This window comes from Esox lucius, chromosome 14, assembly GCF_011004845.1.
Source record: "Esox lucius isolate fEsoLuc1 chromosome 14, fEsoLuc1.pri, whole genome shotgun sequence".
In the NCBI taxonomy this organism is placed as follows: domain Eukaryota; kingdom Metazoa; phylum Chordata; class Actinopteri; order Esociformes; family Esocidae; genus Esox; species Esox lucius.
In genome coordinates this window covers 28,956,078-29,028,166 of record NC_047582.1, presented here as the reverse complement: position 1 = coordinate 29,028,166, position 72,089 = coordinate 28,956,078, and the positions used below count along the sequence as shown (strand labels likewise).

The window sequence follows — 72,089 nt, the reverse complement described above, 5'->3', positions numbered from 1 at the left end:
AAGTTAGTGTTATAAACCCTGTGGCTCTAGGGTGGATGATGCAGAGACCCGTAACATAAAACTCATGCAATTAGTGCAGTGTAAATGAACAGTGAGAACAAATGACACAGACAACCAAAGCTACCGTCAAACATAAAACATTTATTATAAACACACGGTAAAGGGGTTAGGGAAAAGGGGCTGAGCTGGAACCAAGAAATTTAATAATATAGTCCAAACACCCTGAACACAACTGAACTTGCCTGCCTCAAGAACCGCTTAGCTGACTACTAACCAATACAAAAATACAGAGGGTGGTCCGCTCAGTTCTAACTAGTGTATTTAGAAAAAGTTTTCCTACGGGTTGTGTATGCCCAAGGGCAACTTGCAAAAGAAAAAAACTTTTCCCAGGGACACAGGGACAAACAAAGCACACAGGTTCAAAAGGGACTAAACAGCAAACAACTGACTAGACAACACCAAACAAAACACCACAGCAATATACACTCACCTAAAGGATTATTAGGAACACCATACTAATACTGTGTTTGACCCCCTTTCGCCTTCAGAGCTGCCTTAATTCTATGTGGCATTGGTTCAACAAGGTGCTGAAAGCATTCTTTAGAAATGTTGGCCCATATTGATAGGATAGCATCTTGCAGTTGATGGAGATTTGTGGGATGCACATCCAGGACACGAAGCTCCCGTTCCACCATATCCCAAAGATGCTCTATTGGGTTGAGATCTGGTGACTGTGGGGGCCATTTCAGTACAGTGAACTCATTGTCATGTTCAAGTTTTGTCGAGTTTGTCAGTGCTCAGACCATACGCCAAACACTGCATCAAATTGGTCTGCATGGCTGTCATCCCAGAAGGAAGCCTCTTTTAAAGATGATGCACAAGAAAGCTCATAGCTCCCCAGCTCTGCCGCCATGTGTTGGAGTTTACCCCGGTGAACGAGAGGGTCGTTTCCCTGCGCCTACGGGTCGGGGATAGGTCTCTCACTGTTGTTTGTGCCTACGGGCCGAACGGCAGTGCAGAGTACCCGACCTTCTTGGAGTCTCTGGGAGGGGTGCTGGAAAGTGCTCCGACTGGGGACTCTATTGTTCTACTGGGGGACTTCAACGCCCACGTGGGCAACGACAGTGACACCTGGAGGGGCGTGATTGGGAGGAACGGCCCCCCGGATCTGAACCCGAGTGGTGTTCAATTATTGGACTTCTGTGCTAGTCACAGTTTGTCCATAACGAACACCATGTTCAAGCATAAGGGTGTCCATCAGTGCACGTGGCACCAGGACACCCTAGGCCGCAGGTCGATGATCGACTTTGTTGTCGTCTCATCTGACCTGCGGCCGTATGTCTTGGACACTCGGGTGAAGAGAGGGGCGGAGCTGTCAACTGATCACCACCTGGTGGTGAGTTGGATCCGATGGCGGGGGAGGAAGCTGGACAGACTCGGCAGGCCCAAGCGTACTGTAAGGGTCTGCTGGGAACGTCTGGCCGAGTCTCCTGTCAGAGAGATCTTTAACTCCCACCTCCGGCAGAGTTTCGACTGGATCCCGAGGGAGGTTGGAGATATTGAGTCCGAGTGGACCATGTTCTCCACCGCCATTGTCGAAGCGGCCGCTCGGAGCTGTGGCCGTAAGGTCTCCGGTGCCTGTCGAGGCGGCAATCCCCGAACCCGGTGGTGGACACCGGAAGTAAGGGATGCCGTCAAGCTGAAGAAGGAGTCCTATCAGGCCTGGTTGGCTTGTGGGACTCCTGAGGCAGCTGACGGGTACCGACAGGCCAAGCGGGCTGCAGCCCGGGTGGTTGTGGAGGCAAAAACTCGGGCCTGGGAGGAGTTCGGTGAGGCCATGGAGAAGGACTATCGGCTGGCCTCGAAGAGATTCTGGCAAACCATCCGGCGCCTCAGGAGAGGGAAACAGTGCCCTACCAACGCTGTTTACAGTAGAGGTGGGCAGCTGTTGACCTCAACTGAGGATGTCGTCGGGCGGTGGAAGGAGTACTTCGAGGATCTCCTCAATCCCGCTGACACGTCTTCCATTGAGGAAGCAGAGGATGAGGGCTCAGAGGTGGACTCGTCCATCACCCGGGCTGAAGTCACTGAGGTGGTCAAGAAACTCCTCGGTGGCAAGGCACCGGGGGTGGATGAGATCCGCCCTGAGTACCTCAAGTCTCTGGATGTTGTGGGGCTGTCTTGGTTGACACGCCTGTGCAACATCGCGTGGCGGTCGGGGACAGTGCCTCTGGGATGGCAGACCGGGGTGGTGGTCCCTCTTTTTAAGAAGGGGGACCGGAGGGTGTGTTCCAACTATAGGGGGATCACACTTCTCAGCCTCCCCGGGAAAGTCTATGCCAGGGTTCTGGAGAGGAGAATACGGCCGATAGTAGAACCTCGGATTCAGGAGGAACAGTGTGGTTTTCGTCCGGGCCGTGGAACACTGGACCAGCTCTATACCCTCTACGGGGTGTTGGAGGGTTCATGGGAGTTTGCCCAACCAATCCACATGTGTTTTGTGGATTTGGAGAAAGCATTCGACTGTGTCCCTCGCGGCATCTTGTGGAGGGTGCTTGGGGAATATGGGGTCCTGGGTCCTTTGCTAAGGGCTGTCAGGTCCCTGTACAACCGAAGCAGGAGCTTGGTCCGCATTGCCGGCAGTAAGTCAGACTTGTTCCCAGTGCATGTTGGACTCCGGCAGGGCTGCCCTTTGTCACCGGTTCTGTTCGTAATTTTTATGGACAGAATTTCTAGGCGCAGCCAGGGGCCGGAGGGTGTCAGGTTTGGGGACCACACAATTTCGTCTCTGCTCTTTGCAGATGATGTTGTCGTGTTGGCCCCTTCTAACCAGGACCTTCAGCATGCACTGGGACGGTTTGCAGCCGAGTGTGAAGCGGTGGGGATGAAAATCAGTACCTCCAAATCTGAGGCCATGGTCCTCAGTCGGAAAAGGGTGGCTTGCCCACTTCAGGTTGGTGGAGAGTGCCTGCCTCAAGTGGAGGAGTTTAAGTATCTAGGGGTCTTGTTCACGAGTGAGGGAAGGATGGAACGGGAGATTGACAGACGGATCGGTGCAGCTTCTGCAGTAATGCAGTCGATGTATCGGTCTGTCGTGGTGAAGAAAGAGCTGAGCCGCAAGGCGAAGCTCTCGATTTACCAGTCAATCTACGTTCCTACTCTCACCTATGGTCATGAGCTTTGGGTCATGACCGAAAGGACAAGATCCCGGATACAGGCGGCCGAAATGAGCTTTCTCCGCAGGGTGGCCGGGCGATCCCTTAGAGATAGGGTGAGAAGCTCGGTCACCCGGGAGGAGCTCAGAGTAGAGCCGCTGCTCCTCCACATCGAGAGGGGTCAGCTGAGGTGGCTTGGGCATCTTTTTCGGATGCCTCCGGAACGCCTTCCTGGGAAGGTGTTCCGGTCCCGTCCCACCGGGAAGAGACCCCGGGGAAGACCTAGGACACGCTGGAGGGACTATGTCTCCCGGCTGGCCTGGGAACGCCTCGGTGTCCCCCCGGAAGAGCTAGAGGAAGTGTCTGGGGAGAGGGAAGTCTGGGCATCCCTGCTTAGACTGCTGCCCCCGCGACCCGGCCCCGGATAAAGCGGGAGAAGATGGATGGATGGATGGCACAAGAAAGCCTGATAATGATGCACAGTTTGCTGAAGAGAAGCAGACTAAGGACATGGATTACTGGAACAATGTCCCCCTCCATCAACTGCCACCTTAACGTGGTGGAGGGGTTTGAGTACCCGAGTGACCCTAGGAGCTATGTTTTCTGGGGCTATATGCCCCTGGTAGGGTCTCCCAAGGCAAACAGGTCCTAGGAGACGGGTCAGACTGAGAAAAATCTTGAGGTCTGTGACGTCGCCCGCTATGGCGCAGCCCGGGCCCCACCCTGGAGCCAGGCCCGGGTTTGGGGCTTGTACGCGAGCGCCTGGTGGCCGGGCTCAGCCCGAAGGAGCGACGTGGGGCCACCTTCCCGTGGGCTCACCACCTGCAGGAGGGACCATAAGGGGCCGGTGCGGAGAGGATTGGGCGTCAGTCGAAGGCGGGGCATGTTCTACCGGTGGACTTGAAAAACTGAAAACTTTAGTCATTGGCGATTCCATCACACGCAGTATTAGACTAAAGAATCAGCCGGCGATCGTACATTGTTTACCGGGGGGCAGAGCCACCGACGTAGCCGCTAATCTGGGGTTGGTGCTAGCGAAGTCTAAAACTGGCAAGTATAGAGAGTACAGAGATATTGTTATCCACGTTGGCACCAACGATGTTAGGATGAAACAGTCAGAGGTTACGAAGCAGAACATAGCATCAGCGTGTAAATTAGCTAGAAAGATGTGTCGGCATCGAGTAATTGTCTCTGGCCCCCTCCCAGCTAGGGGTGGTGACGAGCTTTACAGCAGACTTTCGCAACTCAATCGCTGGCTGAAAACGGAGTTCTGCCCGTCGCAGGAGGTAGAGTTTGTAGATAACTGGCCTTCTTTTTGGGACTCTCCCAGAAATAGGGCCAGGCCTGATCTGCTGAGGAGCGACGGACTCCATCCTAGCTGGAGTGGTGCTCTTCTTTTGTCTAGGAACATTGACAGGAGTCTCACTCCTATAGCTTTAACATGAGATAGGGTGCAGGTCAGGCTGCAGGCTGATAGCCAGCCTGCTAGCATAGTGGAGTCTGTCAATAGCATAGCCAGAGTAGTTAGTACAGCTTTACCTATTGTCACTGTGACTTGTTCCAGGCTGAGAAAAGTTAAACAAGGTAGTGCTAACAAAAACAACCTTATTAAGATAAAGCCTTCCTCCACCTCGGTCAAAAATAAAAATAATTGTATCACTTCGCATCTCAAAATGGGACTCCTAAATATTAGATCTCTTGCTCCAAAGGCAGTTGCGGTAAATGAATTAATCTCTGATCATAAACTAGATGCTATTGGTTTATGTGAAACGTGGCTAAAGCCTAATGAATTCACTGCCTTAAATGAGGCCTCTCCTCCTGGCTATACTAGTGATCATATCCCTCGTGCGTCCAGAAAAGGAGGGGGTGTCGCTAATATTTATGACAGTAAATATAAACTTACTCTCAAACATATCACAGAGTTTCATTCTTTCGAAGTTTTACTCATGAAAGTTAACCAGGCCGATAAATCATTTTACATAGCTACTATTTATAGGCCCCCCGGGCCATACACATTGTTCCTCAATGAGTTTCCAGAATTCTTGTCTAACCTTGTAGTCATGGCAGATAGTATTCTAATTTTTGGCGATTTCAATATCCATATGGAAAACCCCAATGATCCTCTTCAAAAAGCCTTTCAAGCCATAATCGACTCAATGGGTTTCATCCAACATGTCTCAGGTCCAACACATTGCCACAATCATACCTTAGATTTAGTCCTGTCACGAGAAATAGATATTGTAGATCTAATAATTTACCCCCAAAATCCTGGATTATCGGATCACTGTCTTATTACATTTACCGTTAAAACAAGAAATCCACTTGCCCCCCAAACAATGAGTTTCAAAAGCCGTACTATAAATTCTCGGATTACAAATAAATTCCTTGATATTCTTACTAGTTCGCTCATAAATGACAGAGTAAATAAATCTGTAAACGATCAAATCGAGGATCTAAACTCAATACTGCGAAATACATTAGACATAGTTGCACCACTAAAAACTAAAGAAATACGCAATAAGAAACTTGCTCCTTGGTACACCGACAATACTAGAGCACTTAAGCAAGCCTCCAGAAAATTGGAGCGAAAGTGGCGCTCCACCAAGTTGGAAGTATTTAGACTAGCCTGGATAGACAGTACAGTACAATACCGAAAATCACTCACGTCTGCTCGATCAGCTTATTTCTCCAACCTAATTGAGGCGAACAAAAACAATCCAAAATTTCTCTTTGATACAGTTGCAAAGTTAACAAAAAAGCAAAGCTTAGCAAGTGAAGTGGGTCTTCACTTTAGTTGTAATGAATACATGAACTACTTTGATGAAAAGATCGTCACCATTAGAAAACAAATAACTGAATCCTTAAATAGTTATGGTCCTAAAAATCTCAGTTGTCCAAAAAATTTCCGGAACCTCCCTGATCAGGTGTCAATGGGGACACTTGAGTTTTTTGATACTGTATCGCTCGACACATTTACAAAATTTGTAATGAGTTCTAAACCCACAAACTCTCAGCTAGACCCGATTCCTACAAAATTACTTAAGGAGTTATTTCCTGTGCTAGGTCAGCCAATGCTGAACATAATAAATTGCTCCCTTTCCTCTGGATGCGTACCAAACTCATTAAAAATTGCGGAAATTAAGCCTCTTCTAAAAAAATCTAATCTAGATCCCGACATATTAAACAATTATAGGCCAATATCGAACCTCCCGTTCCTCTCAAAAATCTTAGAAAAATGTGTTTCCCAACAACTGAATGCCTTCCTAAAGACAAAAAACATTTATGAAATATTCCAGTCTGGTTTTAGATCTCATCATAGTACTGAGACTGCACTCGTGAAGGTAACAAATGACCTTCTAATGGCCTCAGACAAAGGTTCCGCATCCGTCCTGTTACTTCTTGATCTTAGTGCTGCTTTTGACACTATTGATCACTCCCTTCTCTTAGAGAGACTGGAAACAAATATTGGGCTACGTGGACATGTTCTAGCCTGGTTTAAATCTTATTTATCTGAAAGATATCAGTTCGTTAGTGTGGATGGCATATCCTCTGACAAGTCAAAGGTATGCTTTGGAGTTCCTCAAGGCTCGGTTCTGGGCCCATTACTTTTCTCACTATACATGCTCCCTCTGGGCGATGTAATCCGAAATCACAATATTAACTTTCACTGTTATGCTGATGACACACAGTTATATATTTCAATGAAGCATGGAGAAGCCCCTAAATTAGCTATTTTGGAAGCATGCGTTTCAGATATTAGGAAGTGGATGACAGAGAATTTCTTGCTCTTAAACTCAAATAAAACAGAAATGCTCCTTTTAGGACCCAAAAAACAAAGAGCGTTGTTAGCAGATCTCACTGTGAACCTCGACGGCTGCATGGTCGTATCCCAAAAAACTGTAAAAAACCTTGGCGTTACCCTTGACCCTGACCTCTCTTTTGAAGAACATATAAAATATGTCTCAAGAGTTGCTTATTTTCATCTTCGAAACATCGCAAAAATTAGAAACTTTCTATCAAAAACTGATGCAGAAAAATTAATTCATGCTTTCGTTACTTCTAGATTAGATTACTGCAATGCTCTTCTCTCTGGTTATCCAGACAAATTAATAAATAAACTTCAATTAGTGCTGCACACAGCTGCTAGAATCCTAACTAGAACAAAAAAATTTGAACACATTACTCCTGTCCTGGCATCCTTACATTGGCTGCCTGTTAGGGTTAGGGCTGATTTTAAGGTTTTACTCTTAACCTATAAATCAATACATGGACTTGCTCCTACTTACCTTGCTGAAATGATCCAGCCATACATACCTACACGTAACCTTAGATCGCAAGATGCAGGCCTTTTAATTGTACCTAGAATTTCTAAACAAACAGTTGGCGGCAGGGCCTTTTCTCATAGAGCTCCACTCCTGTGGAATGATCTGCCAATTAAGGTTAGAAATGCAAACTCAGTGCAAACTTTCAAGTGTCTACTAAAAACTCATCTCTACAGCACGGTTTATAATTAGGTGTAGCCTGGCCCGGGGGCGTGAAGGTGACCAGTAGGCTTGATACTGTCCACCCTTGCTGTCTTGCCAGGTGGGCTCTCGTCGCCACTGGGATGCCCTCCCTCCAATGCCCTTCGGGGGAAGAGTCACTGGCTTGTTGTTGACTCTCTATTGCGCACTTGTGCAGTTGGGCTGTACGCTGCTAGCAATACTCGGCCCTCATTCAGGGGGGTTGCGGTTGGTGGGTGTCCCTTTGGTTGATGCCTGGCAATGTGGTTGGATTGATTTCCTGCCTGTTGGGCCCTGTCCGGGGCCTCCCCCGGGTAGGGCCACAGTGTCACCGGACCCCCCCCGTCTCAGTTTCCAAGGTGTTACGCTGCTATATTATTGTGCTGGGGGACATGAGGGATGTACTACTAACTTTTCTCAGTTTCCTCCAATTTTAAATTTTAGAAGGAGATGAGGTCCTGGTCCACACCTGCCGATTACCTGGTTTGGGGGGACCGTTGCTGTTCCTGTCCTTGTCCACCTGGTCATACTTCTGACCTAGTCTAAAATCGAATATACTCTGGATTTAGCCAAGAGAAATTTATTTATTATTCCAATTGGACTCTTAATATCTCACCCGGCACAGCCAGAAGAGGGCTGGTCACCCCTCTGAGCCTGGGTCCTCTCTAGGTTTCTTCCTAAAATTCGACCTTCTTAGGGAGTTTTTCCTAGCCACTGAAATTCAACACTGCTGTTGTTTGCTCCTTGGGGTTTAAGGCCGGGTGTCTCTGTAAAGCACTTTGTGACAACTGCTGTTGTAAAAAGCGCTTTATAAATAAATTTTGATTGAATTTTGATTGATAGACAACCCAATCTCTGGACACGGAAACTAGCTTTAGGAACATGGAACGTCACCTCGCTGGCGGGGAAGGAGCCTGAAATCGTTCGTGCTGTAAGAGTACTGTAAACCAAGCGTACTGTAAGGGTCTGCTGGGAACGTCTGGCCGAGTCTCCTGTCAGAGAGATATTTAACTCCCACCTCCGGCAGAGCTTCGACTGGATCCCAAGGGAGGCTGGAGATATTGAGTCCCGAGTGGACCATGTTCTCCACCGCCATTGTTGAAGCGGCTGCTCGGAGCTGTGGCCGTAAGGTCTCCAGTGCCTGTCGAGGCGGCAATCCCTGAACCCGGTGGTGGACACCGGAAGTAAGGGATGCCGTCAAGCTGAAGAAGGAGTCCTATCAGGCCTGGTTGGCTTGTGGGACTCCTGAGGCAGCTGACGGGTACCGTTTTTGGAGGCAAAAACTCGGGCCTGGGAGGAGATCAGTGAGGCCATGGAGAAGGACTATCGGCTGGCCTCGAAGAGATTCTGGCAAACTGTCCGGTGCCTCAGGAGAGGGAAACAGTGCCCTACCAACGCTGTTTACAGTAGAGGTGGGCAGCTGTTGACCTCAACTGGGGATGTCGTCGGGCGGTGGAAGGAGTACTTCGAGGATCTCCTCAATCCCGCCGTCACGTCTTCCATTGAGGAAGCAGAGGATGAGGGCTCAGAGGTGGACTCGTCCATCACCTGGGCTGAAGTCACAGAGGTAGTCAAGAAACTCCTCGGTGGCAAGGCACCGGGGGTGGATGAGATCTGCCCTGAGTACCTCAAGTCTCTGGATGTTGTGGGGCTGTCTTGGCTGACACGCCTGTGCAACATCACGTGGCGGTCGGGGACAGTGCCTCTGGGATGGCAGACCAGGGTGGTGGTCCCTCTTTTTAAGAAGGAGGGTGGAGGCCCACTTCAGGTTGTTGGAGAGTGCCTGCCTCAAGTGGAGGAGTTTAAGTATCTAGGGGTCTTGTTCACGAGTGAGGGAAGGATGTAACGGGAGATTGACAGACGGATCGGTGCAGCTTCTGCAGTAATGCAGTCGATGTATTGGTCTGTCGTGGTGAAGAAAGAGCTGAGCCGCAAAGCGAAGCTCTCGATTTACCAGTCAATCTACGTTCCTACTCTCACCTATGGTCATGAGCTTTGGGTCATGACCGAAAGGACAAGATCCCTGATACAGGCAGCCGAAGTCTCCTACCGGGAGGAGACTCCGGGGAAGACCTAGAACATGCTGCAGGGACTATGTCTCCCTGCTGGCCTGGGAACACCTTGGTGTCCCCCCGGAAGAGCTAGAGGAAGTGTCTGGGGAGAGGGAAGTCTGGGCATCCCTGCTGCCCCCGCGACCCGGCCCCGGATAAGCGGAAGATGATGGATGGATGGATGGACTGGAGGATGTGTTCCAACTATAGGGGGATCACACTTCTCAGCCTCCCCGGGAAAGTCTATGCCAGGGTACTGGAGAGGAGAATACGGCCGATAGTAGAACCTCGGATTCAGGAGGAACAGTGTGGTTTTCGTCCAGGCCGTGGAACACTGGACCAGCTCTATACACTCTACGGGGTGCTGGAGGGTTCATGGGAGTTTGCCCAACCAATCCACTGGTTTTGTGGATTTGGAGAAGGCATTTGACTTTGTCCCTCGCAGCATCCTTGTGGAGAGTGCTTTGGGAATATGGGGTCCTGGGTCCTTTGCTAAGGACTGTCAGGTCGACCGAAGCAGGAGCTTGGTCCGCATTGCCGGCAGTAAGTCAGACTTGATCCCAGTGCGTGTTGGACTCCGGCAGGGCTGCCCTTTGTCGCCGGTTCTGTTCGTAATTTTTATGGACAGAATTTCTAGGCTGGTTTTAGAATTTGGCAGAGAAATTTGCAGCAGTGAACGGGTTAGTTGCTGAGCATTTGAAGCCCCTGGGGACCTACCTAATCGCCAAGTCAAGTGCAGTAGTGGTTTTAGAACGTGGGGGATTATTTAGCAAATTGCATCTAATCTCGTTGCAAATCATTGATCTGAACTGGCCGTCAGATATATCTTTGTTGATCTGAACATTTGAACTTTAGAATTTATACATTTTTAATCATATACGATAGATGCTCTCAAGACGTTTTTGGAGAGAGGCAAAGAAGATGCTGCTGCCACTGACGGAGAACCATCACAACAATCCCCCTCTGAGAGTGAGTAGCCCCGTGATCCCGTTTTACCATGGCATCCTGCCATGGCAAAATCTTTAATGTCATGTTAAGAAAAATAAATCTAGAATCAAAACGTTTTGTTCGACAAATGACAAATAATTTGTCGGGGTAGACCATGTTTCTAAAGGATATTTAGCTCGATGTACTATTTTCTGCATGCGATTTGAGAAACACAGGACGCATTGTCATAATCAGAGCCACCAATACGCTCTGTGTGGGCGAGTTGTATGAGAAGTACAGACTTGATTACTGCATTCGAAACAACAGTCGCTCACCCATTGAGCACTGCGCGCGAGCAACTCCGTCCATACAGGTAGGCCATGTTATCCTGGTTTTGATTTGCACCTCAGAAAATTGTGGTTATCATTGGCTGCTGACTGCATTGTATTTAAGCTTAAGAGTGCAGGTGTATAATCACAGTTTATGTATTTCATTTGCATTTTGAAAATCCATCGCTGGTGGCCCTAATAAGGTTATGTTCACGTGGGTAAAATGTATTTGTGTGCGGGTGTTCACGATTGCAAACGTGCATTTGCGTGCCTGGGCAACGTTTTGACAACGTTTGTGGTTGTAGAGCAAAACATCAGAGTACTGCAAATGTAGTTTACGCAAGTGTTTGCAAATTCCGTTTTGGGCCAGCTATGTAAAGTAACATTGATTAATCACGCAAAAGGTGTTCAATAGGTTATAAGCTATTCCTATTTGTTTTCTAATGCCTCTTAATATTAAAGTAATCTTAAAGTTTTCAAAGTAATCGCATTACCTTACTGAGTTTGAGTAATCAAAAAGTTATGTTACTGATTAAAAATGTAGACAGGTAACTTGTAACTGTAACAGATTACATTTAAAAAGTAACCTACTCAACCCTGCGTGTATTGTCTATACTTGTTGAGCTTAAGGCTGTGTGTTGTGTTCATATTCCAGTCTATTCCGGTGTAATGTACCAATGCCTATGTCCACGGTGTGGTGTGCGTTTCACCTTGTGTGTGTGCTGTAGACCCTAGTTTGAATCCAGGTTAGGGTTAGTTTGGTGTCCCAGTCTGACTTCGATTCCATTACATGTTCTGGCTTCAATGGACCATTTCCCTGGTGGATCATGCTGCCCAATGAATAAAGAGGAATAAAGAGAATTGCTTTTGTACCTATTGTGTGCAGTCTGGTTTGTCCACATTTCTGACTGCCATACTGTCACCAAACATGGTTACAGCATTCACACTACATTTCTCTATTCAGGAACAGCTCCACCTGCCAGTGGTTAGAGATTTATTACAATTGTAATTTTTCAAAAGTAGTATCGGTACCCAGGTATTCTCTTAGCTACGGTAGCAGGAACATTGGCCCAGATGAGTCAGCATCAGTATTTTATTAGAATTATATATATAATACACATGTACATTTACAAGTATTTGCAATTGACCATAGGTACTTTAAAACATTTTAAAACAATTTGGATGGTGCCTTAATTAATTGATTCAGAACTTCTAAATCACATTTAATATTTATGAGAAATGTCTTGCACTACCAATATGGACAATAGTTCAAATATAAGAATCATTCAAATTTTCCATTAATTTGTCCATTATAAAAAAGGCTTATTTTTACATGCTTTTTGACTATCCTGGAACATTATCTGTGGGGTTTGCACTTCAGTTATTCATGTTTGAATTTCTGTCTAAAAAACATCTTGAAGCATAAACACCTGATTAAAGCAACAGTCATGAACAGAATCAGAAGCACAACTGCTAGAAGCAACGCCATTACATCCAGCGAGTGGTAAGAGTACCAGGGCATTCTGTAGGACTCCGTACGGAGGTGAGCTGCACCTTTGTGTCTCATGACAAACTCAATCCAGAACGTGGCAAGGTCCAAGGTGTTCATTGGCTGATCCCTGTGCAGCTTAGAGAGCTTTTGCATGTTCTCCTTGTGGTGCGGCTCATTAAGAACTTCCTTTAAGGCCATAAGAAAGTTATTGTCCTTGTCTACCTTGGCTAGGGTCACAATCTTTGCCCCTCCTCTCACTTGCAGACGAAGGAGATTGTCGTATTGATCAAAAAATACAGGTAGGCCCACAACAGGGACTCCGTGATAGATGGCCTCTTGAAGTCCATTGGTTCCACCATGAGATACAAACAGTCTTGTCTTGGGATGTCCTAGTAGATCATTCTGCGGCATCCAGTCAATGAGTAAGGTGTTGTTGCTTAGAGTTACTGGCCTGTCTCCAATGTGCCTCCAGATAACCTTCTGAGGCATTTGGGCAAAAGCAGATGCTATCTCAGCTGTTATTTCACTAGGGAGTTCCTTGATCAAAGTTCCCAAAGACATGATAATGACTCCGTGTACTCCAGAGCTCTGTATAAAGTCCTCCAAGTCTTGGGGAAGGGGCTTGGCCGGTTTGCAGTGGAACCCTCCAACGTAGATAACGTTAGGCATTGTCGGACGAGGGAACTCAAACACAAAGTCGACTCTCATGAGCCACAAGTCTGCCCCCTGGATTAACTCATCGAAGTCTACACCTGTTTGGAAATACTTTTCACACAATGCTTGGTAAATGGGCCTCACAAAGAAATTGTAATGAACTTGCGCAAAAAAATGTATTAGCATGTTCTTTACTCTGTCTGTGTAAGTCATTTTGTCCGTGAAGCCTGATCCAGTCACTGGAATATAAGACGTGGGTGATGGTGCAATACTCTGATGTCCATCTCTCCCGTTGACCCCGCGGACATTAAAGACTAAGGGCAACTGAAGATAGTGGGCCATCAGAACACCTGTTCCCCAGCATGGATCAGTAAGGACAAGGTCATACTGGCTGTCCTTTAACGTATTAATTAACACCTGATTTTGAATCATATTGGTTGCCAATTCAACCAAAATCTTAGGAACTTCTGTGTTCATTGAAAAGGTTTCCATCTGCAGTCGCAAAAAATTTAACACTGAACTTTGACCTCTTTCTGCATTAATGAGTCTCTGGAGAATTATCTTAGCAGCCTGTTCATCAACACCAGCTGTGACATTTACTGTAATAGATCTGTAGTGTGAAGACTCCTCCTTAACGTACCAGCTTTTGTTTGCTCGTACCACGGTGACAGAGTGTCCTTGAGCATGAAGGGCCTTGATCAGAATCTCCATATTAAGCCAATGGCTTCCTTCCATTGGAAAGACCAGCACTTTCCCACTGTGGCAAGTTGGCAAAGGCACGATGAAACATGTTATAAGAAGACATGAGGTTATGCTCCCAAACTGGTATGTCATCCTTCTAGATTCTGGAGGAAAAAAATAGAACATTGTCATCACATTTGTATCTCACAACACAAGTAAAACCTACTCAGGCATGGACTTAGTGTCTTGTGGCAGATTGGCCGAAAAACATAAAGTAAGGCATTTAGCATTTGTTATAAAAAATAAATATTTGAATGGTAGTCACTCATCATTGGGTAAAACCAAAGCCTACACGGATTAGCAGACCAAACCCACAGATTTGTATGTGCGACAAACAGAAGTTTCAGTGTGTTCCAATTAAGAATGACAGAGAATGCTGCACATTTAGTTATGTGTTTAGGGAGATCATTGTCAGTAATGACACAAATAACTGATATTGCTATTGTATGGCACTGCGCAACTGAATTGGCCCATTGTAGCCTAGCCTAACCAGAGACTGGAACTATCTGATGGGGAAGAATGCTATTCTGTGTTTGATTCTGACAGAAATATGTTAATTGATTTAGATAATGAAGAGCTTGAGAAGCATTCTCGCACATCGTGGAAATGAATGCTCTGATCTTCTATGGTTGCATGCACTTCATTGACAACAACCCAACTGCGTTGTGAAATCTAGCTAGTGAAAAATTATGGTGGAAACCAAAATAATTATTTATTGGCTTAAGCCAAACAGATATTGCATATTAGCGATTGCTATATTACTGTGCATTATAAATGTTCTATTGTCTGTTAAGATTGCAAAAAAATTGGTATGTCCATAATGGCAATCATTATAAATGTTTCAGCTTCTGTGTTGAGAAAATCATGTTTTGCCATCATTCCTTGTGATTTCCAGATTTGATAAGAGGCAGCTAGTAGTATCTGGGGGGTATTACATCAATGCCGCTAAACAAATCTGGGGGTATTCCATCAACACCGCTTATCAAATCTGGGGGGTATTTCATCAACGCCACTAATCAAATCTGGGGGGTATTCCATCAACGCCACTAATCAAATCTGGGGGGTATTCCATCAACGCCACTAATCAAATCTGGGGGGTATTCCATCAACGCCACTTATCACACGGAGTACGTAAGCAGCCGAGAACAAGCGATTGTCGAAAAGAAGATACTATGGCCCAATCCCAATGTCTACACTCACAGGCCCAATCCCAATGTCCCCCCCTAAACCCTAAGCCCTGGACCCTCACAGACTTAACTGACGTCACCTGGTAAGTTATTGAGTCCTTTGGCTCAAAATGCTATGAATAGAAATGGGACAGCAAGGATTTCAGATGGCACATAGAACACATGGAATCACCTTAATGCACACCTCGTTTATTCAACAATTTATTTTAGTTTTTGCTTAACAATGCCGTTTTGACCAAAAATAGTACATTGATTATTGACAAATAGAGATTATTGTTGATGACACTTACCTCTAGTCCACTCTGTAGGGCAAGAGCCTAAATAAGGCAGTCAGTCTATTAAGTGCCTTGACCGTGAAGAAAGTAAAAAGCGTAAAATAAAAAGTCCCAAACCCACAATAGTGTGCAACATGGTTCAGCATCGTCCCGGCAACGTGATCATGTCCAAAGTGCTGTCCTATTACTATTTATGGCATTTTGAGCCCTTGCAGCCTCTTGCAACTGTGAGGGTTCAGGGCTTAGGGTTTAGGGGGTACATTGGGATCGGGCCAAAGTCGCAAAATGAAGCGAAAACTAGAGCGGTGATCTTCTCAACACCGGAAAACAAACCCTGCTGATGGAACTTTATGAAGAATTTGAAGGAGTCATCACCAAAAAGGGCAGTACTGCAGCAATTAACAAGGCGAGGGAGATGGCTTGGCAAAAACATTGCTGACAGATTAAATGTGTAAGTTAGAGCCTACTTTCAGTTTTATTTTTTTATTAATTAACATTCAGATTACTGGATAAATAAGGCTGGCTATACTGTCATTAGGCTAGATAATATCAGATGTATGATCAGTCCAAATTATGTTGTAGGCTAACTTACATGACATAACTACAATGCATTTACTGTTAATTGCCCTAATTTGGCGAGGCCTGAAACCTTTCTGACCTAGTAACCCTTGGCCTATATTCATTCTCGGTGGTTACATCTCAACAGAGGCCAACTCAATAGCCAAAAAAGAACGTGACAACATCTTTGATATTCAATATTAGGCAACTTCCATTGCAAATCATCTGACAGCATTGTGGGTGACCAATGATGTGGCACATTTTGCTTAGAAGAGCATTCATTAAATATTCCTCAGCATGACTAAGAGTTGAAGTGGTGTCTTCCCACAAATTCCAGTTCTGAATTATCTCAACTTTGCTCGCATTCCAGAATGCTCTTTTAAACTTTGGGTCTGACATTGTGTGAGGTTTCAAATCTGGTTTTTGCGTAGGCCTTCTCCAGCTACTTGTTAGTGCTATGACATACTTGGTTAGGAAAGGAAATACCAGATTTTTTATCATAGATGTGTGCTGATAAGGTGAAGTGAAACATTATCTCTGTACACTTTTTTTAGTTCTTTGTGTAAGACTGTCATTGAAATTGACATTTATGTGAACAGTTGCAAGGGTAATGGGATTTAAAGAAAGCCTGCCTCCACAGGTCCAGATGGAGCCTGGATACACATACGAGTGTCTATTGTGCCTATATCATTGTGGAAGCCTGAAAAATAAGATTCTGTTAATACAGAGGCTTGTCAACCTGTAGACTACTTTACATTTCACATACCTGCAGTTAAATAAAATGCCTCCTTAATTCTTTGTTTCAAAATGACCAGGGAGAGTGATGGAAAACATTCAGGTACTGCTTCAGAGCAAGGTGAACCTTCATTTCCCAACATGCAGTTGCGTTCACGACCTTCTGCATCACCAACACCGTATAAGAATGTCCCATATGCAAAGAAACGCAGAGCTATGCAGACAGACTGAACAGTGGTCAAGGCTTGGCTATGGTGAGTGTGCTTCCTTATGCGTGGTTACAGTAGACTGTGAGGGTAAACAATGCTGGGCCTACTGAACCTGTACCTCTCCCTCAGACACTGATCAGGGAAGCCCTTGGGGCTGGTGGTGTAAACACTCTGTGTAGAATCTGAGCACCTTCATCCACAGGGTTGTTGAGGAATGGACATGCCATAGTTGGTTTAACTGGCCGGTCACAGTGACAGTTTTCCCCAGCAGTATTTCTGTCTCTCATAACAGAAAACCTATTGCCTTTAAACACATTAATCCTTTTGGGCTATATTTCTCTTAGGATCACTCCCCCTGGTTACTGCCCCCTGGTTAGCATCAGTGACAACGTGCAGTCTTTTGTAATAGTTGTCTACGAGGCCCGATTTCTTGCAGGTGGTATAGCTGCCCATTTGTCTTGGCAAAATGCAAAGTTTATGCAAAGTCATTGGTCGTTTTGCAAGAGCTGCACGTTTGAGATCTCCCCAGAGTGGCTTGATTATGTTAAGGTCAGGAGACTGTAGTGGCCACTCCAGAACCTTCACCTTTGTTGGCTGTAACCACTAGGGTCAACTTGGCCTTGTGCTTAGGCTCATTGTTGTGTCCAAGAGCATCCCATGCGCAGCTTTCGTACAAAAGAATGCAAATTGTCTGCCACTATTTTCTGATAAAATGTTGCATTCATCTTGCCATCCATTTTCACAAGATTACCAGGGGCGTTTAGAGCTCACACACCCCCAAAACATCAGTGAGCCAGCACCATGCTTCACAGTGGGGATGGTATTCTGTTCACTATAGGCCTTGTTGACCCCTCTCCAAACATAGCGCTCATGGTTGTGACCATAAAGCTCTATTCTGGTCTCATCACTCCAAATTACAGTGTTCCAGAAGCTGTGAGGCAAGTCAAGGTGTTTTCGGGCATATTGTAACCAGACTTTTTTTGTGGCATTGGCGGAGTAAAGGCTCATTTTTGTTCAAGTATCGTCATATCGTGCTCCTTGAAACAACCACACCGTCTTTTTCCAGAGCAGCCTATATTTCTCCTGAGGTTATCTGTGAGTTGAAAGCCCAATAAAAAAAAATATATATTTTCAAAACTGAAAGAGCAAATATTTTGTAGAATGACCCACCATGTCATTCTACAAAAAAAATGATTACTTCCATTTATTACTTCCATTTACAGGGTAAACAAAGACAGCATTGAACCAGTGTCTTGTTTCATCTCAAAATGTTTGTCAAATATTTCCTGTACCAGTTCATCATGCTTATTTTTTATTTCATCCCAACAAATTATTTTAACTAGGTTTAAATAAATGTAATTGTAAAAGTGCTTTGATAACTGCTGATGTAAAAAGGGCTTTATAAAATACATTTGATTGTTTGGATGTTTCTATTGTTAAGAAATCTTGGCACATTGGAAACTCATTAATTTATTTGACAGACCTGTACTTACCCTATCCTAAAGACCTTCTTTTGTGCAAATACAAATATAATGTTTTAATATCCAGAGCATGAAACGTCACAATTTGCCACAGTTTAATTTTTTGGGCTCTTGTAGTGTGACTTTGGGCAAGACCAAAGTCTTAGTACAAGACCAAAAAGCTATCCACATTTGATGAACAGTACTTACAGCCCTATAGCACTTCCTTGAGGGAGAGGAAGAATGTTGAAAACATTTAAGAAAAGCTGCATGTCAGCTCAATTTAGCTATTTCTATTTCAATAAAGCCAATCTACCACTGATCAGATTTAGAATGACCTGTAATATTTTGGTTATAAAATAATCTAATGTATTGTTTTATCAATGTCTGGAGCTAACATGACATAAAATGTTAAAACAGTTTAGTAAATGACATAATTACAGAAACAGTTCACTACACAGATGAAGTAACTCAGATTTACTTACAGACAAATCCACCAGGTGCTTGGAAATAAATTTGATATGAATTTATTTACAGTGTGTGGGTTTTGTTCTTTTCATTTTAGTTGAGGTTCAGAGTTCTTCCCCAGTCATTCAGTAACTTGTCTGTTTCTTAACTAAATGCACCATTATTCATAACGTAATACATTGTATATATTTATTTGGACTTTGTTTTCCAGCACTTTGGATTTTAAATTATATAATGACTAATTGGGAAATGACTAAATATTTTTGGCACTCTAAAATGACTCTAAATAATTTCTAAATGGTTTATCCTCTACTTAAAGATGACAGTCTGCACTTTAAGCACATAGTCTTTGAATTCAAAGCACTGAAACAAAAGAAACAAAGTATCACCTCCAAATATTGCATTGGTTCCCGAAACCTTTTCAGTCATTCCCCTCTTTGATAAAGAGATTTTTGCACACCCCCAAATAAGAAAACAACTTCAGTTTAAAAATTGGCCTTTCACTTCAGGAACAGTAACAGAGCACAGCATGAAAACAACTGTTATCGATAAAACCGCGGACTGTCAAATGTAAAAGAAATCTATGAAGAGTAAAAATTTAAAAAACGTATTCAAATATTTGCTTAAAAAAGTACTTTTGATGTCAAGCAGTTTTAATAAAACAGTATTCTTGCATTTTTTTTAACCAAATAAATCAAGAGGCTTTCCTCTTGGTCCAAGTGCAATGTTTCAAGAATGCATTCTAATTTATTTATGGTGCTTCATGCTGTCAGATTTATTGTGCTTCATGCTGTAATGTTTTTAGGCCCAGGACACATCGGCCAATCCTCCCCACCTTGTAAAATCAAGTGACAGGTATATCTTATTTTCCCATTTTCTAATGTTTTGGTCCCTGTTTCTGTTGGTCACCTGACGGTGACCGGGCAAAACAAACCTTCAGCAGACACCTTGTAGACCCCCTAATTATTTCTTTCAGCAACGACCTGGGGGGATTGTTACAGGGGAAGAGGGAACAATTAGGATTAACTGTCTTGCTCAAGGACAGAACCACATAGCTTTCACCTTGGCAGTAGGGGGATTAGAACCAGGAACACTAATCAGATGTCCTAATTAAGGCCACCTTCAAGCAACAGGGCAAACCAACCCATTCTTCAGAACAAGAATTTTGCAATAACATGACAACCCTTGGGGGGAACCCTTGTAGGAAATGGCAACCCTTTGAGGTAATGTCACCCTAGATAACAGGCGTCAAACTTATTCAATGGAGGGCCTGGTGTATACTGGTTTTAACTGGAGCCCAAATGAGACCTTAGCAACCAGTAACCCTATTAATCAATCAGGTACAAGTTAAGAGCAAAAACCTGCAGACACCTGACTTGAAACCTGTGCCCTAGACGAGAGTTATATTGGGGTGTCACCGTAGAGCAAAAACCTGACGAATAAGTAAACAAAGACACATTTCTACTATTACATCCAAATGACAGGTGTGAGTTTTTCCATCTACTGGGAGTGTGCATAAGCAGCGAAACATCAATAAAAAAATTAAAATAAAATAAAAACTGTAGAAGAAAAATAGGAATGCAATGTTGGGCTTTATGCACCTGACACTTTGTTGTAATGTAACAGATAAAACAAAGTCCTTTTCCAGCCCACCACTGACGGATCTGTTCATTATTCACAATCAACTCTAAATCCACTTAAACTGGACTCATGTGGTTAACAATTACTGTTAATAAAATGCTTCATTGTTTCGTTGTATGGCTGATGTGATTGGTTAAAAATTCCCCAATGTAATTGGAAGAGACACAGTGTAACGGACACAGTGTCTCTGCTTTAGGACCAGGAGGGCATTTATTAACAAAAAGTGTAAGAAATGTAATCAAAGCTAGAGGGAAAGAAAACCTGGGGGGGGGGGCGGAACAGCACCCACCTCTTCTTCAGTCTTCCACTACCTGCTGTCTGGTGCTGCTTTCCTGGAGGCCATATTGGGGCTGGGGTGCCTCGTTAAGGGGTGGCAGCCAACCTGCATTCATTGTTATAAACTGGACTGCATTCTGGGGCGCTATTGTGCAGCCCAAGGCCAGGTGCTGTTCCCTGGGACGTTGGCCATTTTAACATAACAATTTCTAAAGATATTTGAATATAGTTCAACGATCCTGACCTTGTCAGTAATAATAAAAGGGATCTCAAAGTAGGATGTGGATGTCCTACTACCAGGTCTTTCTGTGCAGGTTCAAAAAGCAAAAAAATTTTTTTTTCATGTTAATAAAATGCGAAGGGATTGTGTGGTGGTGTGTGACTCTGTGGTAGTGCTGCATTCCCTAAGCAAAGAATGCCAATCGAAACCCATCCACCATCCTGATGTTATCCATTTACAACCCACTATTACATTGTGTACTTCTAAAGGGGTTTCTTTTTGTAACACATTGTATGTCCCTCCCTCAGGTTACCCTCCCTACACCACAATTTCAAAGCACCTCCCAAAAAAAATACACAAATATAAAAGCCTTCATGCATAAAAGGCTATATGCACTACCATTCAAAAGTTTGGGATCACTCAGAAATGTTCTGTTTTTGAAAGAAGAGGAACTTTTTTCTCCATCAAAGTAACATCAAATTGATCAGAAATACAGGGTAGACATTATAAATGTTGTAAATGAGTATTGTAGCTGGTAACGGCTGAATTTCAATGGAATATCTAAATAGGTGTAAAGACCATCACTCCTGTGTTCCAATGGCACATTGTATTTGCTACCCAAGTTTATATTTGATTTCATTTCATCATTACAACGAAACGTGTCTTTGGGTGATGTGGGATGGATGGGGCTGGGGAGAGGGTCCACCACTTCCTTCTTTTCTGCTGCTGGTGTTGAACCTCCATGGCGGGATGGATGGGTTGCATGAGAATGTTTCCTTTCGTGTGGATGGGCGTGCTGGGATGAACTTGATTGTATTGGACATGGCTGCCAACATTGAACACATGTCAGTGGAGAAGATCATCTTGTATATACCTGCAAATACTGTACACACCTGTACACATATTACATTTTGTTCCCTCAGGAAAAAAAGTCATATTCTGTTTTATTTGCTATGGCTTTTGCAGTCTCAACCAGAAATGTGTAATTTTGGAGAGGCAAGACACAAGAACGACTGTGGGGGCAGATACAAGATTATATATACGTTATTATTTTTTAGATTATTCTGTCTCTCACTTTTCAAATAAACCTACCAATACAATTAAATACTGATCATTTCTTTGTCAGTACAAAATCAGCAGGGGATCAAAAAACTTTTTTCCTCACTGTACTTATTTATAGAGAAATATCAAATAAGACCCAGGTCCCTTTCACAGCTCAGCCATATATTATTATAATAAAACATACAAAATAGACAAAAAACTACGCATAAAAAAATGCCAATCACCATTTACAACTAGCTTAGAGGCAGGAGAAATGTTTTAAATAATGAATTCTAAGTAAACTGTGTGAGGTAATGTCTATCTGTCTTTAGGTTTGCCATCGCCAAGGTTGCCAAGTCAGATGATATTTTGTGTTTTATTTTGTCAATGTCAGACTCAAACCTAACAACAAACAAGTCTAAAAACACACTGCATAAGAAAGAGTACATAGGAAGAGCTCTGGGTGTATCTCAATGTGACGTTAAAATATGACTTCTGTATATTATCAACAGGTATATAATAGACATTCAAAGAACTCTCACCAGTTGACCTCTGTTGTGGTTTAGTCTCGTAGTTGTGGCTTCTGTTGTGCAGAGTGTTGTAGCAGAATCCAAACATGCTTGATTTATATCATGTGATGAATAGGGAAGTGATCAATCTTTATTGCTCAAGTATTATTTTGCAGTTACTTACATTTGCAAGTCATCAAATTGCTTCACAGTGCCCTCCGTAATTAATTTAACAGTACAGCATTTCTTCTTCATTTGGCTTTATGCTTCAGTTTAAGTTAGCGACAGCATAACATACTGTATGGATCAGTGCAGGAGGAATTGAGTCACTGTGACATGAGTCACTGACGGCTCCTATATGTACAGGGTTTGAGGGATGTATGAACTACTGATGTGTCAATCATGAAGGATTCGTTGTTTTTTAATTGAAAATTCGTGAGTCACTTTTGTGCAAGAGAAAATCACACAAATATCATACATTTATTTTATCTCCATCCAGAAAGTATCTCAGTGAATATTTTTGATGTAGTCAAACATATTTCTGGGTATGACGTAGGTCTAAATCAACACAGTCACAGCGTGGATGGCACAAAACATGTCAGTTGAAGAACAAAAAAATTCAAGATGAGGAAATGATCACAAAAGAACAATATTTGGACCACATTTACAAAAATCTATTCAAATATTGCCAAATGCACAATTTGCTAAATCCATCTACAGTTGTGCTCAAAAGCTTGAATACCCTTGGAGGATTGGTAATATATGTACCATTTGTAAAGAAAACATGAGTGAGCAGACAAAACACACGTCATTTATTTCTTATGGGATTCATATTGTAGGCCATAACAAAATGGCACAATCATAAAACAAAACATGGCAACAAAGAAAAAAATTAACTGACCCCTGTTCAAATGTCTGCATATCCTTAGTTCTTAAAACTGTGTATTGCCACCTTTAGCATCAATGACAGCATGCAGTATTTTGTAATATTTGTCTATGAGGCCCCATATTCTTGCAGGTGGTATAGCTGCCCATCCATCTTGGCAAAATGCCTCCAGGTAATGCAAAGTCTTTGGTTGTCTTGCATGAACTGCACATTTGAGATCTCCCCAGAGAGGTTTGATGATATTAAGGTCAGGGGACTGTGACGGCCACCCCAGAACCCTCACCTTTTTCTGCTGTAACCACTGAAGGGTCAACTTGGCCTTGTGCTTAGGGTCATTGTTGTGCTGGAAAGTCCAAGAGCGTCCCATGCACAGCTTTTGTGCAGAAGAATGCAAATTGTCTTCCAGTATTTTCTGATAACATGCTGCATTCATCTTGCCATCAATTTTCACCAGATTCCCCGTGCCTTTAGAGCTCACACACCCCCAAAACATCAGTGAGCCACCACCATGCTTCACAGTGGGGATGGTATTCCACTTCTTAATAAGTGATTGAACAGTACTCACTAGCATTTGCAAGGCTTTGGATATCTTTTTATATCCTATTCCATCTTTATAAAGTTCCATTAGCTTGTTATGTAGGTCTTTTGACAGTTCTTTTCTGCTCCCTATGACTTAGTATTTAGCCTGCTCAGTGCATCCATGTGAGAGCTAACAAGCTCATTTACTATTAATACACAGACACTAATTGCAATTTAAAAAGCCACAGGTGTGGGAAAATGATTTTCACATGTGTGTGTGTCACCTTGTGTATCTGTAAAGAGGCCAAACATGGTGGGGCATGTAAACTTTTGATCAGGGCCATTTGGGTGATCCAAACAACAGCTACAACAGCCACAGCTACAACAACCACAGCTACAACAGCCACAGCTACAACAACCACAGCTACAACAACCACAGCTACAACAACCACAGCTAGAGCTTCAACCACAGTTACAGCTTCAACCACAGCTACAGCTTCAACCACAGTTACAGCATCAACCACAGTTACAACAACCACAGCTACAGCTTCAACCACAGTTACAGCTTCAACCACAGCTATATTAACAGCTGCAACTACAGCCAATTCTGAAACAGATGTTGTTCCATTGGTAAGGCCCAGAATCTCTCAGGCTCTGCAGGAAACAAGTATGAATAGTTATGCACTTGTTTTTCATTGTAGCCTAAGATGTGAAAAGATGTGCATGTTCCTTAACTTAAAGAAACCAAACATGCACAATCAATTAGATAACCTTTTTCTGCAGTTGTACATTTCTACCTATGGCATTAGCCTGTGGTATTACTTTTTGAAGTCTGTAAGAACAAGGTAAATGTTTTACTATTTGTATTTCCATGTATTCTATGCTGGAAGCATTAAACTGAGTGCTAAAACAGTGAACCATCAGATCCCAACATGGGATAGAGATGGAATTGAGCAGTTGGACAAAAATATTAATTCAATGAATCAATGATTCAAAAGATCCGGTCCCTTTATTAGTTTGAATGGGTGTCATTTTGTTTTCCAAGGATTTTCAGATTGGAAAATAGTAAACAATCAGATAATTTACGATTTTGGTCAATTCATAAATAATTGCCTGTCACTCTTGCTTATTTCACACAAGCTCTTTAATCTTTGAAGAAAAAACTCCTCTGCACTTTTTCCCCCCTGTGTAGTAAGTGTTATTTCCTATTTGCTCATGCCTCAAAAGTATAGAAAATGGCCATTATTCCCCACAAACTGCTTTTGTGACTAGGACAGTGATATTTTGAAACATGTTTATGTCTGACATGGAGTCTGATCCTGAGGACCTCGGTGGATGTTTGGTCTCCGAGCTGGCACTCTGCTGAGTTTGAGTACCCGATCAAATCAGCTGACAAACGAAGGAGAGCCACCCGCCCTTATATGGAGAAGAAGCGTCGCTAAAACGAAAACCATTCCACTCGTCCGCCACCACCACAGCCCTACCCTGGACACCTGATTGCTTAGAACATTTAAAGAGAAGTGAAGCTGTGGTTTTACCGGGCAACTGAGGACATGATGTCTGGTGTGGAGACTGACCCTGGGGGACTTTTGGTTTCCTGATCAAATTAGCTGAACTGGACTGGACTGACTTCATGCACACACACACACACACAAAGTCAAGTCTCAATTGCTGCTACCAGACTCTCCACTCTCCACAGTTTTACATGTTTTATATCTTTATTAGGGTGTAGTTATTTTGTAGTCTGTTACTTTAAATGTTTTGTTATTTGTTTTTAGCCTTTCTATTGTTGCATTGCTGTGAGGTTAGGATTGCGTAAAGCTTTTACTCACTTTAACTATTTATTTTCAATTGTTACTTTGCCGTGCAGGAACCTGCAAGTAAGAATTTTTCTCTTAGAACTTGACTGTTTGCATCTTTAGCCATAATACTGTTTTTAGTAATGTGCCCTAAAATTTGATTTGTATTAATATCGGTAAGAGGTTTGAAATAATGTACAGATTCTGCTGTTTCGAAAGGCAGTTGCTACTTTAATTCACTGTGGCATTCAACTGATGAAAAAGTATAGTCAGGACATTAATGATGTAAAAGACATTACCTTTAGATCAAATCTAGACATGCCCCATTTCCAGCCCTCATCCTAAGGTTTCTTCGTGAAATGTTGCAACATAAAACGACTTTTGATTGTTGAGTAATTAAAGACTGTAGTTCTCACGACTGGCCTGGATTTGGCAACATTCGTAAAAGGTGTAAAGATAACTAGGACTAGGGAATGGGGGGATTGGGCGCAAGGTATGTACTTATCAATGGAGATCCCTTGTGAGTGTGAACGTTGTAGGATTGTTAAATCAATCACACGTTTTCTATGCGTACAAACTTCATTTATTCCATTTGTAAATATCATTTCAGAATTTCTATGGAATATTAATACAGGCCATTGGTTTTGGTTTTTGGTAAAGATGGGCCAAAATTGCTATGTAAAAATGTCATTGTTGTTTATTAGTTTGTTCGTACACTTTAAATATGAGAGGAATTTTGATTTGGCTGAACGTTTGACCCGAATGAACTCTATAAGTATCTGAAAAAGTCTTATGAAATTGTAGATGAATTGCAAAAGATCTGCAACACACATTGCAAAAAACCCTGTCCACCACAGATAATTGCCTGTCACAAGACACTTAAAATCTTGATAAGTGAATGTGTGCATTTGGTATAACTACAGGTTTTTAACATGCACTGACTTTAAATGCAGAGACTTTTCCAGTCAACTCCTGGATGAGGAATCAGAATGTAATTCTTGCATCTCCTAAATGTTGCACCTGGAAGTCAGGATTACATTACTCTGCTTCCAATGTATTCAGTAAGACTGTGTCTAAATGTGATGGGTTAAGTATCACTGTCTATGACAACATATGTTTGTTTAAATATCAAAACACCATTACAATTTATTGCAAACTTTAACCCTTTAGTAAAACCTGTTAAGCCCCAGATGAATCAGACACAGTGAGCTCCAAATCAGTGTGCCGCGTTTAGTATTTAGATGCATATTCTCATAGACTCCTCCAGACACTGGGTATCTTCTCTGAAAACACAGAGTTCTGACCACATCAACTGCAGTGCCTGTCTTAGATTGTCCCGGTATCAAAGGTGGCATCTTACCTCTTTTTGCCATATCAGCCCTCTTCACTGGTCAAATTCCAGGATGTGTATAACAGATGGTAGGAGGAGGTACCCAAATAAACATGTTGCACATGTTGACTGCGAGCACCATGTTCCCCCTGTGAATCATCAGTGATACCACTTTCACAATGTTGTTTGACCTCCAGTGACCACCCTGAACTAAACCGCTAAGGCCAGGACCATCCATACATACACACACATCATAATTTGCATTTTATTGCATGACATAAGTATTTATTCACCTACCAACCAATAAGAATTCCAGCTCTCACAGACCTGCTAGTTTTTCTTTAAGAAACCCTCCTGTTCTCCACCTATTACCTGTATTAACTGCACCTGTTTGAACTTGTTACCTGTATAAAAGACACCTGTCCACACACTCAAATTGACTCCAACCTATCCACAATGGCCAAGACCAGAGAGCTGTATAAGGACATCAGGGATAAAATTGTAGACCTGCACAAGGCTGGGATGGGCTACAGGACAATAGGCAAACAGCTTGGTAAGAAGGCAACAACTTTTGGCACAATTATTAGAAAATGGAAGAAGTTCAAGATGACGGTCTATCTCCCTGGGTCTGGGGCTCCATTGCAAGATTTCACCTCGTGGGGCATCAGTGATCATGAGGAAGGAGAGGGATCAGCCCAGAACTACACGGCAGGACCTGGTCAATGACCTGAAGAGAGCTGGGACCACAGTCTCAAAACAAAACATTACTAACACACTACGCCATCATGGATTAAAATCCTGCAGCGCACGCAAGGTCCCCCTGCTAAAGCCAGCGCATGCCCAGGCCCGTCTGAAGTTTGCCAATGACCATTTGGATGATCCAGAGGAGGAATGGGAGAAGGTCATGTGGTCTGATGAGACAAAAATTTTGCCTTTTGGTCTAAACTCCACATGCCGTGTTTGGAGGAAGAAGTAGGATGAGTACAACATGCTTTGTAAGTGGGAAAACCTGCAAAATCGTCAGTGTATCAAATACTTGTTCTCCCCACTGTACCAGAAGCAATCACAAGAGAATGAGACCTGGTGGGGTTATGGTAAGGCATGAGCTAAGGACCATTAATACAGTAGCATTTTATACATCTGTGACAGTTTGAATGAACATAGATTCCATGAAAAGATCACAAAGCCGATTGTCATGCCATACTTTTACTACCATCATGTTTTATTCTGTGTGACCCTTGTCCCAAGGATCTGGACACAGTTTCTGGGATCTGAAAATGTCCCAGTTTTTTCATGGCCTGTATAGTCATCACCCGGTGTCGTGGAAATATTACAAACTTTTCAGGAGCCCTGTAGAAACATCTTTTATTTTGAAATCAGTTGCCTTGGAGTACACAGCATCAAGATACAGTTTGTATGATCTTTTTAGTTACATTTTAGTACATTGAATTGTATATCATTTGCATACAGTTTTATAGATAAGCTCAGCATTTATAGTTTCTGCGCTTTTATTAGCATAAACGATACAATAGGTTGTGATATATGAAACATTTTCATTGGATAGCCAAGAATAAATGTCAATATGTTTGAACTGGACAATGTGTTTACTGGACCTGATCCTGTTCTTACACAGATAGTGGAAACAGCTTTCTGCCCCAAATAGCAGTGCAGTTCATTTACAGTACAGAGAATTCATAACTAAACAAAGGAGGAATGAGCCATAGCAGGGTGTGCATTTTGCCATCATATGTTTAGGCCCGGATCCACAGATAGAATCGGTGCCTCCCCAGTTTTGTTTCCCCATAAACACTGTAAATAGTATATGAATTAGATACGCCCCCTCATTTATAAATAATGCCCCCTCAGTCATTACAACCTGGGGCCAGGCTTATATTGAGCATGTCTGGGGTCCTCTGGATTGACGTGTGTCACAGCATCTTCCAGTTCCCATCAATCTGCAGTGACTTTGTACCACCATTGAAGAGGAGCTGGACAACATTCCACAGGTCACAATCCACAGCCTGATCCACTACATGTCAAGGAGATGTATCGTGCTGCTAGAGGCAAATGTTGGCCCAACAAATTCATATCTCTCTTTTCAGTTACTTGAATCCATAGATTAGGGCTGAATTTATTTATTTATATAGACAGATTTACTTAGGGAATTTTGCATGTTTTTATTTATTTTCATTAGCTATAGAGAGTTATTTACACACCTTTTAAATGATTAATGATTCATAAGGCCATGAAGTTCAAATTACAAGAAAGGTTTTTAACGTTCCCAGGGAATCGTCATTGCAATGGATACATATTCCTTATGCAGGAAGAATCGAGCCTGGGCCTCAGGTCTGATGGCCATGTTAGAACAATATACATACATGTTATATTGTCCAACCATGCCTTCATATTGGAAATATGTAGCCATTTGATGGGTATCATAATTGTAATTGTACTTATTGTGATCGCTGTAGAATCCAACCCATGAACTACCGAACTTGTTCATCCAATCGCTGAATGTGTTCTTGATGATCAGACGAGCGCAGGCGTATCCATCTTTAGTGTAGAGTTGCAGACTGGCATCGTAGCCCTTGATATCAACAGGAAGCTTCCTGTCTGTGTCGTCATAGGTAGGTCCACACATAATTTCAGATTTGTTTACTACGTACTGGAGACAGGGGCTCAGGCCTTTGTTTAGGTATTTTCTGATGTCGTAGGTTCCATAGCTTCTCTTGTCAATAGGTGAAGTCAAACAACTTCCATCTTTACAGACATTCACTTGGACCCCCTTGTCCAGCAACGTGTCAGGGATATTAGACCATCTGATCCGAGCATACCCCTTGTCCGTGGCTTTCACCTCCAGGAATATTTCATTGCACTCAACATGGTTATTACTGTTACTCAAGCTAACTCTTTTGTTTACAGCAGTGGACTCTGTGGGAGGCTGTTGGGCTGATGCTTCTTCCACCTGATCTATGTTGATGTCTGGGCCAGTGTAGTAGCAGTACTTGTTGAAGTTTATTGAACTTACATCATAGCTGGCGGTATACAAAAACACAGACAGGCTGTCCTTCCGATTGGCTGACAAGTTACGTATCTCTCTAAGGAGGGCAGGGCTTATGCGCCAGGTGTTTTGCGGGTCATACTGATTACTACGGGGATCATTAAGGGGATAGCGCTGTGTAATATAAACCGCCTCTAAATATTCCCTGTTGGGGCTCGTTCTGACCACCACTCTGTCCCTGTTTCTCTCTGCACTACCTAGGGCTAAGCGATAGCTTTGGGTGACAAAGTGGGGGAGTGAGTAAGATATTTGTAAATTCAGATTCCCTACTGAGTAGTAACCCTGTTGGTTTTGATCTAGCAGTGGTGGAAACACCCCTTCAGAGTCACTGTAGGAAAAAAAGCCCCAGTCTCCCCTGTCTGGCACAAAGTTTGGTCTTATGATATTGTTGTCATCCACATCCAGGTGATGAGCGATGAAATAGAGCAGATGAAGGCCGTGGCGTGGGAAGCGGTGGCCAAACTCAATGTTTATGAGATCACTGGTGGTGTTGAGGGTTGGGGGGTTTGCCCAGACCAAGGCCACAGGAAGCAGCATCAGAAAGATGAATGGAAGGCATTCTCTCCCCATGGTGAACCTGTGACAGAGAGATGGTATGACAGACAGTGTTATAGTACGGTAGTAAGAGAGTATAATATTAATGATTGATGAAAAGTTAAATAGAACAACAATGGCAATTGGTATTCTTTTAAGCTTTTCAATGTAAATAAATACTGAAGTCAACATTGTGTATTCATAGACTGATATATTGTGTCATAATACCCATAAAACCTTGCAGCACAAATAGAAAAGCGTCCCTTTCAGTTGTTGTTATGCTATAAATCTTTTCTATAAGGATTTTTTAAAACCACTTCAGGTCTGTGTGTTGTGTAGTCTTACACCACCTTGCCATTTTAATAACTGTGTAAGACATCTTTGCCAAGATTTAGCCAAAAATCGGCGGAAAGCTTATTAGCTGCTAACGTGGCAAATCTTACAGAACCACACTTTATGTTTGACATCATCACCAAATGTGGCAACAGGAAAATCCTCCCCAATTCCCTCTGAGCTAAATTTGATCAGTAAGTAACGTAGCAAGAATATAGTATATATCACATATGTAAAGATTTTATAAGATTGATTGGGTACAGTCCTATAAAACATATTCATGTTAGCTGTAAACAGCATTTTGTATGATTTATAGTAAATCATTAGCTAATGTTCAATTATTTAATAGTTCTTCATGGTCTACAGCATGGCAATAATTTGTCCACCAGGGCGAGTGAATTAATAAAAAAATGCTACCTAGCATGCTATCTTGTTTGGAATTCTTAGTGACCCGTCGCCCTCACCTCTGTGGATATGAAGTCATTTGAGTGCTTTGTGCTGTCCCACCACAAGACCATCACGACCCACTACTAGACCCACTGCAGTTTACTTAGAGAGCCAACAGGTCTGTGGATGATGCGTTCAACACAGACCTGTTGAAATTTGTGGATGACACCACCCTCATCTGAGATACAGTGGTGAGAACAAGTATTTGATACACTGCCGATTTTGCAGGTTTTCCCACTTACAAAGCATGTAGAAGTATGTTATTATTATCATAGGTACTCTTCAACGGTGAGTGACAGAATCAAATACTTATGTCATGCAATAAAATACAAATTAATTATAAAAAAAATCATACAATGTGATTTTCGGGATTTTTGTTCTAGATTCTGTTTCTCACAGTTGAAGTTGAAGTGTACCTATGATAAAAATTACAGACTTCTACATGCTTTGTAAGTAGGAAAACCATCAAATTCGGCAGTGTATCAAATACTTGTTCCCCCCCACTGTATTTTTGATGGAGACAAGTCCGACACGTGGGAGATTGACCAACTGGTGTCCTGGTGCAGCCTTAACAACTTGGAGCTCAACGCCCCCTAAACACTGTGGAGATGATAGTGGACTTCAGGAGAAGCCCAGCTGCCCATCCCCCCATCTCCCTGGGGGGCTCCCCAGTCAACTCTGTGGAGTCCTTTGGCTTTCCGGGCACCAACATTACCCAGGACCTCAAGTGGGAGCTGAACATCACCTCTTTTACAAATAAAGCACAGCAGAGGATTCCTGTGACATCTGAAGTTCAACCTGCCTACGACTTTGGTGAGGCATTTCTACACTGCCATCACAGAGTCTATCCTGACCTCCTCCATCACCGTCTGGTACGCTGCAGCCACTGCCAAAGACAAGGGCAGGCTACAATGCATCATCGGCTCTGCAGAGAAGGTGATTGGCTGCAATCTGACGTCTCTGCAAAACCCCAAAACGTTAAGGCATGCCCAGCGCTTAACTGTATAATTACCTCCCTGACAGTTCGCCTCACCCCAGACTCCATGCTGTGACTCTTCACTCACTTTACTGTAGGCTACTGCCATCAATGCATCTGTCACACACTACCCACGTTTGCTGATCACACTGCTGTAGTCCGTCTCATCCTGACATGAAAGAAATTAAAAATTATCTGTAACTTAACAAACGCAAAACTGTGGATGTGGTTTCTGAAACAGGAAAGACCCCTCATCTCTCCCCCTTGAGATTGAGGGCTCTGCTGTCAGTTGAAATATTCAAATTCCAAGGGACCACACCTCTCTCACAGTCTCAGGAAGGAGGACAACATAACAGCAGTCGCCAAGAAAGTACCCCACAACACACAATTCAAATCAACTGAAAAAAACTCCCAGACTTCCCTGACATGGGTCTAAACCAACATGTGTTATAAAAACATATGTTGCTAGTCGAACATTTTTATTAGACAAAAAAAAAAACATAATTTCAAAAAAGAAAACTGTAACCTTACTACAGTATATATAGAAAAAATTACTTTCAATCTGGGCCGTGTTGTTATAACAATTAACTGTACACAACTTCTAGAAGAGAAGAGTACAATTAAGGGCTCCTGTCTAACAAAAGGTAATGTTCAACTTTAAATGTTCTATGATTAAATATGGTAAACTTCTATAAAACGTACAGTAGATCATCCTTACCAGTCTCAAAAAACTTTCCTTTTGGTTTTGTGTTGATGGTTGTGACTTCTGTCTTGAAGTGTTGCAGAAGATTACAATCCTGCTTGATTTATATACATGTGCAAAATAGGGCAGGGATATATATTGCCCAAGTAATATTTAGCAAGACAACAAATTATTTCCCAATAATTATCTTTAGCAATATTGGGGCAGTATTGCATGCATTTGTTTTTCTTTAAAGTCAAACAATTACAAAAAAAAGAATAGATTCTTATCTTTGATTTGAGGGTTTTTATGTACAATTTCAGAATGACAGCACATATCAAGGCACCCACTTATTTCAGAGTACCAAAAGCTTTGGGAAAGATTAATTTAACTACCCCACCAGATGCTCTGCCTACCAGGTCGGTACTGAATCCATCGTCGGTTGTTGTTTGTTTTGAGGTTTCAAATCTGAATATCGACTTGGTCAATAAAACATTCCACTTTTTGGACCTGAGGAACTCCTTAGTTGGTAATTCTGTAAGGTGGCATTATCTTTATCTATGTCATCAAATCATTTTGCAGGATTTTTTTTTTTTTACTTTAGCATACGTTTCTAACTTCAACTCTCCTGAACCTGCAATGATTTCGATACTGGGACTAAAACAAATATCGATATATAGAAATAATATGTGTGATGTTACTGTTTAAAATCAGACTTGCTTTCATTGCTTTTTATTGGGAAACGTTGCCTTTGTACCCCACTCACACTGCATGAAGGCCTCTAGGAAACACTGTGACATTTGAAATACAAGTGATAATGTAATCACCACTGAAAGAGATTATGTACGTATTGTCATATTTACGTTGTTTGGTCAACAAGCTAATTTGACAGAGAAGCAAGGAGAATTGCCCCTCTTTAACATAAACATGTTATTCAACTGTAAAAACAGAGTCAATGGTAAGTTTACCAATCTGTCGTAGTCCCATCATCAGCAAGACAAACACAGAAGACAAGTAGAGAAAGAGCAACGGAGTCAGGTCTGGGTGTACGTGAGTTTACTACTGGTGAGAATTGGGTGTTCAATTTGGAGAGCGTATCCAAGCCTACTTCAGGCTATTCATAATTCTTCTGGGAAAGAATGGACCTGTCATTGCCAAAATAAACAACTGATCTCTGCAAGCAATTGTCCAACAGAACACTTGACAAGTTTGTGGTGAGAAAACTAGAAAGGGATGAAACAAAGCAGATGTAATCTGTGCTCAAATGCTTTACCCCAAACTAAGCATTTAATTTGAACACCTCTGGTCTCCTGGCCATCCTTATGAGAGGTTGGTCTCACTTATCTAATTTAAAGATCTTCTCTGTCCTAATACCCAAATAGTGGAGTAAGCTTACAACTAATGCTTAGTAACAATGTCCGAAAACCAACCTCTCCATACAAAGCATGTTGATTAACCCCACAGTCCCATGTTGTGGAAATTCTTCAACTGATGTATGCTCGGTCCTATACATGTATAAATGGGTTACTAGGTAAAGGTACTGAGTCCCCATGTTTGGATAAGAAAAGGAACATGGTAGAGAGGGATCTGGTATTTGTTTAGGGGGGCATCCTTGACCGGCACCAGCGGATTAGAGGGTTACTCGTAAATCAGTAAATCTTTATAAATCCCTTTAGTGTCTATCTGTTGTTTGTCCAGATATTGTAACTCCTTGGGAGTTGAGAAGGTTACCCATGTGGAGGGGGACAGCCTGTCCCTTTGTTTGAAGCCCAGGATATGTGATGGAACAAGGGGAATGTGTTTTATTGACAAGACAGATGGGCAACAGTTTACCACACCCCTTTTTCCTCTAAAAAGACAAACTGTTCATGTATTAAGTTAGAGACTCCTCGGATGATTATGTTTGTAAGCATTTGACACATCTCTCTATTTGCAAATAACCTATTAAATTGTGCAAGAGAATGTTGTCTCTGTCCTTACTCAATCAATCAATCAATCAAATGTATTTATAAAGCCCTTTTTACAACAGCAGTTGTCACAAAGTGCTTTACAGAGACACCCGGCCTTAAACCCCAAGGAGCAAACAACAGTAGTGTTGAATTTCAGTGGCTAGGAAAAACTCCCTAAGAAGGTCGAATTTTAGGAAGAAACCTAGAGAGGACCCAGGCTCAGAGGGGTGACCAGTCCTCTTCTGGCTGTGCCGGGTGAGATATTAAGAGTCCAATTGGAATAATAAATACATTTCTCTGGGCTAAATGACCAGGTGGACAAGGACAGGGACAGCAACGGGCCCCCCAAACCAGGTAATCCGCAGGTGTGGACCAGGACCTCATCTCCTCCTAAAATTTTAAACTGAAGGAGACTTACTCCTTTGTAAGTTCTGATCGATGAAATTGATCGATGAAATCACACCCACCCTGTCCCAAAAGACACTAACTTAGACATTTTGAGTAAGATGGATATAGATTGTAGATTTCATTTGTGAAACATTTTATCTTGTCATTGTAGCAGTACTGCGGTTGGTCAATGAAATGCAATAAAGGCCACAAGACCACTTCTCTGAAATGTTTCCGACTGCGTTTCAACTTTATTTGTTTTTTGATCGCAATAGTTACTTCTGTATTTCTACTGGATTTGGTTTGACTTGATGACAAAATCTTTTTAGCTAGTTTGTACAGCAAAAAATATTTAGCTAGTTTGTACAGCAACAAAATATTTAGCTTAGAGCTTAGAGTATTTTGCTGGTCTGTCTAAAGGCCTGGGCATGCTTCTACATTTCTGTTGCTGAATTTGTTTACAACGTGTGAAAACTATGTTCAATCAAGAGACAAAAAAGGAAAGCAAAGTGCAATATTACTAGCGGACATTATGAGCTGAAATGTGATCTGCCAACCAAATCCATAAAAGTGGAGCTGCTAGTAGCCAAACACACTAAATATTATGAATACAAATATTATAGCTATCAGATATGGAACGCCATTTGTGTCTTTGCATTTCAAAACTAAATAACAGTATTTAAAGTGTCAAATAAGTTTATTGACCAATCAGCACTCTATTTACCTTTATGTATACAGAGAAATCAACTGAGACTGACGTATCTTTTACAGCTGAGTCCTGTGTTACAACATTTAAAACAAACACAAAATGGAAATAAAACAAACAATGAAATTATTTCGTTAGAAATGTAAAATGTCATATAGGCACTTAAAGATTTAACTTAAGCTGACTCTGTACTCAAATCTTTAGCTGGAGTCATTTGGCCTGGCTTTCCTGTGCTTTATCACAGTTTTTTATGTCTATTATGTGCGTCAGTTGTCTGGAAATCACAGACATCTAGAAGAGTGACCTGCACATCCCTGTGCCAGACTGTACTAATCAGAGACTCTAGTGAAGAGATGTTGTCAGTAAAATGCTTTTTGGTTAACAGTGAAACCTTAACCTCGACCCGGGCCTCCTTGTCTCTGGGTGACGGGTAGCAGCGCTCGTTAAAGATCCTTGCATCTACATCATAGTGGCTTTCAAACAGGAACACAGACAGGCCGTGCACCCAGTTGGATGACAAGGAACGTACCTCTCAGTTGAGCTGTCCTACCTAGGTTTCACCCAAGGCATGTTGCCCTCCTGCATTTTACAAATACCTTTGAAGCGACTGTCAGCCTACTTACATCAACTACTATACAGTAGATATAAGATCACTGTAGTGTACTAATGAAGATACCAGTGCGCTGGCCTACAGATCACACTGTGGAAAACATTAACACACACAGGTGAGACAGGGGGACAATCATTGACAGCGAATCGACATTTGGATATCCAGGTCCCATTTCTGTTTAAGCTTCCTTGCCAACTTCTATTGTATTATTGATGTCATGCAATCACATGGTCTTTCTGGTCTTGTGAGCGGATACTTTGAAGTCAGTACAGATTCTGGTGCACAATTACTGTAAAAATCACAAATCTGCTTCCCTATCAAACTAATTATCTTATCTTCAATGGTGAATTTCAAATGTTCTACATGTACATACAGTACACATATCCATAAATACCTGCCTCACATTGACCTCCCTTGTGGTGTTGTCTTGGTGGTTCTGACTTCTGTCATGCAGAGGGTTGCAGAAGATACCAAACCTACTTGATTTATATACCTGTGCCAAATGGGGCAGTGATCAATCTTTATTGTTTAAGTTTTTTTAGCAGAAATACTAACTTGTACTTTACCATTCCAAATCCTTAAATTGTTGACTGACTTTTAGAAGCCGGTCCATAAATTCCTAGCAGTTGGTCAATTGAATACATGATTAACCTGGTTCCCAGGTAGATGGTATGTACCCTGATATTGAGACACTTATCCCAGCCTGGACTCATATGACCAACCATTCATTGCTTTGTGCGTTTAAAAGGAACCCCAGCATTTAGGATGTTGAATAACTGTCTCTGGAATTATACACACCATCCTCATCCCTCCGCCCACTTAACAAGACCCCCATCACACGGGGAGGATGAGGCAGATGAAACATTTTACAATATGTGAGGTGTGAGGGGAGCGAGGGCTTAAAGGAGAGGCGACATCAGAATGACTGAACAAGTGACTGTGCAAGCCAGGATGTTGGGAAAGTGAAATATCTTTCTGTGCCTTTGTGCAAGTCACATCACCCTGACTTCTCCTGTATTTTGCTCTTATTTACTGCATCTGCTGAATGACTCGTGTAAAATGTCTGTTTAGAATTTTTTAACAGATTTACTGATGAATGTTTTACCATTTTAATTTAACCTTTTGTGTACCATCCTTTACAGGTAACAAATCTAATTTCAGCGCTAGTATTTACTGTAGCTAGGGCAACCATGAAGGGTCGCTAGACCGTGAAAAGCAGCCATGTTTAATGATTACCCCCATGGTGCTGACCTAACCCAGATGGTGCTGACCTAACCCGAATGGACCAATGCTGTCCACCAGACCCCCAGGCCAATGTACAAGCATGATTTAAACACTGGTCTCACAATAGCACAGCTAAATATGAAGATTTTAATATACCAGTACAACATTCAGGGGCTAAGTGGAGCACTTATTTCATTCTCAAGATGATCCATCTTAAAACAAGGAAGTGTTTATGGTATACTAAATGTACTCAAACTCTGAAATGATGCTGACTTCCTTATGGCCTCCTCTGGCCAGAAAAACATGAAAGAATGATTGTCTTCTTACAAGACTTCCTTCAAAACCTGTTTGACTGCACTTACATTTCAAGCGAATCCTTTCACTTCCCCAAAAACGACAGTATTATACCTGGAGAAATAAACATAATTCTGATACATGAAGGATTGCTAACAGATTTAGCCTTTGAGCAGTACAAGTACATTCTGTATCAACTTGTGAATACCGGCCACTAATGACAGGGACCCTGGTACAGAGTTGTCTTCACCCCACATCCAAGCTGAGCCATTCTGTAAAGGACCCCTGCTGAATCCACCCAGAAAATGTAGGCCGCCATTTCTATATTGGAGCGATATTGGAAGAATCGGAGCTGTGTTCACTAGCTCTCATCGCAGTATGCTGTGTTGTACAGACATCAACAAGAACAGGAATGAAGTCTGCTCTATTCTTTGATGGGTGAAAAAGCAGCCCATCCAAATGTCATCCTCCCTTTTGCCTTCTACTATGCCCTGTGTATTTTAAAGCTTCCAGACTTTTGGGAGTATATCTTGTCAAACATTTTTATTAATCAATATTTTGGAATAATAACAAAATACATTTGGGAATGTCAACACAATAAAAATGGAAGGGGCAGTGATGCTCATAAATATATAATGGTACTATGTGTTTTACTAACTCTTTATTTAGTCACGTTATTAGTGAACTACACTATCACACACACAACCACACCAATCTGCTTCTATCACACACAACCACCCAAACACACCAATCTGCTTCTATCACACAAAACCACCCAACCACACCAATCTGCTTCTATCACACAAAACCACCCAAACACACCAATCTGCTTCTATCACACACAACCACCCAAACACACCAATCTACTTCTATCATACACAACCACCCAAACACGACAATCTGCTTATATCACACACAACCACCCAAACACACCAATCTGCTTCTATCACGCACAACCACCCAAACACACCAATCTGTATCTATCACACACAACCACCCAAACACACCAATCTGTATCTATAAAACACAACCACCCAACTCTACCAATCTGAATCTATCACACACAACCACCACACCAATCTGCATCTTATTCCTGGTCTATTCTTTTGGCAGTGTAGTTTCTTTATAGGCATATTTATCTTTATTAATTCATAGGGTTTTGATTCTGGACTAGTGGTTGAAGGTGGTCTCACCCCACAACTTCTCCTCTCAACCCTGTCCTCTACTCAGTTTTCCAGACTATATCTGGAAAAACTCCCCTCAAGAATCAACACTTGGGACTGCTCTGTCATCAAAAACTATCCAAAATACTATGCATGCTGTTTCTGATCAGCCTTCCTGCAAACTCGCTCAGAACAATCTACTCAATCCTAACCAGACAGGCTTCAGGTGACGTCTAGGCCCTCCTCTTGTTCTCTATACAGCAAGGAAAAATCTATTTAATAAAATGTATTTTGGGTGCTTGGGAAGTGAATTTAAATTTTCATCATTGTTCGACTTTGTTGTCGTTTCATCTGACCTGCGGCCGTATGTCTTGGACACTCGGGTGAAGAGAGGGGCGGAGTTGTCAACTGATCAGCACCTGGTGGTGAGTTGGATCCGGTGGCGGGGGAGGAAGCTGGACAAACTCGGCAGACCCAAGCGTACTGTAAGGGTCTGCTGGGAACGTCTGGCCGAGTCTCCTGTCAGAGAGATCTTAACTCCTACCTCCGGCAGAGCTTCGACTGGATCCCGAGGGAGGCTGGAGATATTGAGTCCGAGTGGACCATGTTCTGCACCGCCATTGTCGAAGCGGCCGCTCGGGGCTGTGGCCGTAAGGTCTCCGGTGCCTGTCGAGGCGGCAATCCCCGAACCCGGTGGTGGACACCGGAAGTAAGGGATGCCGTCAAGCTGAAGAAGGATTCCTATCAGACCTGGTTTGCTTGTGGGACTCCTGAGGAAGCTGATGGGTACCGGCAGGCCATGCGGACTGCAGCCCGGGTGGTTGTGGAGGCAAAAACTTGGGCCTGGGAGGAGTTCGGTGAGGTCATGGAGAAGGACTATCGGCTGGCCTCGAAGAGATTCTGGCAAACCGTCCGGCGCCTCAGGAGAGGGAAATAGTGCCCTACCAACGCTGTTTACAGTAGAGGTGGGCAGCTGTTGATTTCAACTGGGGATGTCTCCGGGCGGTGGAAGGAGTACTTCAAGGATCTCCTCAATCCTGCCGTCACGTCTTCCATTGAGGAAGCAGAGGATGAGGGCTCAGAGGTGGACTCATCCATCACCCGGGCTGAAGTCACAGATGTAGTCAAGAAACTCCTCGGTGGCAAGGCACCGGGGGTGGATGAGATCCGCCCTGGGTACCTCAAGTCTCTGGATGTTGTGGGGCTGTCTTGGTTGACACGCCTGTGCAACATCCCGGCTGGCCAGGGAATGCCTCGGTGTCCCTCCGGAAGAGCTAGAGGAACTGTCTAGGGAGAGGGAAGTCTGGGCATCTCTGCTTAGACTGCTGCCCCCGCAACCCGGCCCCGGATAAGCGGAAGAAGATGGATGGATGGAACATTGTTCTAACTGACCATAAAACACAGCATGACTTTAGATATTTCTTAGTTTCAATCTTCAATGTATTGCATATAGTTATTGCTGGAGGTTTGCCAGTCAGGAGGCCCAAGTTTAGATCTTCAACAAAACATTGTCTTATTTGTGGGCCTGCTTGAAAAAACGACCGCAGTATAGTTCTTCAATTTACTTATCCTTTAGAGTGCACAGCTTTTGTTAATATAAAGGTTGAGAAAAAATCAAGTCCAACTTTTTTCACTTTTTAATGTTATAAGTTTACTAACAATATTTAAGTGAAAAACAAATTGATAATTTCTCTGAAATGTAATGAACTGTCAATGACAACAACGTTTTCTACTGCTTTTCCATCTTTGAGCCTAGTTCAAAAAAAGAGAACACTTTACATCGATGTTCCTGTACATTTTTGTTGGGGTACGGACCACATTTCTGGTCTTGTGAGCGGATACTTTGAAGTCGGTACAGATTCTGGTGCACAATTACTGTTAAAATCACAAATCTGCTTCCCTATCAAACTAATTATCTTATCTTCAATGGTGAATTTCAAATGTTCTACAAGTACATACAGTACACATATCCATAAATACCTGCCTCACGTTGACCTCCCTTGTGGTGTTGTCTTGGTGGTTCTGACTTCTGTCATGCAGAGGGTTGCAGAAGATACCAAACCTACTTGATTTATATACCTGTGCCAAATGGGGCAGTGATCAATCTTTATTGTTTAAGTTTTTTTAGCAGAAATACTAACTTGTACTTTACCATTCCAAATCCTTAAATTGTTGACTAACTTTTAGAAGCCGGTCCATAAATTCCTAGCAGTTGGTCAATTGAATACATGATTAACCTGGTTCCCAGGTAGATGGTATGTACCCTGATATTGAGACACTTATCCCAGCCTGGACTCATATGACCAACCATTCATTGCTTTGTGAGTTTAAAAGGATCCCCAGCATTTAGGATGTTGAATAACTGTCTCTGGAATTATACACACCATCCTCATCCCTCCGCCCACTTAACAAGACCCCCATCACACGGGGAGGATGAGGCAGATGAAACATTTTACAATATGTGAGGTGTGAGGGGAGCGAGGGCGTAAAGGAGAGGCAACATCAGAATGACTGAACAAGTGACTGTGCAAGCCAGGATGTTGGGAAAGTGAAATATCTTTCTGTGCCTTTGTGCAAGTCACATCACCCTGACTTCTCCTGTATTTTGCTCTTATTTACTGCATCTGCTGAATGACTCGTGTAAAATGTCTGTTTAGAATTTTTTAACAGATTTACTGATGATTGTTTTATCATTTTAATTTAACCTTTTGTGTACCCTCCTTTACAGGTAACAAATCTAATTTCAGCGCTAGTATTTACTGTAGCTAGGGCAACCATGAAGAGACGCTAGACCGTGAAAAGCAGCCATGTTTAATGATTACCCCCATGGTGCTGACCTAACCCAGATGGTTCTTTCCCCACTGGGATGATGCTGACCTAACTCTGATGGTGCTGACCTAACCCAGATGGTGCTGACCTAACCCAGATGGTGCTGACCTAACCCAGATGGTGCTGACCTAACCCGAATGGACCAATGCTGTCCACCAGACCCCCAGGCCAATGTACAAGCATGATTTAAACACTGGTCTCACAATAGCACAGCTAAATATGAAGATTTTAATATACCAGTACAACATTCAGGGGCTAAGTGGAGCACTTATTTCATTCTCAAGATGATCCATCTTAAAACAAGGAAGTGTTTATGGTATACTAAATGTACTCAAACTCTGAAATGATGCTGACTTCCTTATGGCCTCCTCTGGCCAGAAAAACATGAAAGAATGATTGTCTTCTTACAAGACTTCCTTCAAAACCTGTTTGACTGCACTTACATTTCAAGCGAATCCTTTCACTTCCCCAAAAACGACAGTATTATACCTGGGGAAATAAACATAATTCTGATACAGTACAAGTACATTCTGTATCAGCTTGTGAATACCGGCCACTAATGACAGGGACCCTGGTACAAAGTAGGTTTTTTTCACCCCACATCCAAGCTGAGCCATTCTGTACAGGACCCCTGCTGAATCCACCCAGAAAATGTAGGCCGCCATTTCTATATTGGAGCGATATTGGAAGAATCGGAGCTGTGTTCACTAGCTCTCATCGCAGTATGCTGTGTTGTACAGACATCAACAAGAACAGGAATGAAGTCTGCTCTATTCTTTGATGGGGGAAAAAGCAGCCCATCCAAATGTCATCCTCCCTTTTGCCTTCTACTATGCCCTGTGTATTTTAAAGCTTCCAGACTTTTGGGAGTATATCTTGTCAAACATTTTTATTAATCAATATTTTGGAATAATAACAAAATACATTTGGGAATGTCAACACAATAAAAATGGAAGGGGCAGTGATGCTCATGAATATATAATGGGACTATGTGTTTTACTAACTCTTTATTTAGTCACGTTATTAGTGAACTACACTATCACACACACAACCACACCAATCTGCTTCTATCACACACAACCACCCAAACACACCAATCTGCTTCTATCACACAAAACCACCCAACCACACCAATCTGCTTCTATCACACACAACCACCCAACCACACCAATCTGCTTCTATCACACACATCCACCCAAACACACCAATCTGCTTCTATCACGCACAACCACCCAAACACCAATCTGCTTCTATCACGCACAACCACCCAAACACACCAATCTGTATCTATCACACACAACCACCCAAACACACCAATCTGTATCTATAAAACACATCCACCCAACTCTACCAATCTGTATCTATCACACACAACCACCAAACTCTACCAATCTGTATCTATCACACACAACCACCACACCAATCTGCATCTTATTCCTGGTCTATTCTTTTGGCAGTATAGTTTCTTTATAGGCATATTTATCTTTATTCATTCATAGGGTTTTGATTCTGGACTAGTGGTTGAAGGTGGTCTCACCCCACAACTTCTCCTCTCAACCCTGTCCTCTACTCAGTTTTCCAGACCATATCTGGAAAAACTCCCCTCAAGAATCAACACTTGGGACTGCTCTGTCATCAAAAACTATCCAAAATACTATGCATGCTGTTTCTGATCAGCCTTCCTGCAAACTCGCTCAGAACAATCTACTCAATCCTAACCAGACAGGCTTCAGGTGACGTCTAGGCCCTCCTCTTGTTCTCTATACAGCAAGGAAAAATCTATTTAATAAAATGTATTTTGGGTGCTTGGGAAGTGAATTTAAATTTTCATCATTGTTCGACTTTGTTGTCGTTTCATCTGACCTGCGGCCGTATGTCTTGGACACTCGGGTGAAGAGAGGGGCGGAGTTGTCAACTGATCACCACCTGGTGGTGAGTTGGATCCGGTGGCGGGGGAGGAAGCTGGACAGACTCGGCAGACCCAATCGTACTGTAAGGGTCTGCTGGGAACGTCTGGCCGAGTCTCCTGTCAGAGAGATCTTAACTCCTACCTCCGGCAGAGCTTCGACTGGATCCCGAAGGAGGCTGGAGATATTGAGTCCGAGTGGACCATGTTCTCCACCGCCATTGTCGAAGCGGCCGCTCGGGGCTGTGGCCGTAAGGTCTCCGGTGCCTGTCGAGGCGGCAATCCCCGAACCCAGTGGTGGACACCGGAAGTAAGGGATGCTGTCAAGCTGAAGAAGGAGTCCTATCAGACCTGGTTGGCTTGTGGGACTCCTGAGGAAGCTGATGGATACCGGCAGGCCAAGCGGACTGCAGCTCGGGTGGTTGTGGAGGCAAAAGCTCGGGCATGGGAGGAGTTCGGTGAGGTCATGGAGAAGGACTATCGGCTGGCCTCGAAGAGATTCTGGCAAACCGTCCGGCGCCTCAGGAGAGGGAAATAGTGCCCTACCAACGCTGTTTACAGTAGAGGTGGGCAGCTGTTGACTTCAACTGGGGATGTCGTTGGGCGGTGGAAGGAGTACTTTAAGGATCTCCTCAATCCTGCCGTCACGTCTTCCATTGAGGAAGCAGAGGATGAGGGCTCAAAGGTGGACTCGTCCATCACCCAGGCTGAAGTCACAGAGGTAGTCAAGAAACTCCTCGGTGGCAAGGCACCGGGGGTGGATGAGATCCACCCTGAGTACCTCAAGTCTCTGGATGTTGTGGGGCTGTCTTGGCTGACACGCCTGTGCAACATCACGTGGCAGTCGGGGACAGTGCCTCTGGGATGGAAGACCAGGGTGGTGGTCCCTCTTTTTAAGAAGGGGGACCGGAGGGTGTGTTCTAACTACAGGGGGATCACACTTCACAGCCTCCCCGGGAAAGTCTATGCCAGGGTACTGGAGAGGAGAATACGGCCAATAGTAGAACCTAGGATTCAGGAGGAACAGTGTGGTTTTCGTCCGGGCCGTGGAACACTGGACCAGCTCTATACCCTCTACGGGGTGCTGGAGGGTTCATGGGAGTTTGCCCAACCAATCCACATGTGTTTTGTGGATTTTGAGAAGACATTCGACTGTGTCCCTCGAGGCATCCTGTGGAGGGTGCTTCGGGAATATGGGGTCCTGGGTCCTTTGCTAAGGGCTGTCAGGTCCCTGTACGACCGAAGCAGGAGCTTGGTCCGCATTGCCGGCAGCAAGTCAGACTTTTTCCCAGGAAATGTTGGACTCCGGCAGGGCTGCCCTTTGTCGCCGGTTCTGTTTGTAATTTTTATGGACAGAATTTCTAGGTGCAGCCAGGGGCCGGAGGGTGTCAGGTTTGGGGACAACACGATTTCGTCTCTGCTCTTTGCGGATGATGTTGTCGTGTTGGCCCCTAACAAACCAGGACCTTCAGCATGCACTGGGACGGTTTGCAGCCGAGTGTGAAGCGGTGGGGTTGAAAATCAGTACCTCCAAATCCGAGGCCATGGTCCTCAGTCGGAAAAGGGTGGCTTGCCCACTTCAGGTTGGTGGAGAGTGCCTGCCTCAAGTGGACGAGTTAAAGTATCTAGGGGTCTTGTTCACGAGTGAGGGAAGGATGGAATGGGAGATTGACAGATGGATCGGTGCAGCTTCTGCAGTAATGCGGTCGACGTATCGGTCTGTCGTGGTGAAGAAAGAGTTGAGTCGCAAGGCAAAACTCTTGATTTTCCAGTCAGTCTACGTTCCTACTCTCACCCATAGTCATGAGCTTTGGGTAATGACCGAAAGGACAAGATCCCTGATACAGGTGGCTGAAATGACCTTTCTCCGCAGGGTGGCTGGGCGATCCCTTAGAGATAGGGAGGAGCTCAGAGTAGAGCTGCTGCTCCTCCACATCGAGAGGGGTCAGCTGAGGTGACATGGGCATCTGTTCCGGATTCCTCCTGAACTCCTTCCTGGGAAGGTGTTCCGGGCCCGTCCCACCGGGAGGAGACCCTAGGGAAGACCTAGGACACGCTGGAGGGACTATGTCTCCCGGCTGGCCAGGGAACGCCTCGTTGTCCCTCCGGAAGAGCTAGAGGAAGTGTCTAGGGAGAGGGAAGTCTGGGCATCTCTGCTTAGACTGCTGCCCCCGCGACCTGGCCCCGGATAAGCGGAAAAAGATGGATGGATGGAACATTGTTCTAACTGACCATAAGACACAGCATGACTTTAGATATTTCTTAGTTTCAATCTTCAATGTATTGCATATAGTTATTGCTGGAGGTTTGCCAGTCAGGAGGCCCAAGTTTAGATCTTCAACAAAACATTGTCTTATTTGTGGGCCTGCTTGAAAAAACTACCACAGTATAGTTAATCAATTTACTTATCCTTTAGAGTGCACAGCTTTTGTTAATATGAAGGTTGAGAAAAAATCAAGTCCAACTTTTTTCACTTTTTAATGTTATAAGTTTACTAACAATATTTAAGTGAAAAACAAATTGATAATTTCTCTGAAATGTAATGAACTGTCAATGACAACAACATTTTCTACAGCTTTTCCATCTTTGAGCCTAGTTCAAAAAAAGAGAACACTTTACATCGATGTTCCTGTACATTTTTGTTGGGGTACGGACCACATTTCTGGTCTTGTGAGCGGATACTTTGAAGTCGGTACAGATTCTGGTGCACAATTACTGTTAAAATCACAAATCTGCTTCCCTATCAAACTAATTATCTTATCTTCAATGGTGAATTTCAAATGTCCTGCAAGTACATACAGTACACATATCCATAAATACCTGCCTCACGTTGACCTCCCTTGTGGTTTTGTCTTGGTGGTTCTGACTTCTGTCATGCAGAGGGTTGCAGAAGATACCAAACCTACTTGATTTATATACCTGTGCCAAATGGGGCAGTGATCAATCTTTTCAATCTTTTAGAAGCCGGTCCATAAATTCCTAGCAGTTGGTCAATTGAATACATGATTAACCTGGTTCCCAGGTAGATGGTATGTACCCTGATATTGAGACACTTATCCCAGCCTGGACTCATATGACCAACCATTCATTGCTTTGTGAGTTTAAAAGGAACCCCAGCATTTAGGATGTTGAATAACTGTCTCTGGAATTATACACACCATCCTCATCCCTCCGCCCACTTAACAAGACCCCCATCACACGGGGAGGATGAGGCAGATGAAACATTTTACAATATGTGAGGTATGAGGGGAGCGAGGGCGTAAAGGAGAGGCGACATCAGAATGACTGAACAAGTGACTGTGCAAGCCAGGATGTTGGGAAAGTGAAATATATCTATCTGTGCCTTTGTGCAAGTCACATCACCCCGACTTCTCCTGTATTTTGCTCTTATTTACTGCATCTGCTGAATGACTCGTGTAAAATGTCTGTTTAGAATTTTTTAACAGATTTACTGATGAATGTTTTACCATTTTAATTTAACCTTTTGTGTACCATCCTTTACAGGTAACAAATCTAATTTCAGCGCTAGTATTTACTGTAGCTAGGGCAACCATGAAGAGACGCTAGACCTTGAAAAGCAGCCATTTTTAATGATTACCCCCATGGTGCTGACCTAACCCAGATGGTTCTGTCTCCACCGGGATGGTGCTGACCTAACCCAGATGGTGCTGACCTAACCCGAATGGACCAATGCTGTCCACCAGACCCCCAGACCAATGTACAAGCATGATTTGAACACTGGTCTCACAATAGCACAGCTTAATATGAAGAATTTAATATACCAGTACAACATTCCGGGGCTATGTGGAGCACTAATTTATTTTTCAAGATAATCCATCTTAAACCAAGGAAGTGTTTATGGTATACTAAATGTACTCAAACTCTGAAATTATGCTGACTTCCTTATGGCCTCCTCTGGCCAGAAAAATATGAAAGAATAATTGTCTTCTTACAAGACTTCCTTCAAAACTTTTTTGACTGCTCTTAAATTTCCTCTTTGACTGCACTTCTATCTTTTCTCAGTTTCCTCCAGTTTTAAATTTTAGGAGGAGATGAGGTCCTGGTCCACATCTGCGGATTACCTGGTTTGTGGTGCCCGTTGCTGTCCCTGTCCTTGTCCACCCGGTCATACTTCTGACCTAGTCAAAAATCAAATAGCCTCTGGATTTAGCCCAGAGAAATGTATTAATCATTCCAATTGGACTCTTAATATCTCACCCGGCACAGCCAGAAGAGGACTGGTCACCCCTCTGAGCCTGGGTCATCTCTAAGTTTCTTCCTAAAATTCAGTCTTCTTAGGGAGTTTTTCCTAGCTACTGAAAATCAACACCACTGTTGTTTGCTCCTTGGGGTTTAAGGCCGGGTGTCTCTGTAAAAGCACTTTGTGTCAACTGCTGTTGTAAAAAGCGCTTTATAAATACATTTGATTGATTGATTGATTGATTGCATTCTAGTAGGATTTTCCTGTGAGTTTCTTAGTTGCATCTCAGAGCAAAAGCCATGGTCCGCAGAGAGCTTCCAAAGCATCAGAGGGATCTCAATGTTAAAAGATATCAGTCAGGAGAAGGGTACAGAAGATTTCCAAAGCATTAGATATACCATGGAACACAGTGAAGACAGTTATCATCAAGTGGAGTAAATATGGCACAACAGAGACATCACCAAGAACTGACATTCTTTTCCTGTTTACAAAAATCAAGCATTACATGTATTTATTATTTTACATTAAAATATGGATTAAGCAACAACTCCTCTGGGTGGACAGGATCTTACCACACACCACAAGATTAAAATAATCCAAACTATAGATTTCAACACCTAAAGAAATAGCCTATATTCAGAGAAAGAACATGTGACGTTCATTAATAATAATAATAATGCACTATATTTATATAGCGCTTTTCAGGGACCCAAAGACGCTGTACAAAAGTGACATGAAACAGAAAACAAACAGAAACCAAATAAATACTATGAGTAAACAAAAAAGATTGAGAGTGTGGGATTTGGCGTGGCTATGGGTAGGCGATTTTGAACAGATGAGTCTTGAAGCATTGCTGGAAGATGGGGATAGTCTCAGAGTCACGGATGGTTTTGGGGAGAGAGTTCCAGTGCCTAGGAGGAACCTTTGAGAATGCCCTGTCACCAAAGCCTTTGAGGTTGGACTTGTGGATTATGAGGTGGCCTGCAGTACTGGAACAGAGTGTGTGTGTTGGTTGATATGGAAGAAGGTCAGAGAGTTAGGCAGGGGTGATATTGTTTAGGTCTTTATATGTCAATAGGAGGATCTTGTAGTTGATGTGTTGGGAGATAGGAAGCCTAAAATTCAGCCTTCTTAGGGACTTTTTCCTAGCCACTGAAATCCAACACTGCTGTTGTTTGCTCATTGGGGTTTAAGGCCGGGTGTCTCTATTAAGCACTTTGTGACAACTGCTGTTGAAAAAAGGGCTTTATAAATACATTTGATTGATTGATTGATTGTTTGACGTGCTGATCAAAGGAGAGTATAGAGTCCAGAATGATGCCAAGGTTACGTTCGTGGGTGGATGGAGAAACAATGGTGTCATCGATGCTGAGATTGAAAGTGCCAGTTTTGGTGAGGGTAGATTTGGATCCAATGAGTAGAAGTTCTGTTTTTTCACTGTTTAGTTTGAGGAAGTTGTCCTTCATCCATGTTTTTATTGCAGTCAGGCAGGATTCAATATGGGTCAGAGGTGGGTTGGTGAGAGACTTGGTGGCTAGATATATTTGTGTATCATCAGCATAGCAGTGGAAATTTACGTTGAAGTGGTGGCAGATTTGACTAAGGGGAAGGATGTAGATGATGAAGAGTAGGGGACCAAGTACTGAGCCCTGGGGAACACCTTGAGTGACTGTAGATGAGTCAGAGTTTAGGCCTTTGTGTGAGATGAAATGGGTTCAGTTAGTGAGATCGGAATTGAGCTAGGTGAGTGCAGTTCCCTCAACACCCAGCCCCTTGAGCCTGGTGAGCAGAATCGGGTGGTTAACGGTATCAAAGGCAGCCCTCAGGTTGAGGAGAATCAGGATGTTGAGGGAACGGGCATCAGCAGAGAGGAGAAGGTCATTGACGACTTTGAGGAGTGCAGTTTCTGTGCTATGGATTGGCTGGAAACCAGACCAGGAGGTAGGCTTGGAGCTGTGAGGCTGGGAGGTTGGAGATGGGGACGGAAAATGTTAAGGATGGTTTTGTCTAGTCCAGTTTTCTTTAGAATGGGGATGACAGCAGCAGCTTTGTAGCAGGAGGGGACAATACCATTGGGGAGAGGTTGACTATGCTTGTGATGTGTGGACAGAGAGCAGGTATGGAGGCATTAATCAGGACTATATAGTTTCAATGGCTACAATGAATAAATATGGGGATAATGGACATCCTTGTTTCACGCATCAAGATACATTAAAACTGTGTAAGAAATTGACATTATTTATAATTCTACATCTGTGGTTACTACACAACACCACCCATTGTATTACAGGTGCAATGATATGGTTCAGACATTATATATAATATTTGTTCGTACATCCACGATAGAGCTCAAATGGGCCCAACACAAGGAGTAGGTAGAGTGCAGCGTAACAAGGTAGCCATGTCAGGGCAGTCCATTTGCGCCATGCCCTCCTGACTCAAGAGGAAGTCTGTCTAAATCAGTGTCAGTATAAATATAAATCTATGGTAAATCAGGTTCATAGCAGAGCAGAATGTTTGGAAACATAATTGGATCACTGGTTGAGTTCTACTACTAGGCCTTTATTAGGTCTGTATTTTTTGTCAGTCTTGCTCTCTCTCTGCGTGGTGTGGAAGCTGTCCACACAGTGACAAAGACAGGCAGGGACTGGAGAGCCTCTACAAATTCTTACTGAGGCTATAGAAGAGGCCTAGGAACCATAACATCCAGGACATACCATCTGGGCCCAGTTAAGCCCAATACAATGTGCCAGGTTAACAGGACAAACATTAACACACTCAGGACAGACAGGTGGACATTGGCAGAGAATCAACATTTGGATAACCTGGTCCCATTTCTGTTTATCGCACATTTGCACGTTGGAAATACATTGCCGTTGACTTGGTTCTGTTGCTGAGTTAAATTCATGATTGCAACAGCTCCACAGTTGGTTCAGGTGAGTTGAATATCGAGGTGTCACCGGTGCACAGCCTGCTTAGCATTTAGCTTACTATCACACTTCTTGCTAGACCAGCATTCGCCCAGCATACTGTAAAAGATCGCATTCCCTGCTCAACAGCCACGATTTAGCTTGCTTGCCCCTGATTCTACCACGAGCCGTCACAAGAGAATGAATGAGCACCTGGTGGGGTTATGGTTAGGCATGAGCTAAGGACCATTAACACTGTTGCATTTTATCCATCTGTGACAGTTTGAATGAACATAGGTACCATGGAAATATCCCAAGGCAGTCTCTCATTCCATTCTCCCGCTACCATCATGTTTAATTCTGTATGATGACGCATGGCCCCTCAAGGTCTCAAGGATCTGGACAAAATTCTGGGATCTGAAAATGTCCCAGTTTTTTCATGGCCTGCATAGTCATCACCTGGTATAGCGTAAATTACACAAACTTTTCAGGAGCCCTGTAGAAACACAAATTATATTTTATTATGAAAACAATTACCTTTAAGTACACAGCATCAAGATACAGTTTGTATGATCTTTTTAGCTGTACATTGAATTGTATATCATTTGCATACAGTTTCATAAATAAGCAAAGCATTTGTAGTTTCTGTGCTTTTATTTGTTTAATCAATACAATAGTATGTGACATATGAAAGAAACATTTTCATTGTCTTGCCTTTTGCAGAATATATGTCAATGTGTTTAAACAGGACAATGGCCCTCATTTATCATTCTTGCGTAGAAACGGGCGTATATGTTGGCGTAAGATTTTGCTTACACTCCTCTCATCGCCTGATTCATGAAACTGTGCGTACCTTTAAAATCCAGGTGTACGCAATACCTTCCCTTGATAAATGCCGCGGCTGAAAACGATCGTCATTAGAATAACACGCCCCTATATATTCAAGTCTCCAATTCCCCCACGCCCTAATTTTGCGCCATGGACACACGGAAGACGGCAAAAAAGAGAAACTTCTCTGACGTGGAGATTGAGACGATCACCAGGGAGGTAGAAAGAAATAAAATTGTTTCATTTGGCAGTTTAAAAAGCGGAATAAAAGATGATGATGTGATGTGGAGTACCATTCATTCACATTAATAACTGCATGACAATTTGTAATATTCGTCTTATTATTTCATGATATTTATCAATGACGTTTATTGTTATTTAGAAGAAGAATGTCGTTATTATTATTATTTCTATTATTGTCTAAAAGAAGAAGAATGTCATTTTTATTATTTTGTCAGTCTGAATTATATTTTGGTAATTCAAAGCCTTTTATTACTGAACCCAGTCCATGCGCAACTGCCGGGCCTAACCCTGAAACGTCATGTAAAGCGCACAGGCTCGCATCTGAAGGAATACATATAAGTCAAATGCTTTGGTAAAGTCACACAAATGAAACCTTGAAGTCCATGTTGCACAAAAATAAACACTGAAGTTTGTAATTATGTTGTTGTTTTTTTTACAGTAGGTCATAATATATCACATCTTTTAGTTTGTCAGTGCGTTAGGATTTTCTTTTCTGCGCTGTTAAGGTTTCATTTCTCTCCGCCATGTCCATGTGCAATATGTTGTTGTCATCCATCCACCAAAGATCACTCCAAATATAACTATTAATACTGTTTTATTTTCAGTTTACATCTCAATGCACTGGCATAACATCAGTGCACGAGGGAACAGCAGCAGGGGCTGAGTATATGGCTACACATTTTTTACTTGAGACAGGTCAAAATAAAAGTCCCGTCTCTTCACACTTGCACACAATTAACTCTTGCACAATTTTGGGTATACAACAGTCAGTATCATAATTAAACAACATAATATAACATAAATGATGAGAACATATAACTCAACATGCGCATTTCCGCACTAACTCAAAACGTGCGTACACCACCTCCTGAGCTGGCGTAGGATTTGAGAGTGCCATACGCCAACGTCCATATTGATAAATCTCAAAGTCACCGTGGTTTTGGGTGTACGCCAGGTGTACGCTGGAAATTTGGTGTACGCACTTTTGATAAATGAGGGCCAATGTGTTTACTCGACATGATCACATACTTACACGTGTAAACAATGATATTCTTGTACAGAGAGTGGAAACAGCTTTCTGCCCCAAATAGCAGTGCAGTTCACTTACAGTACAGATAATTCATAACTGAACAAAGGGGGGATGAGGCCTTTCTAGCAGGGTGTGCATTTTGCCATATGTTACGACCAAGATTCATGGGATGGCAAATCTGGGCATTGCCCCTCCAGATAGAATCTGTGCCCCTCCAGTTTTCTTTCCCCATAAACACTGCAATTATTATATGAATTAGATATGTCCCCTCATTCATACCTGTCTCTTTAGTTACTTGAAATCCATAGATGCTGTTCAATCACTTATTAAGTAGTGGACAATTCTGGGATCTTTTGAAACCAAATCAACATCAGGTAAACCAAGAAAGATTTCAGCAAAACTACCTGAAGAATTGTTCGGGAAACAAAGAAAAACCCACAGTTAACCTCAGGAGAAATACAGGCTGCTCTGGAAAAAGACAGTGTGGTTGTTTCAATGAGCACAATACGACGATACTTGAACAAAAATGAGCTGCATGGCCGAGTTGCCAGAAAGAAGCCTTTACTGCGCCAATGCCACAAAAAAGCCCAGTTACAATATGGCCGACAACACCTTGACACGCCTCACAGCTTTTGGCACACTGTAATTTGGAGTGACGAGACCAAAATAGAGCTTAATGGTCACATCCACAAGCGCTATGTTTGTAGAGGGGTCAACAAGGCCTGCTGCATGAATGCTGCGCATGGGATGCTCTTGGAATTTCCAGCACAACAATGACCCTAAGCACAAGGCCAAGTTGACCCTCCAGTGGTTACAGCAGAAAAAGGTGAAGGTTCTGGAGTGGCCATCACAGTCTCCTGACCTTAATATCATCGAGCCACTCTGGGGAGATCTCAAACGTGCAGTTCATGCAAGACAACCAAAGACTTTGCATGACCTGGAGGCATTTTGTCAAAACAAATGGACAGCTATACCACCTGCAAGAATTGGGGCCTCATAGACAACTATCACAAATGACTGCATGCTCTCATTGCTGCTAAAGGGGGCAATACACAGTATTAAGAACTAAGGGTATGCAGATTTTTGAACAGGGGTCATTTAATTTTTTGTTTTATGTTTGTGCCATTCTGTTATAACCTATAGTTGAATTTGAATCCCATAAGAAATAAAATATGTGTTTTGCCTGCTCACTCATGTTTTCTTTACAAATGGTACATACAGTATAATACTAATTCTCCACGGATATGCAATATTTTTATCACAAACCGTATAGACAGAATTACTTATATAAAGACTTTTTTGCATGTTACAGTGTCTATTGTATAGAGTTATTTATACACCTTTTAAATTATTTATGATTCTTAAGGCCATGAAGTTCAAATTACAAGAAACCTTTTAGCTTTCCCAGGGAATCGTCTTTGCAATAGATGAATATTCCTTGCTCTCAAAGAATCGAGCCTGGGCCTCAGGTCTGATAGCCATGCTAGAACAATATACATACATGTCATATTGTCCTACCTTGCCTTCATGTTGGAAATGTGTAGCCCATTGATAGGTATCATAATATTTATTGTCTGTATTGTAATTGTAGTAGAATCTACCCCATGAGTAATAGAACCTTTCCTGCCAGTTGCTGAATGTGTTCTTGATGATCAGATGAGCGCAGGCGTATCCATCTTTAGTGTAGATTTGCAGACTGGCATCGAAGCCCTTGATATCAACAGGAGGTTTCCAGTCTGTGTCGTCATAGGTAGGACCACGCATAATTTCATACTTGGTTTCCATAAACTGGAGACGGGGGCTCAGGCCTTTGTTTAGGTATTCACTGGTGTTGTAGGTTCCATAGCTTCTCCTGTCAAAAGGTGAAATGAAACACTTTCCATTTTCATTACAGACATTCACTTGGACCCCAATGTCCAAGAACCTGTCAGGGATATTAGACCATCTGATCCGAGCATACCCGTTGTCCGTGGCTTTCACCTCCAGCAATATTTCATAGCACTCAACATGGTTATCATTGTTACTCAAGGTAACTCTTTTATTTACAGCAGTGGACTCGGTGGGAGGCTGTTGGCCTGATGCTTCTTCCACCTGATCTATGTTGATGTCTGGGCCAGTGTAGTAGCAGTAGTAGTTGAAGTTCATTGAACTTCCATCATAGTTGGCGATATACAAAAACACAGACAGGCTGTCCACCCAATTGTCTGACACGGTATATATCTCTATAAGGAGGGCAGGGCTTATGCGCCAGGTGTTTTGTGGGTCATACTGATTACTATGGGGATCATTAAGGGGATAGTGCTGTGTAATATAAAGCGCCTCTAACAGTTGGCTGTTGGGGCTCGTTCTGACCACCACTCTGTCCCTGTTTCTCTCTGCACGATTTAGGGTGTAGCATTAGCTTTGTGTGACATGGGGGGCAGTGAGGAAGATACTTTTGTATTCAGATTCCCTACTGAGTAGTAACCCTGTTGGTTTTGATCTTGTAGTGCTGGAAGCACCCCTTCTGAGTTATTGTACTGATGGAAGCCCCAGTCTCCCCTGTCTGGCACAAAGTTTGGTCTTATGACAATGTTGTTATCTAGAACGAGTTGATGAGTTATAGAGCAGATGAAGGCCGTGACGTGGGAAGCGGTGGCCAAACTCAATGTTTCTGAGCTCACTGATGGTGTTGAGGGTTGGGGGTTTGTCCAGACCAAGACCACAGGAAGCAGCATCAGAAAGATGAATGGCAGGAATTCTCTCCCCATGGTGAACCTGTGACAGAGAGATGGTATGGCAAACAGTGTTACAGTAGCAAGACAAAATGAAATAAATGTTTATTGAATGTTTAAGTATAAGAACATGATTAGTATCCCTTTATGCTATGTAACTATCAACTGCTATAGACACAGGATCACTGTAGTGTACTAAAGTACTGTAGTTAAGAATGGACTGGCCTACAGATCACATCGTAATGAGCCCACCAAGCACACATTGACATATAGTTTATTATAGTATATTAGCATAACGTGTGTAGTGCAGCCTACAGAAATACAAACCTTGCATTATTTGTACTTTTCATGTTGTCAGGATATGTGTAGCTTGTATGTTAATTCCCCCTGGGGATAAGAAAGCTATAATTACATACTGTATGCTCAAACAGTCATTTCTTCCTGCCCTATCCAGGGTTACCTTCAAAAATGTTCGCCTTTCAGGAGTACAGTATGTCCTGATTCAGTTTTTTTAATTTACTCAATATTTTTGGAGCATTTTGGAAAAATAACAATACATTTAGGAATACATAATTAACATGGCAAGGGCAGTGATGAGCATACATCTGTAATAACGTGACTGTATTTTGGGTTGTTAATAACCAACTCTTTATTTTGAAAGATAGTCACGTTATTACTCAACTTATACCATACATTATTTTATTATTTGTAACATACAAAAGTGGCCTAACAGTGTGGCTCATTTAGCCAATATTGCTTTAAGCCTGCTGTAGGGTGACCTGAAGCAAGGCAATCATGCATGATGACCCAAGAATATAAATGAAATAAACAGTCCTGAAAGGATGAAGGTCAGAGTGTATTTTTGGAGCCATTGGTGAAGTTATGCAGGACATTCAGGAGTCTCCTGTAGAAATTGGACAGATCACACACACCTATTTGAATCAATCACACACAACTCACACCTACCTGCATCTATCACACACACAACCACACACACATATATGCATCTATCACACATAACCACACGCACATATCTGTATCTGTCACACACAACCACACACACCCCTCTGCATCTGATCTAGTTTGGCAGTTGAGTTTGTTTCTAGCCACATTCATCTTTATTAATTAATTTAAAGGGTTTGAGTCTGGTCTAGTGGTTAAAGGTAGTCTCACCCCACAACCTGTCCCCTCAACCCTGTCCTCTACTTACTTTTCCAAACCTCCTTAACGTGTGCAGTGCACTCCAGCTTTTGTTTAAAGGTTGAAATAAAAAAGACCAACCAATACTATGTAATTGCAAAAAAGGATAATTTCTCTGAAAATGATTCTGTTGTCTGCATGAAAAAACGACCACAGTTTAGTTCTTCAGTTTACTTCTTTAGAATGCATGGTGAATATCAAAAGTACGTACACCAACATCATAAGATGTTATCGACAATATTTAAGTGAAAAACAAATTGATATTTTCTCTGAAAATGCCTTGGTTGCATACATTTTAAAACCATTTAAACAACATGGTCTTGAACTAATTTTTGTTGGGGTACTGAGCACATTTCAGATCTTGAGATTTTGCTAAATTCTGGTGCACAGTTAGTGCACAAATCTGCTTCCCTATCAAACTAATTATCTTATCTTCAATGGTGAATTTCAAATGTCCTGCAAGTACATACAGTACACATATCCATAAATACCTGCCTCACGTTGACCTCCCTTGTGGTTTTGTCTTGGTGCTTCTGACTTCTGTCATGCAGAGGGTTGCAGAAGATACCAAACCTACTTGATTTATATACTGGTGCCAAATGGGGCAGTGATCAATCTTTATTGTTTAAGTTTTTTTAAACTTAAAAATTAACCTGTACTTTACAATTACAAGTAATTAAATGGTTGATTGATTTTGAAGGCCGGTCCATTAATTCCTAGCAGTTGGTCAATCAAATACATGATTAACCTGGTTTGCAGGTAGATGTGCCTCTGAATCAGTCACCCTCATATTGAGTCACCTATCCCAGCCTGGACTCATATGACCAACCATTCATTCCTTTGTGAACTTTAAAGGACCCCCTGAATATAGTGTAGGACATTGACTTATTGTCTCTGGAATTATACGCACCATCCCCATTCCTTCGCCAACTTAACAAGACCCCCATCACATGTGGAGGATGAGGCACATGAAATGCCTTACCCCAATATAAAAAAACTCTTTGGTTTGGATATTGAATATTGGCAAAGACACCAAAATAAGAACTGCATGTCATTTCCTTTCCTGTTTCCCCTCAAGGAAACAAGGTGATTGGGACAATGCAGTAAAATGTCTACTCATGTTTTGATCATTGTGAACTGTAAACATTTGACAATATTGTGAATTATTTCCTATTGTAATAACTTCTCTTGATATCAGTAAAACCATCCAAAATGTTAACAAATGATGTATACAGTGATTTGGAAAAGTATGTCCCTGGCATGTAATAAAGACACTTTCAAAAAACAATGAACTGCAACAGAAGACAAATAGTAACAAAAAAAGAATAAAACACCTGACAAAAAAAAAACTGTAATAAAAATGTGCATACTGTTCAAATTGTTTTTGATATACAGTGAGGGAAAAAATTATTTGATCCCCTGCTGATTTTGTACGTAAATTATAGACTGATCAGTGGGCAAATGTACAAAATCAGCGGGGGATCAAATCATTTTTTCAGGTGTCAGGTGTTTTATTATTTATTGGTTGGTCTTATGACTCCAAGATGGGATTTGTAACTTGTAACAGGGTGACTGATTAACCTGGTTCAGATGCAGGTAGAGGATCATATTCGACTGACCAACTGCCAGGGAGGACCAGCTAGCAAGGTCCCTACAGAGGCCTGTTTAATTATTATTGTGAAAGCCTTTAATTACTTGTAAATATAAGTTGATACAAGTTTGTAATACTTCAGCAATAAAATAAAATCACTGCTCTATTTGGAACCTCAATCAATCAATATCTTTATTTTCCAGTGTTTTCCACCAATAACTTTATTGACCTTCACGTGGGCGGGAGTACATGTGCAGGCTCCTTCATTCTGTTTGCAGAGTTTTTCCAGCTTCCTCCCCCGCCATCGGATCCAACTCACCACCAGGTGGTGATCAGTTGACAGCTCCGCCCCTCTCTTCACCCAAGTGTCCAAGACATACGGCCGCAGGACAGATGAAACGACAACAAAGTCGATCATCAACCTATGGCCTAGGGTGTCCTGGTGCCACGTGCACTGATGGACACCCTTATGCTTGAACATGGTGTTCATTATGGACAAACTGTGACTAGCACAGAAGTCCAATAACTGAACACCGCTCGGGTTCAGATCAAGGGGGCCGTTCTTCCCAATCACGCCCCTCCAGGGGTCACTGTCGTTGCCCACGTGGGCGTTGAAGTCCCCCAGTAGACCGATAGAATCCCCAGTCGGAGCACTTTCCAGCACCCCTCCCAGAGACTCCAAAAAGGTCGGGTACTCTGCACTGCCGTTCGCCCTGTAGGCACAAACAACAGTGAGAGACCTATCCCCAACCCGTAAGCGCAGGGAAACGACCCTCTCGTTCCCCGGGGTAAACTCCAACACATGGCGGCAGAGCTGGGGGGCTATAAGCAAACCTACACCAGCCCGCCGCCTCTCACCATGGGCAACTCCAGAGTGGTGAAGAGTCCATCCTCTCTCAAGGAGTGTGGTTCCAGAGCCCAAGCCGTGCATAGAGGTGATCCCGACAATCTCTAGTCGGAACCTCTCAACCTCACGTACGATCTCAGGCTCCTTCCCCGCCAGCGAGGTGACGTTCCACGTCCCTAGAACTAGTTTCCGTGTCCAGGGATCGGGTTGTCGAGGCCCCTGCCTTCGACTGCCGCCCGATCCTCTACGCACCGACCCCTTATGGTCCCTCCTGCAGGTGGTGAGCCCACGGGAAGGCGGCCCCACGTCGTTCCTTCTGGCTGAGCCCGGCCGGATCCCGTGGGGAAAGGCCCGGCCACCAGGTGCTCGCATACGAGCCCCAACCCCGGCTGCGCCATACCGGGCGACGTCACGGTCCTCAAAATGTTTTCCATCATTAAAGGGTTTTGAACTGCCACCTTAACGTGGTGGAGGGGTTTGAGTTCCCGAGTGACCCTAGAAGCTATGTTGTCTGGGGCTATATGCCCCTGGTAGGGTCTCCCAAGGCAAACAGGTCCTGGGTGACAGGTCAGTCTAAGAGCGGTTCAAAAACCCTTTAATAATTATACATCATCACCCATAATGAAATGTCTAAAATATTAAACACAGAATCAGCAGAAATGAAACTTTTAATGGCACAAACAAGTACAAATGAAGAACAGACAAACAAGACTATTTTGGTTTAATTTGTAGCATGTTAGGGGGTTGAGTGACCTCAGAAAGACCTATAAAATATTATTTAATATCTATAAAATGATAGCAGCACAAATGAAAATGTTAACAGCAAAAGCCAGCAAAAACAGAGCACAAACCATTGAGCCTATTTTGTCAAAGTTTTGCTTTGGGTGGGGCCCAACTTCACACAGGTGTCACAAATGCCTGTAATTTTTTGCTTTGCTACTATTAAGCCATGCTAATGAAGACTCTACAAACATTAATTATCCATTAATTACTTCACACATGGTTTATACTTTACAATAAGTGTCACAAATGCCTGTAATTAATGCTTTGCTACTATTAAGCCATGCTAATGAAGACACCTACAAACGTTAATTATCCATTAATTACTACACATATGGTTTATACTTTACAATAAGGGTCACAAATGGTTTGTAGAGTCTTTAATGGTTTACTACTATTAAGTCATGGTAATGGATAGCCCACAAATGTTGATAATACATTTATTTCGGTTGTATTCCAATATACCATAATGGTCATGCAGTACATTTACTGCACCTCATAGCAGTGAATATTTTGTGAATATTTCCTCATTATTTTGTAATTGTACCATATGTGCACACAAGCATTTATAAGGTATAGGATTAACTCAAAAATGTGTACATTCAAGACACTGGAAGATGAGCAAGTAAGTTAAATGCACAGTCCGATAAAAGATAGGTAAAATAATATCTTTAGTTAATGTATGTATAGATGTTTACTCCAACAGAAAAAAACATGAACAATCACTTATTAAATGAATGAGGTGAATGTTAATACATTTTAACTAATACGTTTACTAACATTAATACCTACATGTATAACTGCTTTAGTTAATATTAACAAAGACAAATAGATGATTAAGACCTATAATTCATGTTTATTAATATTTACTAAATCACTTTACAATTAATGAACACTTATTGTAAAGTGTTACCCTTTTTTGATTAAAGGCAGTCATTGACATGACTGATAAGAAGAGATAGGTTAATGATTTTTTAAGTCACACTCAGTTGACCACAATAAATGGGTCCAATCAGAGTTCATGATATGTATTTTGTCCTATCCATGATATATATTTTGTATATATAGGCTTTGCGGTAGCGCCTGTCAGGCATATCATTTTTGAAGTAGTCCACAAGTATAATTCAAAGACTGTATATTTGTTGAGAATAAAATGAATAGACCCCCATTGCATTTGTATTACAAAAAACAATTAATATATGGCAAAGTTTATCTTTTTAAATGATTCATGTGGTATAGAGGGTCCATCGGCCTGTGGTGCTCCCTCTGCTGCATGTGTAATCAATACTTACGTGATATCTAATCTATAGTACAAGTTAGCTAGCTACCAGTCTGTACATCCATATCTTGTCACATCTCATTGCCTGGATGAGAGGCTAGCTAGCTAATGTTAACATTTGCTTATTTGCTGGTTAGTTAAGTTACAAATGATAAAGATATATAGATATATAAACCATGTTTACTGTCGGAGTAAACTCTCCCCATTCTTGATATCAACAATTTGAATTTGTGATCTCAAAAAAGTAATTATTTTTCTCAATAATTATAATTTTTGATCAAAAGAATTCAATTATTGAGATAAAAAAATATAATTCTTGATATAAGAAATGCAAATTGCTGATATCAAAACTATTACTGATATCAATTAATTGATATCAGATATTAGAGATTCAATAGCAACATTAAGACTTCCGGTTTTCGGATTTTGCCTTCAAAATATAGTCCACGGTAAAACGCGATTTTAATAATATTAAATGTATCGATTTTGATTAGTGTATATTGTAAAAAATTTTTGTAGGAAATGTTCAGGAGAGTGGATAGAGTAATTATATGCAAAACAATCAAGGGGCACTGTGTATTTGCAATTGTTGCGGGCATTTTACTCCACCCACACCATTGGCCACAATGTAATTCAATGGATATGAAATACACTATACAGAAAGAACTATTCCATATGGCGCAGTGAATCTATTATAGGAAATGTTCAGGAGACTCTATAGAGTGATTATAGGCTTGTAAGACGTAAAATCTATTTGTATAAACAAAAGTCTGGCGACACAATGGATGATTTAGCCACACCCCCAGCAACTGGTTTTCAACCAACCAAAGCTTTCTTTGAAACCCCTACCACAAAATGGCTTCCATTTTAATGTGTTTTTATTTCATGCATTTTTTATCATTTGTGATTCATTGTCAAAGTGTATGTTTTACCTTGAACAAATGTTGTATGAAAAATGCTATGTTAACATTGATGTGGTTTTACAAATGGTTTTATTTTTGAATGATAAAGTTGACATACACATGATTTGCTTTTCTATTTCTTCAACAACAATGGCACAAATTAAACGATTCACAAGATTGAGCAAGTTGTATGCAATTAAACATTTGCTTATCACGCTTACTCTGGTACATCTTAGCTACAAATTTTGAGACTAGGTCATCATTTTCTTGTAAATCATCAACATAAAAAGACATAGCATCTTTATAACTCAGACCTTTTGTCATTTGATAGAGAAAGAACACACATGTTGTCCACACGTGGTTGAAACCAGGTCCTGTGCTTGTTTTGAACTGTATTCCACATTCTCACAGGTTTGCAGAAAGGCATTGATTGACTTGGGAAAATGTGTAATATCCAGGGGGTTTCCAAAACTGTCATAAAACCTTCCAATGCCATCTTCCGTTATGTAAATAGCCAGCCAGTGCTCCCTGGGGTGATTGCTTTGATGTGTATTAACAATCATCATTGATGCAACATCTCGGACTGGTCCACTAGGTAGTTGGTCACTTGCCAGCACACCATAGAAATAAGTTCTAGATGAAAATTGGTTCACCACACCGGTCAACTCTCCGGTATTAATTTGCACACTGTTTTCCTAATAGTAGTCAACCATGACTTGTCGCCGGTTTGACACTTCGATAATGGAGTAAAAGATTGAATAAACAACCAAATTAATTGTGTGGGGTAGTGGTTGTCTGAACCTCATCTAAAGTCGTACATTCCCTGACTTGATCAAGGATAGGTGCTGACCACATTCCTCGTCCGGCGCGCAGTTGAATGCATAAAGGGTATAGCCGTGTAAGAAGTCCGACCTGTCAATACCCAAGGCTTGGTCCTTTAGGTGTTTTCCTGAAGCTAAGGCCAATTGGGAAAATTCACGCACTGCTGACCCTGTTGTGTAATTTGGTTGGAATGGTTTGCTAGGAAATTGCTGACCATCTACATACATAGCCATAAACTCCAAATTATAATGTTTGAAATTAAATTGATTTATTGTGTAACTTCCTGTAAAACTGTCATTGTCCACCAATCCGATGACAATACATTTTGGCAGAGGTCCTAAAAATAGGTTTTCCTGGTGGCAAAAGCGACCCCCAGCCGGTAAACTATCCATCCTCCACCATCTTCTGCTTATCCGGGGCCGGGTCGCGGGGGCAGCAGTCTAAGCAGAGATGCCCAGACTTCCCTCTCCCCAGACACTTCCTCCAGCTCTTCCGGGGGGACACCGAGGCGTTCCCAGGCCAACCGGGAGACATAGTCCTTCCAGCGTGTCCTAGGTCTTCCCCGGGGTCTCCTCCCGGTGGGACGGGACCGGAACACCTTCCCGGGAAGGCGTTCCGGAGGCATCCGAAACAGATGCCCAAGCCACCTCAGCTGACCCCTCTCGATGTGGAGGAGCAGCTGCTCTACTCTGAGCTCCTCCTGGGTGACCGAGCTTCTCACCCTATCTCTAAGGGATCGCCCAGCCACCCAAAGCTCATGACCATAGGTGAGAGTAGGAACGTAGATTGACCGGTAAATCGAGAGTTTCGCCTTGCGGCTCAGCTCTTTCTTCACCACGACTGATACATTGACCGCATTACTGCAGAAGCTGCACCGATCAGTCTGTCAATCTCCCGTTCCATCCTTCCCTCACTCGTGAACAAGACCCCTAGATACTTAAACTCCTCCACTTGACCCAGGCACTCTCCACCAACCTGAAGTGGGCAAGCCACCCTTTTCCGACTGAGGACCATGGCCTCGGATTTGGAGGTACTGATTCTCATCCCAACCGCTTCACACTCGGCTGCAAACCGTCCCAGGGCATGCTGAAGGTCCTGGCTTGAAGGGGCCAACACGACAACATCATCCGCAAAGAGCAGAGACGAAATCGTGTTGTCCCCAAACCTGACACCCTCCGGACCCTGGCTGCGCCTAGAAATTCTGTCCATAAAAATGACGAACAGAACCGGCTACAAAGGGCAGCCCTGACGGAGTCCAACATTCACTGGGAACAAGTCTGACTTACTGCCGGCAATGCGAAACAACCTCCTGCTTCGGTCGTACAGGGACCTGACAGCCCTTAGCAAAGGACCCAGGACCCCATATTCCCGAAAGCACTCACCACAGGATGCCGCGAGGGACACAGTTGAATGCCTTCTCCAAATCCACAAAACACATGTGGATTGGTTGGGCAAACTCCCATGAACCCTCCAACACCCCGTAGAGGGTATAGAGCTGGTCCAGTGTTCCACGGCCCGTATTCTCCTCTCCAGAACCCTGGCATAGGATGAGAAGTGTGTTCCCCCTATAGTTGGAACACACCCTCCGGTCCCCCTTCTTAAAAAGATCCATCCCAGAGACACTGTCCCTGACCGCCATGCGATGTTGCACAGGCGTGTCAACCAAGACAGCCCCACAACATCCAGAGACTTGAGGTACTCAGGGCGGATCTCATCCACCCCCGGTGCCTTGCCACCGAGGAGTTTCTTGACCACCTCTGTGACTTCAGCCCGGGTGATGGACAAGTCCACCTCTGAGCCCTCATCCTCTGCTTCCTCAAAGGAAAACGTGCCGGCGGGATTGAGGAGATCCTCAAAGTACTCCTTCCACCGTCCGACGACATCCCCAGTTGAGGTCAACAGCTGCCCACCTCTACTGTAAACAGCGTTGGTAGGACACTGTTTCCCTCTCCTGAGGCGCCGGAAGGTTTGCCAGAATCTCTTAGAGGCCAGCTGATAGTCCTTCTCCATGGCCTCACCGAACTCCTCTCAGGCCAGAATTTTTGCCTCCACAACCACCGGGCTGCAGTCCGCTTGGCCTGTTGGTACCCGTCAGCTGCCTCAGGAGTCCCACAAGCCAACCAGGCCTAATAGGACTCTTTCTTCAGCTTGACGGCATCCCTTACTTCCGGTGTCCACCACCGGGTTCAGGGATTGCCGCCTCGACAGGCAACGGAGACCTTACGGCCACAGCTCCGAGCAGCCACTTCGACAATGGCGGTGGAGAACATGGTCCACTCGGACTCAATATCTCCAGCCTCCCTCGGGATCCAGTCGAAGCTCTGCCGGAGGTGGGAGTTAAAGATCTCTCTGACAGGAGACTCGGCCAGACGTACCCAGCAGACCCTTACAGTACGCTTGGGCCTGCCGAGTCTGTCCAGCTTCCTCCCCCGCCATCGGAGGTGGTGAGTTGGATTCTTCTATAGTTTTGCGTTTTGCTAGTGTCCTTGTCATTACTGGTAGCATGAGGCGGTACCTGCAGCCCATTCAGGTTGCGCAGGTATTCCAGCTCCTCCAGGATGGTACATGCATACGTGCCGTCGCAAGAAGGTTTGCTGTGTCTCCCAGTACAGTCTCAAGTTCATGGAGGAGATACCAGGAGACAGGCCATTACACAAGGAGAGCTGGACAGGGCTGTAGAAGGGCATCTACCCAGCAGCAGGACTGGTATCTGCTCCTTTGCGTGAGGAGGAACAGGAGCACTGCCAAAGCTCTACAAAATGACCTCCAGCGGGCTACTGGTGTGCATGTTTCTGACCAAACTCTCAGAAACAGACTCCATGAGGGTGGCAGATGTCCTCTAATGGGACCTCTGCTCATAGCCCAGCACCATGCAGATCGATTGGCATTCGCCAGAGCACACCAGAATTGGCAGGTCCGCCATTAGCACACTGTTCTCTTCACAGATGAGAGGAGGGTCACACTGAGCATGTGACAGATGTGAAAGGGAAACTTTGGCGTGAGAAACCTTGGCGTTACCCTCAACCCGGGCCTGCTTGTCTCTGGGTGACGGGTAGCAGCGCTCGTTAAAGATCCTTCAATCTACATCGTAGTGGCTTTCGAACAGGAACACAGACAGGCCGTGCACCCAGTTGGATGACAAGGTACGTACCTCTCAGTTTAGCTGTCCTACCTAGGTTTCACCCAAGGCATGTTGCCCTCCTGCATTTTACAAATACCTTTGAAGGGACTGTCAGCCTATACATCAACTACTATACAGTAGATACAAGATCACTGTAGTTTACTAATGAAGATAACAGTGCGCTGGCCTACAGATCACACTGTAGAAAACATTAACACACACAGGTGGGACAGGTGGACAATCCTTGAAAGAGAATCAACATTTGGATAACCTGGTCCCATTTCTGTTTACGCTTCCTTGCCAACTTCTATTGTATTATCGATGTCATGCAATCACACCATAATCACATGTTCGCACATTCAACATTGGCATTGGCTTGGATCTGTTTCTGATTTTAAATTCACATTCACAACAGCTCCACAGTTGCTTCAGGTGAGCTGAATATCAAGACGTCGCCAGTGTACAGCTCCATTAACATTTTGCTTGTTATCACACTTCTTGCTTGACCCAGAAGCATTCCCCCAGCGTACTGTAAAAGAGCGCATTCCCTGCTCAACAGCCACGATTGAGCTTGCTTGCCCCTGATTCTACCACGTGCCGTCACAAGAGAATGACTGAGGACCTGGTGGGGTTATGGTAAGGCATGAGCTAAGGACCATTAACACAGTAGCATTTTATACATCTGTGACAGTTTGAATGAACATAGATTCCATGAAAAGATCACAAAGCCGATTGTCATGCCATACTTTTACTACCATCATGTTTTTTTCTGTATGACCCTTGTCCCAAGGATCTGGACACAGTTTCTGGGATCTGAAAATGTCCCAGTTTTTTCATGGCCTGTATAGTCACCACCCGGTGTAGTGGAAATATTACAAACTTTTCAGGAGCCCTGTAGAAACATCTTTTATTTTGAAATCAGTTGCCTTGGAGTACACAGCATGAAGATACAGTTCGTATGATCTTTTTAGTTGTCCATTGAATTGTATATCATTTGCATACAGTTTTATAGATAAGCTCAGCATTTATAGTTTCTGTGCTTTTATTAGCATAAAAGATACAATAGGTTGTGATATATGAAACTTTTTTCATTTGATAGCCAAGAATATATGTCAATGTGTTTAAACTGGACAATGTGTTTACTGGACCTGATCCTGTTCTTACACAGATAGTGGAAACAGCTTTCTGCCCCAAATAGCGGTGCAGTTCACTTACAATACAGAGAATTCATAACTAAACAAAGGAGGAATGAGCCATAGCAGGGTGTGCATTTTGCCATCATATGTTTAGGCCCGGATCCACAGATAGAATCCAGATAGAATCGGTGCCTCCCCAGTTTTGTTTCCCCATAAACACTGTAAATAGTATAGGAATTAGATACGCCCCCTCATTTATAAATAATGCCCCCTCAGTCATTACAACCTGGGGCCAGGCTTATATTGAGCATGTCTGGGGCCCCCTGGATTGACGTGTGTCACAGCATCTTCCAGTTCCCATCAATCTGCAGTGACTTTGTACCACCATTGAAGAGGAGCTGGACAACATTCCACAGGTCACAATCCACAACCTGATCCACTACATGTCAAGGAGATGCATCACGCTGCTAGAGGCAAATGTTGGCCCAACAAAATCATATCTCTCTTTTCAGTTACTTGAATCCATAGATTAGGGCTGAATTTATTTATTTATATAGACAGATTTACTTAGGGAATTTTGCATGTTTTTATTTATTTTCATTAGCTATAGAGAGTTATTTACACACCTTTTAAATGATTAATGATTCATAAGGCCATGAAGTTCAAATTACAAGAAAAGTTTTTAACGTTCCCAGGGAATCGTCATTGCAATGGATACATATTCCTTATGGAGGAAGAATCGAGCCTGGGCCTCAGGTCTGATGGCCATGTTAGAACAATATACATAAATTTTATATTGTCCAAACATGCCTTCATGTTGGAAATTTGTAGCCCATTGATGGGTATCATAATTGTAATTGTACTTATTGTGATCGCTGTAGAATCCAACCCATGAACTACCGAACTTGTTCTTCCAATCGCTGAATGTGTTCTTGATGATCAGACGAGCGCAGGCAAATCCGTCGTTAGTGTAGAGTTGCAGACTGGCATCGTAGCCCTTGATATCAACAGGAAGCTTCCTGTCTGTGTCGTCATAGGTAGGTCCACACATAATTTCAGATGTGTTTACTATGAACTGGAGACAGGGGCTCAGGCCTTTGTTTAGGTATTTTCTGGTGTCGTAGGTTCCATAGCTTCTCTTGTCAATAGGTGAAGTCAAACAACTTCCATCTTTACAGACATTCACTTGGACCCCCTTGTCCAGCAACCTGTCAGGGATATTAGACCATCTGATCCGAGCATACCCCTTGTCCGTGGCTTTCACCTCCAGGAATATTTCATTGCACTCAACATGGTTATTACTGTTACTCAAGGTAACTCTTTTGTTTACAGCAGTGGACTCTGTGGGAGGCTTTTGGGCTGATGCTTCTTCCACCTGATATATGTTGATGTCTTTGTGTGGGTCAGAGTAGTAGCAGTAGTTGTTGAAGTTTATTGAACTTACATCATAGTTGGCGGTATACAAAAACACAGACAGGCTGTCCTTCCGATTGGCTGACAAGTTACGTATCTCTCTAAGGAGGGCAGGGCTTATTTGCCAGGTGTTTTGCGGGTCATACTGATTACTACGGGGATCATTAAGGGGATAGCGCTGTGTAATATAAACCGCCTCTAAATATTCCCTGTTGGGGCTCGTTCTGACCACCACTCTGTCCCTGTTTCTCTCTGCACTACCTAGGGCTAAGCGATAGCTTTGGGTGACAAAGTGGGGGAGTGAGTAAGATATTTGTAAATTCAGATTCCCTACTGAGTAGTAACCCTGTTGGTTTTGATCTAGCAGTGGTGGAAACACCCCTTCAGAGTCACTGTAGGAAAAAAAGCCCCAGTCTCCCCTGTCTGGCACAAAGTTTGGTCTTATGATATTGTTGTCATCCACATCCAGGTGATGAGCGATGAAATAGAGCAGATGAAGGCCGTGGCGTGGGAAGCGGTGGCCAAACTCAATGTTTATGAGATCACTGGTGGTGTTGAGGGTTGGGGGGTTTGCCCAGACCAAGGCCACAGGAAGCAGCATCAGAAAGATGAATGGAAGGCATTCTCTCCCCATGGTGAACCTGTGACAGAGAGATGGTATGACAGACAGTGTTATAGTACGGTAGTAAGAGAGTATAATATTAATGATTGATGAAAAGTTAAATAGAACAACAATGGCAATTGGTATTCTTTTAAGCTTTTCAATGTAAATAAATACTGAAGTCAACATTGTGTATTCATAGACTGATATATTGTGTCATAATACCCATAAAACCTTGCAGCACAAATAGAAAAGCGTCCCTTTCAGTTGTTGTTATGCTATAAATCTTTTCTATAAGGATTTTTTAAAACCACTTCAGGTCTGTGTGTTGTGTAGTCTTACACCACCTTGCCATTTTAATAACTGTGTAAGACATCTTTGCCAAGATTTAGCCAAAAATCGGCGGAAAGCTTATTAGCTGCTAACGTGGCAAATCTTACAGAACCACACTTTATGTTTGACATCATCACCAAATGTGGCAACAGGAAAATCCTCCCCAATTCCCTCTGAGCTAAATTTGATCAGTAAGTAACGTAGCAAGAATATAGTATATATCACATATGTAAAGATTTTATAAGATTGATTGGGTACAGTCCTATAAAACATATTCATGTTAGCTGTAAACAGCATTTTGTATGATTTATAGTAAATCATTAGCTAATGTTCAATTATTTAATAGTTCTTCATGGTCTACAACATGGCAATAATTTGTCCATCAGGGAGAGTGAATTAATAAAAAAATGCTACCTAGCATGCTATCTTGTTTGGAATTCTTAGTACACATACTGTGACCCGTCGCCCTCACCTCTGTGGATATGAAGTCATTTGAGTGCTTTGTGCTGTCCCACCACAAGACCCTCACGACCCACTACTAGACCCACTGCAGTTTACTTAGAGAGCCAACAGGTCTGTGGATGATGCGTTCAACACAGACCTGTTGAAATTTGTGGATGACACCACCCTCATCTGACCTACAGTGGTGAGAACAAGTATTTGATACACTGCCGATTTTGCAGGTTTTCCCACTTACAAAGCATGTAGAAGTATGTTATTATTATCATAGGTACTCTTCAACGGTGAGTGACAGAATCAAATACTTATGTCATGCAATAAAATGCAAATTAATTATAAAAAAAATCATACAATGTGATTTTCGGGATTTTTGTTCTAGATTCTGTTTCTCACAGTTGAAGTTGAAGTGTACCTATGATAAAAATTACAGACTTCTACATGCTTTGTAAGTAGGAAAACCATCAAATTCGGCAGTGTATCAAATACTTGTTCCCCCCCACTGTATTTTTGATGGAGACAAGTCCGACACGTGGGAGATTGACCAACTGGTGTCCTGGTGCAGCCTTAACAACTTGGAGCTCAACGCCCCCTAAACACTGTGGAGATGATAGTGGACTTCAGGAGAAGCCCAGCTGCCCATCCCCCCATCTCCCTGGGGGGCTCCCCAGTCAACTCTGTGGAGTCCTTTGGCTTTCTGGGCACCAACATTACCCAGGACCTCAAGTGGGAGCTGAACATCACCTCTTTTACAAATAAAGCACAGCAGAGGATTCCTGTGACATCTGAAGTTCAACCTGCCTACGACTTTGGTGAGGCATTTCTACACTGCCATCACAGAGTCTATCCTGACCTCCTCCATCACCGTCTGGTACGCTGCAGCCACTGCCAAAGACAAGGGCAGGCTACAATGCATCATCGGCTCTGCAGAGAAGGTGATTGGCTGCAATCTGACGTCTCTGCAAAACCCCAAAACGTTAAGGCATGCCCAGCGCTTAACTGTATAATTACCTCCCTGACAGTTCGCCTCACCCCAGACTCCATGCTGTGACTCTTCACTCACTTTACTGTAGGCTACTGCCATCAATGCATCTGTCACACACTACCCACGTTTGCTGATCACACTGCTGTAGTCCGTCTCATCCTGACATGAAAGAAATTAAAAATTATCTGTAACTTAACAAACGCAAAACTGTGGATGTGGTTTCTGAAACAGGAAAGACCCCTCATCTCTCCCCCTTGAGATTGAGGGCTCTGCTGTCAGTTGAAATATTCAAATTCCAAGGGACCACACCTCTCTCACAGTCTCAGGAAGGAGGACAACATAACAGCAGTCGCCAAGAAAGTACCCCACAACACACAATTCAAATCAACTGAAAAAAACTCCCAGACTTCCCTGACATGGGTCTAAACCAACATGTGTTATAAAAACATATGTTGCTAGTCGAACATTTTTATTAGACTCAAATAAAAAACATAATTTCAAAAAAGAAAACTGTAACCTTACTACAGTATATATAGAAATACTTACTTTCAGTCTGGGCCGTGTTGTTATAACAATTAACTGTACACAACTTCTAGAAGAGAAGAGTACAAATTAAGGGCTCCTGTCTAACAA

The 72,089-nt window shown here is 42.8% G+C and overlaps 3 protein-coding genes across 5 annotated transcripts in view; all 3 read right to left on the bottom strand.

Annotated features, from left to right (window-relative positions):
* Nucleotides 1-12,345: 12,345 nt before the first annotated feature.
* On the bottom strand, nucleotides 12,346-15,440 carry LOC105021794 (UDP-glucuronosyltransferase 2C1-like). Its single transcript, XM_034297104.1, has 2 exons — nucleotides 15,385-15,440; nucleotides 12,346-13,867 (listed from the first exon to the last, which is right to left on the bottom strand). The coding sequence occupies exon 2, from the start codon at nucleotides 13,843-13,845 to the stop codon at nucleotides 12,346-12,348; it is 1,500 nt and encodes a 499-aa protein (XP_034152995.1). The 5' UTR covers nucleotides 13,846-13,867; nucleotides 15,385-15,440.
* A 13,334-nt stretch (nucleotides 15,441-28,774) lies between these two features.
* Nucleotides 28,775-33,108, bottom strand: LOC117592751. The gene is made up of 2 exons (XM_034297107.1): nucleotides 33,034-33,108; nucleotides 28,775-30,602 (listed from the first exon to the last, which is right to left on the bottom strand). The coding sequence occupies exon 2, from the start codon at nucleotides 30,593-30,595 to the stop codon at nucleotides 29,237-29,239; it is 1,359 nt and encodes a 452-aa protein (XP_034152998.1). The 5' UTR covers nucleotides 30,596-30,602; nucleotides 33,034-33,108; the 3' UTR covers nucleotides 28,775-29,236.
* Nucleotides 33,109-67,998: 34,890 nt separating this feature from the next.
* LOC114840867 overlaps nucleotides 67,999-72,089 on the bottom strand; it is a 4,245-nt gene continuing 154 nt past the window's right edge. The window contains exons 2-3 of one of the 3 annotated variants that reach the window (XM_029125214.2): nucleotides 72,003-72,048; nucleotides 67,999-69,722 (exon numbers count right to left, since the gene is read on the bottom strand). In XM_029125214.2, coding sequence (XP_028981047.2) covers nucleotides 68,351-69,715 — 1,365 coding nt within the window. In that variant the 5' untranslated portion in view covers nucleotides 69,716-69,722; nucleotides 72,003-72,048 and the 3' untranslated portion in view covers nucleotides 67,999-68,350. The remainder of the gene's footprint in view (nucleotides 69,723-72,002; nucleotides 72,049-72,089) is intronic. The other 2 variants (XM_029125215.2, XM_029125213.2) reach the window with 2 other exon arrangements.

Excerpts from the sequence above, each read along its gene's own strand:
- LOC105021794 (XM_034297104.1), bottom strand. The coding sequence starts at position 13,845 with ATGGAAGGAAGCCATTGGCTTAATATGGAGATTCTGATCAAGGCCCTT.
- LOC117592751 (XM_034297107.1), bottom strand. The coding sequence starts at position 30,595 with ATGGGGAGAGAATGCCTTCCATTCATCTTTCTGATGCTGCTTCCTGTG.